The following is a 67987-nucleotide window of genomic DNA, read 5'->3' as shown; positions in this document are numbered from 1 at the left end:
AACTGTCTGTAACTCCAGGCCTGACACCAATGCACATTAAAAAAAAAAAAAAATCCCAGATTGCTGGGATTAAAAGTATGTGCCACCACCACCCAGCGAGGTCGTAGTTTCTTATGTTACTAATGAAATAATGAACTATCTCTCTTGCGGAGGACCTAGGCTTGGCTCTCAGCTCCAGAGGACCCAGAGCCCTCTTTTGGCCTTGATGGGTACTAGCACACAGTGCATTTATATACATGCAGTCAGACACTCATGAAATAAAAGTATTTTTAGAAAGCCGAGTGTGCGTTAGCTGGGTGTGCATTTAGTCTAAGCACTCAGGAGGCGAGCTCAAGCTTGAGGCCTGCCCGTCTACCTAGTGAGTCCAGGCCAGCCAGGGCTGCACAGAGAGGCCCTGTCTCCAAAACCAAATAACAGTAATAATACAAAGGTAATGAGGTCAGTGAAATCTTATTTATGTACTTATATTTGCATGCATTACTAGTACCTCTCCTGTTCTGCAGGAAACGCCCAGGCTCCTGCCATGGTGCAGCTGCCAGGTGGGCGATTTTTGATGGGAACAGATGCTCCAGATGGCAAAAATGGTGAAGGGCCTGCCCGGGAAGTGACAGTTAAATCTTTTGCCATCGATGTATTTCCAGTCACCAATAAAGACTTCAGGTATTTCAAGTTTTTTGATGGGGGTTAAGGATTCTTTCTAATCTTTCCTAATTCTAATCTTTATTCCTAATATTCCTGTCTCAAAAATAAATAAATCTTGATAAAAGAGATAGCTGTAAGATATTAAATATAAAAGTTTCTCACAAGTCACAAAATATATAATCTCAATTTTTGTTTCTGAAATTTTAGATATTATTTTATGTACATGAGTATTTTGCCTACATGTTAGTATGTGTACCCACATGCATACCTGGTGCCCTCAGAGAGGAGAAGAAGGCCTCAGATTCCCTGGAATAGGAGTTACAGAATGTTGTGAGCTGCCATATAGATTTTAGGAATAAAACCTGGGTCCTCTTCTTGTTTTGCTTTTCCAGATGGTTCCTCTATACAGCCCCTGGCTGTCCTGTACCTCATTGTGTAGATTAGGTTGGCCTTGAATTTAAAGAGCTCCACCTGCCTCTGTCTCCTGAGTGCTGGGATTAAAGGCATGAACCACTGCCTCCTTGAAACTGGGTCCTCTTTTTATTAGTTTTATTAATAATAATTTTATTAATAATTTTATTATTATTATTTCAGTTTAATTACATCCCAAAGGTGCCCCCTCCCTTCTCTCCTCCCAGTCTCCCCTTTCCCCTTCTTCCCCCTTCCCTCTCCCTTTCCCTCCAGAAAATGAGAGCCTCTCCCCCTGTATCAACCCTCCCCAGCACATCAAGTCACATCAGGACTGAGCACATCCTCATCCCCTGAGGCCAGGCAAGGTAGCACTGCCAGAGGGAATAGCAAGCAATAGTGTCCATGTTAGAAACAGGCCCCCAAACTGGGCCCTCCCTCTTTAAGAGCAAGCCTGGTGTGTAGCCCACACCTGTAATCCCAGCACTCAGGGAGGCAGAGGCAGGCAGATCTCGTGTGAATTTGAAGCCAGCCTGATCAACATAGCAAGTCCAGGATAGCCAAGGCAACACAGATAAACCCTGTCTGGGTGGGGCGGGGGAAGAGCAACAAAGGTCCTTAAATGTTGAACCCCCTTCAGCCCTGATCCCAGTTTTTATAAGTATGTAATGAAAGCTACAACACTTCCATTAGTTAGTGGGCTTTGCACATGCTTTTGTGGCTTTAAGAGGAACAAGGGAGGCTAAGGCAGCACCACAGGTTAAAGATGGGATTGGCCACGTAAGTTTCAGGCCATCCTGATCCCCTGAGAGGACCCATCTTAAAAAAATAAATGAATAAGCAGAAAACAAAAAGATGTGCTCAGAAAGACAAAACTCTAAAAACAAATGGTTGCAGGGACAGTGGGGAGTTTTGGAAGTGATTGCTACAATTGTTTCTTGAATTTTAGTATAATAGTACTTACATACTTTTTGGTTTTTTCTCCTAGTGACACTCTCATATGTAGCTCAGGCTGTCTTGGAACTCTTGATCATTTCTTCCTCAGCCTGGTCTACAAGCCAGTTCAAGTTCCAGGCCAAAAAAGGCTATAGAGCAGTGGTTCTCACCTTGTGGGTTGCAACCCCTTTAGGGGGTCAAAGGACCCTTTCACAGGCCTCACCAAAGACCACCAGAAAACACTGATATTTACCTTATGATTCATAAGAGCAAAATTCCAATTATGAAGTAGTGATATGGGTTCAGGAATAGCCACACACTGACCACTCGAACACCAGACTCAGACTGTTGGAAGTTTATTGAACACTGAAAAAAAACCTGACAGGTCAGGGTCACAATCTGAATTGGGGAGCCAGAGTGTGATGCCAGTCTATTTCTAAGGCAGGCTTTAAAAAAAAACAATGTAACCAGGTAGCAACCAGGTAACCAGGTGTAGGAAGAGAGGAGGGGGCTGTGCAGCATTATATCATTTTGACTAGCTAAACATAATGGATTTTGTTCCAAGTGTCTTGTGTCTAGGTAGCTAGACAAAGTGTTTTAGGCTGATTGGCTAGGACACAGGCTTGGGGACTTTCCAGTTCCCACCATTCCAGGAGAAAGGAACATAGCAGGATGTTGCTGTCTTAGCTCTAATAGAACATTCAGTTATCTTTATCTCAGGCAGAGCTTGCATTTATCATCTATTGTTTTATTCTGAGCAGCAGGTATTGAACTATTGAAGTGTATTCTCATCCGAGGCATGTAGGGCCTGAGAACATGAACTTTATTTTACCTTATAATCAAAATGGAGACTTGGAGACTAAATGGTTTCTGATAGTCTAAAGGCTACATCAGGTGTAAACAGAGGAGCCATAGTTATGCTGAGAGCTAAAGTAGGTCTCAACAGAGGGGCTATAGAGTTTAAGCAGGTTATAACATTAGCAACAAAAATAATTTTATGGCTGGGGTCATAGCATTAGGAAGAGTCCCATCTGAACAAAGCAATACAAAAAAGCCTCACAGAGCTATATACTCAAAAGAGAGATTTTTACTAATGCACGTTCTAATTTTATAGAAAATCTGGTCAGGTGGGTTAGAAAAAAGGAATAATATTTTGGCTTCTCTGTGTAGCCTTGGCTGTCCTGGACTTTGTAGACCAGGCTGGCCTTAAACTGATAGAGATCTGCCTGCCCCTGCCTCCCCAAGTGCTGGGATTACAGGCATGAGTCACCGTGCCTGGCTGAAACAAAAAATAATCTTGATGTTGCATGAATGAACACACAAATTGAAAGTAGCTTGGCAAGGTCATTCTTTTTGTAAAAAGGGTACATCAGGCCCCAAACCAGTCTGGCAAGCACACCTGGCCAAGATGGTTTCTGTCTCTTATCCCTGCCATTGTTGATGACTATATCTGATCCATTTTGAAGCCAGGCTTCACAAGCTGACAGGATTGGCTAAGCAGCTGGAAGAGGAAGATTCAGGAATTGAGTTCTTACAGGCATAACTCCTTTGATAGGAAAAAAACAAAACAAAACAACAAAAAACTAACTACCTTTTATAGATTAAAAGCAAACAACAACAAAAAAACCTACCTTTCATAGAAAAAAAAAAGAAAAAACCTGTTTTTCATGGGTATCAGGCTTATTTATTTATTTACCTACTTATTTATTGAGTCAGAATTTCTCTGTGTAGCCATGGCTGTCCTGTTGTACCCAGTTTTTGAGACCCCAGAAGACCACCGACTATACTAGGAGTCAGAAATCATCTACAAAAGCAAAGAGCCTTTATTCAAGCTTAAGCTCAGTGAACTGACACATCACTCAGAGGCTAGGAGTCCTGAGCCTAGAAAGAATTTGGTTTTTATAGAGTTTTTAGCAAGGGGAAAGGGCTTCCAGACTTGGCGGTTACATGATTGAATAACATTCAGCAAGAGCAAGCTTGCTACATAGTGATTGGTGAGAGGCAAGCTGTGACCATCTACAGTAACTATTTTGGTAACCATAATGACAACATGTAATTGTTTTAGTAACTATAAGGACAACCGTAGTTTTGACCTGTTTTCTGATCAGCTAGTTTTAGGGTTGGCACATTTTGTGGTCATTCTAAGAAATGTTATGGCTTTCTATAAATATAAACACACTTTTCTGAAGGGGGGGCTAAGTTTTAAGTTGCATATAAGATGGAGACAAGTATCAAAATAGAGTCTGGGACTGGAGAGATGGCTCAGAGGTTAAGAGCACTCACTGTTCTTCCTAAGGTCCTGAGTTCAATTACCAGCAACTACATGGTGGCTCATAAAAAAAAAAAATTTATTTAAAAAAACAAAAATGGAGTCTGTTATACTCAGGCTCCTCAGACCAGGCTGGCCTCGAGCTCTCAGGTTAACTTCTTGAAGCTTATGTGAAAACACTTGCAGGACACACGGCTCCCTGGAGCAGGGGAGGTCATGGGTAGGGTGTGGAATCCTTGCCATTAAGCCAAGTGAGCTGTCTCTTTCCAGGGAGTTTGTCAGGGAGAAAAAGTACCAGACTGAGGCTGAGGCATTCGGCTGGAGCTTCGTCTTTGAGGATTTTGTCTCCCCTGAGCTGAGAAACCAAGCCAGTCAGATGCCGGTGAGAGAGCCTGGTCTTGGAGGGGATGGAGGTTGGAGCTGGACAGAATCTTCTGAGGGAAGGGGGTCACCTGGGTGCCATCGTGGTGGAGCAGACTCAAGGACAGAGTGGAGGCAAGAGAGAGTACACCCTGCAGTTAAACTGAGCAGCCAGGGTGGTCAAAGCCAGAGGCATTCATCACGATAAATCTGGTTACTTGGGAGGCCGATGCAGAGTCAAGGCCAGCCTGAGCACTTTAGAGAGGCCCAGTCTCAAAATAGAATTTCTGTTTTTTGGAAACAGTGTTTCTCTGTGTGTAGCCTTGGCTGCCCTGGAATTCTTATGTAGACCAGGCTGGCCTCAGACTCACAGAGATACACCTGCCTCTGCCTCCCAAGCATTGGGATTAAAGGCATGAGCCATTGCTTTCAAAATGGAATTTTTGTTTTTTTAATAACTTACCTATTTCCTATTATATGTACATTGGTGTCCTGCCTGCATGTCTGTCTGTGAGGGTGTCAGATCCCCTGGGACTGGAGTTACAGACATTTATGAGTTCCCATATGGGTGCTAGGAATTGAAACCTGGTCCTCTGGAAGAACAGCCAGTGCTCTTAACTGCTGAGCCATCTCTCCAGCCCCTAAAATGGAATTCTTAAAAAAGGTCTAGAGCTGTGGCTCAGGAGCAGAGGGCTTACCTCCTAGCATGTACAAAGCCCTGGGCCCCGTCCCTAGCACTCAGGGGAAAAAAGAGAGGACAGAAAGAAACAGATAGCCCTCCACTTTAGCTTTATTGTGTTTTATGTAGGTGGGGGTGTCTTTGTTTTGCGACAAGGTCTCACTGTATAGACCCTGGAGCTCATGATGTTGACCAGGTTGGCACTGCCTCCCAAGTGCTGGATCAAAGGTGTGCGCTGCCACTGCCCAGCATTGCTCTAGGTATTTTGTGGGTTTTTTTATGGTTTTTTGAGACTCACTATATAGTGAAAGATGATCTGAAACACTGGATCCTTCTGCCTTTGCCTCCTAAGTGCTGAGAGGACAGGTATACACTGTCATACTGGGTTTATGCAGTGCTGGTGACCCAACCCAGGGCTTCATGCATGCCAGGCAAGCATTCTGCCAACTTAGCTACGCGCCCAACTCCAGAATATCACTTTATTTATTTGTTTGATTGATTCATTATTTATTTATTTATTGTTTTTTGAGACAGGGTTTCTTTGTGTAGCTTTGACTGTCCTGGACTCACTTTGTAGACCAGGCTGTCTCTGCCTCCCTGAGTGCTGGGATTACAGGCGTATACCTTCGTACCTGGGTCAGAATATCACTGTAAAAAGATTCCGTCTATAGCCAGGTGTGGTCAAGTATACATTCAGTCCCAGAGGTGGCAGAGGTGGGGGGATCTCTGAGTTTGGCCTATCTATGTGGTGAGTTCTAGGCAATCCAGGCTACATAGTGAGACCTATCTCAAAAAAAAATAAAATCCTTCCACAGCCCACAGTCTGTGTTCTGCTTCCAGGGTGAGTCAAGAAGTGTCCTTGCTAGGGTCAGATTGTCTTGCACTCACGCTGTTTCTGTCTTTGCAGTCTCTTCTATGGTGGATACCAGTACAAAAGGCATTTTGGAGGCAGGTGAGTATTGCTTCCTCGGCCTCATTTTCTACCACTTCGGAATTTCATTCATGAAATTTGGCTTCTCTAAACCTCTAACTTGTCCAGGAATACTGAAGTGGTGCTTCTGTTTGTTTTTATTTATTTTATTTTATTTTTAAGGTTTCTCTGTGTAGCCCTAACTGGCCAGAACAGGCTCTGTAGACCAGGCTGGCCAGGAACTCGGAGATCTTCCTGCCTCTTTCTCTGAGTTCTGGGAGTAAAGGCATGTGCCACTACGCCCAGCCGAGAATGAATTTTAAGGAGCTACTAAGGCATTTCAGGAGTAACCTTGTTCCCTCTGCTCTAGTTCCTTGCCGTATTACCTACTGCTCTCTTTACTGAGGAATCTTTTTGTCTCCCTCCTCCCTCTTCTCCAATGGCACCTCACTCCATAGCCCCGGCTCCTCGTTCCTCAACCTTCTGAGTGCTGGAATTACAGGTGTGTGCAACCACTGTCCTCACTCAATGAGCCATCTTTCCCGACTTCCTTCCTCTAACCAGTGTAAAAGCTGAACTGAGTCACCCCAAGCCAGGCCCTTTTCAGCCTTTCCCAGGATCTCAGAAGCCTGTCTCACTTCACCCTGGCTGTCAGCCTGCAGGTCCCGGCTCTGGAATCCGAGAGAAACTGGAGCTTCCGGTGGTACACGTGAGCTGGAATGACGCTGGTGCTTACTGCTCGTGGAGGGGGAAACGGTTGCCTACAGAAGAGGAGTGGGAGTTTGCAGCCCGAGGGGGCTTGAAGGGTAATGTGGATACCACGGCCATTCTCTTACTCATCTTCCTGCCCTGTCTTGAAAGGGTGGGGAAGATCCAAGTCCCCTACAGTAGTGATTTTTTAAAATTTTGTTTTTGAGACAGGGTTTCTCTGTGTAGCCCTGGCTGTCCTGGAACTCACCCTGTAGACCAGGCTGGCCTTACAGAGATCTGCCTGCCTCTGCCTCCCGAGTGCTGGGATTAAAGGTGTGCACACCCACTGCCCGGGCTACAGTAATGATTTTTAACGTGAGTGACAGTGTAGAATAAAAGGGCGAAGAGCCCTAAACAGTCTCGAAACAGGAAACCTCCACCAGTCCCTGAGCTGCCCAGAGGTTTAGATTCTATATAAGTCTTGCCTTCTGCTCAGTTCTCTGCTGCTTCTTGCCCAAGCAGAGGAGGCCACCCTCCGGGGCTCCTCCCTTTCAATAAATGAGTACACGGTCTGTTGTGTTCAGTGATCCCTTGGCTCCCGACTGCCAGGGTGCCCCTCAGGGCAGAGCTGTAACACCTTCGCTGGGGAAACCACCTCCTCCTGGAGCAGAGCTCTTGGGCTTGCACTGGGGAAACCTGGCCCTGCAGCAGCAGGGCCAGGGCTGTTAACACTTCTGTAAGGGAGGCCTTTCCCTTCGGAGCTGCCTCACTGCTGACGTTCTCTCATAGATAGACACTCAGACAAACCACCAAAGCACATAAAATAAAAATAAACTATTTAAAAAAATACTCTTAGAGGGGGCTGGAGAGATGGCTCGGAGGTTAAGAGCACTGTCTGCTCTTCCAGAGGTCCTGAGTTCAATTCCCAGCAACCACATTGTGGCTCACAACCATCTATAATAATAAGATCTGGTGCCCTCTACTGTCATGCAGATGTACATGCAAATAGAGCACTCATATGTAAAATAAAGAAATAAAAAAATAAAGTACTCTTAGAAAGCCAGACATAGTGGCACAGGCCTTAAATCCCAGAACTCTGGAGGCAAAGGCAGGTGGATCTCTGTGACTTTAAAGCCAGCCTGGTCTATAGAGTGAATTCCAGGACAGCCAGGGCTGCACAGAAAAACCCTGACTCAAGGAAAAAAATTGGGGGGGGGGGGTATATGACATATATAGAGAAAGATAGAAAGGTTCTCCCTCTGTAGCCCAGCAATTCTCCTGCTGGAGTTAAAGTGAGACCAGTCTCAAAAAGAAGATAATAACAGCTATGAGGCACCACACTTAGCTTAATTACATTTAAATAAATATAATTACAACAATATAGGTTAGGGGCAAAGAAGAGCTACCAAAAACTTCACCCCCTTTCCACTGGGAGTTAAAGAGTCACTTTTAGGCTTGTTAACTCATGCCTGGAATTACAACACTTGATAGGCTGAGGAAGAAACAGCACCATGAGTGGGAGGGAAGGAGTTACTGTTAGATATCACTGATTTGTTCATATATCTGTCATCCTGCTCCCTGACTTAGAATGGAAACCAGTTTCCCACATGTAAGCGAATCTATACTCTCCATGAACACAAGGTTGTATTTTTGTTCTTTTTTTTTTTTGGTTTTTTTTTGTTGTTGTTGTTATTGTTGTTGTTTTATTGAGACAGGGTTTCTCTGTATAGCCCTGGTTGTCCTGGAACTCACTCTGTAGACCAGGCTGTCCTCAAGCTCAGAAATCCTCCTGCCTCTGCCTCCTGAGTGCAGGGATTAAAGGCGTGCACCGCCACTGCCCGGCATCGAGGGTCTATCAATGATCAGTTTTTAAAAATGACAACTGAGATTGCTTCCTGCCTGTTGGTGTATGCCCTTTGAGTGCAACTAACAGGCTCCTCTCGCCTTCTCCCATTGTCTGTGAGTGCCTCCCCCACACTGAGAGATACAGTGCTGAGGTGTCCAGCAATGTCATGTAATCTAGCTTCTCAGGTCGGAGGAGGGCTATGATGGCATAAAAGGAAGTGAGGTCAGTCTCCCGTCCTCACCCCCTCCTGCCTGCCTTCCAGTTTCCTGCCCCTATTAATTAATTAATTAACTTTTTCACCCAGTTCTTTCTCTTTTGTCTCTTTGGCATCCTACAGGTCAGCTTTATCCGTGGGGCAACCGGTTCCAGCCCAACCGCACCAACTTGTGGCAGGTAAGACCTGCCTTCCTCCCTCCCCAAGCCTTGAGCCGTGAAGAGGTTCTGTCTCAGTCCCTGGTGGCACTAAGAGTGCTGGATGGAGCACTGCTAAGGGCCCAGGACACGGGTGACAGTTTGTCCTGCCAGGCGGGATCACAAGATCAGGGTCTTCCTGAGAAGGTGAATGTACGGTAGCAAGACCCTGTCTCAAAATAAAAGATGACGTGCGGGTGTGCGCATGGCCTGGCACACTTGTGGACATCAGGGGACTGCTTGTGGGAGTTGGGTGTCTCTTCCTCTCATGCTGGTCAGGGGCTTTGGGAGCAGAGACCTTCATCTCACCGACACCCTTACCGCGTTGTTCAGCACTCCCTTCAAAGAGAGAAGTGTAACAGACTGTCACTTAGTGCTTAGGAAATCACAGCCCAGTCATCTTCCTGGGTAGGAGGAGCTTCTCTAGGGCAGAGGTAGCTGCACTCGTCGTTTGTTGGGCATGTGTGTGCTCTGTGCATGTGTGTGCAGGTAGGTGTGTGTGGAAGCTAGTGGCTCGCCTATAATAGCTTCCTCCGTTGCTTCTCCGCTTTATAGTTTTAGGATTTAAGCCAATCAATGTTCATAAAATGAAAGTTAATAAATTTTTTTAAATAGTATTTTTAGCCAGGTGGCAGTGGTACATGCCTTTAACCCCAACACTTGGGAAGCAGAGAGGCAGAGGATCTCTGAGTTAGGCCAGCCTGGTCTACAGCACAAGTTTCAGGACATAGGTGATGGGAACAGAACTCAGGTTCTCTTGGGTCCTCTGCAAGCACAGTGCATGCTATTTTTTTTTTAAGATTTATTTATTTTTATGTGCATTGGTGTTATGCCTGCATGTATGTCTGTGTGATGGTTCTGGATCCCCTGGATCCAGACATTTGCAAAATGCCATGTTTTTGCTGGGAATTGAACCCAAGTCCTCTGGAGATGCAGAGCCACCTAACAGCCACTCCATAGTATTTTTTGAGACAGGATTTCTCAGTGGAAGCTGGAGCTATTTATACAGCATTCTGTCTGCATGTACACCTGCATGCCAGAAGAGGGCACCAGATCTCATGGATAGTTGTGAGCCACTATGTGGTCGCTGGGAATTGAACTCAGAACCTTTGGAAGAACAGCCAGTGTTCTTAACCTCTGAGACATCTCTCCAGCCCAGAGCACTTCATTTCATAGACTGGCTAGCCAACCAGACTCCAGGATCTGCCTATTTCTTCCTCTCAGAACTTGGGTTACAGATGCATGCTCCCATGCCCTGCTTTTATATGGGTCCTCAGGATATGAACTCAGGTCCTCATGTTTACACAGCACATGCCTTACCCATTGAGCCATCTCCCCAGCCCCAGAACCCCACTTTTGATGAGAAGAAAAGTAAAGTTGAAAAAAAAATCACATCAAGAGATGTAAGTGGTGTATGTAAGTAAAAGCAGGACATATGGGAGAGCATGGCTCTAGTGCCTCTGTCCCTGGCAGGGGACGAAGGACCAAGATGGGTGGAGACAGTGCTCTTTCCAAAGCACCATGTAAGGAACCTGAGGTCACTGTCCTTCCCCCATGAAGCAGCAGGGTCCAGTGAGCCTGGTTTTCCCCTGAGCAGACAGGAGCGCCTGCCTTGGGACAGACTGATAAATCTTTCACTTTCCTTGTTCTTGTCAGGGAAAGTTCCCCAAAGGTGACACAGCTGAAGATGGTTTTCATGGACTGTCACCAGTAAATGCTTTCCCCCCACAGAACAACTATGGTAAGATCTCGTGTACACTGTCTGACAAGGTGACAAGAGGAAACTTCTTCCCCGACCTCACAGGGTAATTGGTGGGAGAGAGTCCCCTACTTTCCCATCTGATGGGCTAATGCTATGCTGTAGGACTATATGATCTCATGGGCAATGTGTGGGAATGGACAGCGTCCACATACCAAGCTGCTGGCCAGGACATGCGTGTCCTCCGGGGAGCATCATGGATTGACACAGCAGATGGCTCAGCCAATCACCGTGCTCGGGTCACCACCAGGTAAGGGTCAGGGGACCACAAGCCTCTGTAGCCATGGCTGAGGGTAGGCCCAAGTGGCCCAGAGCTGGGACAGGAGCTGCTCCTGCACCCCATCCCATTTTTCACTCCAGTCCCTTCCTCACCCACCTCTCTTTGTATCCAGTTCACATTTTCATTTCCAAGCTTCACTGAAAGTTGTAAGAAAAGCAAGCTGGCCCTGCTGACCATGAGAAATAAACACGAGACAGCATGGGGACCCTTTCCTGGGATTGAGCGGCACCAAGGGAACTGACTGCCAACCTCATTCACAGGCTCCCTTCTCACACATAGCAGGGCAGAGGGAAAGAGATGGAGTTGCATATCAGTGTCATTACTACAGTCTTCTTGTCAGGGAGGTGCTGGAGATGCCCACTTCAGACAGTGATCAGTGGTTGCCCCCATCGTTGATTCCAATCTCTGGGGCTTCTGCTTCACTCACTGTAGATTTGATTTGCTCTGCCTTAACCAAGACTCTTTGGGCTTTGTAGTTTCAGATTATAGGTTCGGAAGATAGTAAGGCCCTGCCTGTCAGAGCAGACTAACTACTGTGTATTAGTCAGGGTTCTCTAGAGTAACAGAACTTACAGAATGAATTTATATGCATGTAGATATAAAGGCGGTTTATTAGAATGACTTACAGGCTATGGTCCAGCTAATCCAACAATGGCTGCCTGTGTACAGAAGGTCCAAAACATCCAGAGTGGATGTCTCAGCTGATCTCCAGTAGATGCTGGAATCCCAAAGAAGTAGGCTCTAATGCCAGTGCAGAAATGGACTTGCCAGCAAGGTGAGAGCAAGCAGGCAAGGAACAAAAGCTTCCCTTATATAGGATTGTAGCAGAAAGTGTGGCCCAGAATAGACCTCAAAAGATCTGGATTAAAGGTGTGTCTTACCACCTCAAAGATTCGAGCTTCCTAATTCAGGTTAAGCAAAAGTCCCTCACAAGTGTGTCCCTCCATTTTTTGAGTTTTTGTTAACTCTGGATGTCGTCAAGTTGACAACCAAGAACAGCCCTTGCATGCTCTGAAACTCATCTCTCACCTGCAGGTGCGTTGAGCTGTTGTGCTAAACTTAAGAGTAGTAGCTGCTCATCCATGGTCACTAAGATCACCCTCCATGCAATCCTTTGTGGCCACTCACCTCCGCACCCTGTCCCCTTACCCTTAGTGGCACACTAGCCAGACTTGCCCTCAGACCAGCTGTGTTAGTTCCTCTGCTGTTGCTGTGAAGAGGCACCATGACCCATGCAACTCTTATAAAAGAAAGCATTTAGTTGTGGGCTGGCTTACAGTTTCAGAGGGTTAGTCCATAATCATCGTGGCAGGAAGCAGACAGGCATGGAGCTGGAACCCCAGCTGAGATCTTTACATCCTAATCCACAGGCAGCAGGGGGTAGAGAGGGCAGGCAGACACAGACACTGAATCTGTTGTAGGGTTTGTTTTGTTTTGTTTTCCAGAACTGAGGACCAAACCCTGTTGTAGGTTTTTTAGTTTGTTTATTTGTTGTTTTTCGAGACAGGGTTTCTCTGTGTAGCCTTGGCTGTCCTGGACTCACTTTGAAGACCAGGCTGGCTTCAAACTCACAGAGATCCACCTGCTTCTGTCTTCCTGAGTGCTGGGATTACATGTACACCACCATGCCTGGGTCTGTAGTGGGTTTTTGAAACCTCAAAGTCAATCCCTAGTAACATACTTCCTCCAACAAGGCCACACCTCCCAGTTCTTTTAATCCTTCCCAAACAGTTCCTGGTGACTAAGCATTCAATATCTATGGCCATTCTCTATGGAAGCCATTCTCATTCAGACCACTACAGCAGCTCTTTTCACAGCAGACCCCAACAGTATGTCCGTTCTCTTCCTGCTGTCCTACAGGATGGGCAACACTCCAGATTCAGCCTCAGACAACCTAGGCTTCCGCTGTGCTTCCAGTACAGGCCGACTGAAGCAGGATCTGTGAGCACCCAGGCAGAGATGGAGAAAACTGCCCCATCCTCAGTACTGTGTCTCCCTGACCATGTTCCTGAAGCAGCTGGATACCACCTTCTTCGTCAGTCTTGGGGATGGCCTCCCTTTGAGCCCCTTCCCTCGGACCAACACCTCCTAAGGGCAGAACACTCAACCTTAAGAGGAGACTATGGTAGCCTGGAAGAGGAGGGCCTGGATGGCCAAGGCTGGGAGCTGGTGCTTCTCTGAATCCCAGTCTAAAGGACAAAGGAATCAAACACGTTAACCACATTAACATGTAGAGCAATCCTCCAAAAGACAGTGGTTTTAAATCTTTCCCTTTTGCTTCCTCCCTATCTGATTCAACTTTGACTCTTCCTGAGAAGGTCTGTAGAAGGAAAAACACTTCCTTCATGACCTGGTGCCTGACGCGCTTCTGAAGAAACCTAACCTCCCTGTGTCATTCGAAGCACGGTATTCACCCTGTAGCACGGCTGGTCTCAAGCCCTCAGTCCTCTTACCTCGGCTTCCTCCGTGCTGGGACTGTACACAGGGCCCCGTGTTAGAACACTTTGGTAGAGCAAATAATTTACCAGGTGAAGCTGTGCGTTGTGGGAGTAACAAAGTCAGTACTCCTCTAGGAAGACAAATGCCAGAAACTTCTCTGAGCACTAAACATGTCCCTGAAGAAGAACTGGATCTCTTTAGGTCAATAAACTCTTCATTTATGTATATCAGCAAGCCCAATTTTTTAAAATTGTTTTGCGACAGGGTTTCACGTAGCTCAGACTAGACTCAAACTCCTTGTGTAGCCAAAAATGACCTTGAACTACTGATCACCCTACTGGTACTTCCTCAATTGTCAATTACCGTGGGCCCATAAAGTGAGTCGGGCTGGAGATACGGCTTTGCAGTTAGGAACACTTGTTCTGGCAGAGGAAGGGTTCAGTTCCTCCTGCTACCCACATTGTGGTTCCCAACTAGCCATAACTCCAGTGTCCACGCCCTTTTCTGAGCTCCTCAGATAGTGCGCCCATGTGCTGTACATAATACGCGTACAAAACACGCATATAAATACATAAATCTTAAAACAAACAAACAAAAAACAGAGACATTGACTAAGGTGCACAGTAGAGGAGCCAGAAGGCTTAAAGCTCCAATACAGCTTAGCTGCTTTGGATTGATTTATTTATCCGTTTTTGCCATGCCAGGGGTTGAACTTGGGGCCTCACGCTCACCACTGAGTTACATCCCCACCCCTATTTTTTATTTTCAAGTAATCCCTAAGCTGCCCAGGCTGGCCTAGAACCTGGAATTCCTACGGTCTCGGGACAACAGGCACGCGCTGCACACCCCGTCCCAGCTGTGATTGCTGCTGTTTGATGGGAACACTATGCGCATCTAGGGTGAGCTCAGAGTAGGGCCACCTGCTCCTACGCGGAGACCTGCTGGAGGCCTCCTCACAGTTCTGGGGTTGTGCCTCTCTGCTTGCACCCCCCGCCCCCACCCCGTGCCCCACAGCCTGTCAGAAGTCCTCCTCCTCAGCCAAGGAGAGGAGCACTGCCTTGGGTGTGTTCTCGAACAGGGCAGCCCTGTTCTGCTGTTGCCCTTTCTTCACCCAGTGGCCGTAGATGCGGAAAGCGTAGGCGTCGATGAGCCTCCGCAGAGGCCGCAGCGCGTAGGGGTCTCGGATCACGATCTCCCGGGTCACCGGCTTCGCCCGACGGTACTGGTAGTAGATCCTTACCGACGCCAGCACAGTTAGGCAGATCACCTGCAGGGGGCAGCACCGAGAACCCTCAGCCCGCCGCGGAAACCTTAGATGGCTTTGGGGGTGCCTTACAGATGGCCCCTGTTCCAAGACCACAAGCATCTACAGGAATGTGGGCCGACAGGGTCGGTGAGCGGACGTTCCCCGCAGCCAGAAACTGAGTTGGAACAGTGAAAACAAGAAGAGGGGCAATTCTAGCATCCCTCGTGGTTTAAGACTCTGGGAGCCTGGTGCCAGCGGCTCTAGAGCAGTGAGGCCCTCGGGAGCCTCAGGCCAAAGTGACGTTTCGGTACCTTGAACTTCCCTCGGGGGCTGAAGTGTCGCACTTCTTCCACCTGGTACTGCTGGAAGAAAGGGTGCGCCAGGGCCTCCTCTGCCGAGCAGCGGTCCTGGGGTTTCACCACCAAGAAGCGAGACACCTGTGAGAACACAAGGGAACCGAGGATTCGCATTTTGGAAGACGCGGTGTGGGGGGGGGGGGGGGAGGCGGGGGATGGTGAGGGTCGATCCTGATTGCCAACTCGATGGGATTTAGAGCTACCGTGGGAACTGATCTCTGGACCTGCCTGTGGGGGATGGGTTAGGTAGGTTGAGGTGGAAAGCTCCACCCTAAATGTGGGTGGTTCCGGTTCCTGGGGTGAGGTCCTGGAGGGACAGGAGAGAGTAAACTGAGTCCCAGTTTCCTCCCTCTCCCTCTCTGGCTCTCCCTCTTCCCGCTTCTCCCTCTGCTTCCTGACTATGGATGCGGTGTGGTCCGTCCCCTCACACACCTGGAGCCATTAGAGCGTGAGCCCGAATAGACCCTTCCTTCCTCGAGTAGCTTTTACTGGGTATTTTGGAACGGCGATGAGACAAATACAGAGAGGATTTCCTCCTGGAGACTTCTTCACTCTGGGGCATGCTACCTGTATGTATTGGGGTGTTTTCCTCTCCCTTGACATCTGGGGAGCAGGTGGGCATGGCCTCTCACCAAGTCTTTCACCGTGTCTGAGTAGTCATCCCACTCTGGCGAGCCAAACTGGTATTGGCCATCCATAATCATCCTCAACATCAGCATCTGCTTCCGGTGCCAGAAGGGTGGGGAGCCGGCCAACAGGGTGTACATGATGACCCCAGTGCTCCACCTGGAGGGTGGGCAGGGCCTCGAGTCACACTTAGCCTCGTGGGTAGGAGAGGCCCGCCGCTGGGGTGGCTGGCCGTGGTTCCTAGCTTCCCTGGCGTCGGACTGTGGTTGTGGCCACCTCCCCCATCCCCGTCCACCCACATCACTCACATGTCCACCTCTTTCCCATAGCCAGGGTGACTGTCGTCCATGGAGCACTGGATGATTTCAGGGGCCAGATAACTGGGAGTCCCACAGACCTCTGCAGGAACAGCCATCATCAGGACACCGCAAAATACCCTTGGAAGAAGTTACCAGAGGAAGCCAAGAGACGGAGAACAGGGCTTGGTAGGGCTCTCCTGTTTTACACTCAAGGCAGCAACAGGATACAGAGGTTCCCAGGGCCGCCGTGCATGGATTCCTAGGTCCTTTAGACACCCTGGCGTGGAGCTGAGGCGGTGGGAACCTGGGTCAGGGGAGTTACAGGAAGAGAATGTACATCCAGAGATACCCAGTCTCTGAAGTAGGATCTTTTTAAAGATTTATTTCTATTTTAAATTGTGTATGTGTGTCTGTGTATGCACATAGGTAAAAATGCCCACGGAGACCACAAAAGAGGGTCAGGTTCCTTAGAACTGGAGTTCTAGGTGGCTTTGCAAGTCTCCTTGTGTGAGTGCTGGGAACTGAAACTTGGGTCCTCTACATAAGAAATAAATGCTCAGCTGGGTGGTGGTGCACATACCTTTAATCTTGGCACTTGGGAGGCAGAGGCAGGCAGATTTCTGTGAGTGCCAGGCCAGCCTGGTCTACAGAGTGAGTTCCAGGACAGCCAGGGCTTCGAAGAGAAACCCTGTCTCAAAAAGAGCAAAAAAGTCTTTAAAAAAATATTTAGGAGGCAGAGGCAGGCAGATCTCTGTGACAGGCAGGCTAGCCTGGTCTACAGAGCTATTTATAGGACAGCCAAAGCTACACAAAGAAACCCTGTCTTGAAAAAAAAAAAAAAAAAAAAAAAAGCCAGGCATGGTGACACACAACTTTAATCCTAGCACTTGGGAGGCAGAGGAAGGTGGATCTCTTATTTTGAGGACAGCCGAGGCTACCCAGAGAAGCCTTGTTTATATAGGAAAAAAAATTTCCTATATATGATTTTATTATTTTTCATGTGTATGGGTGTCTTGCCTGCATTCATATCTGTGTACCATATGCATGGGTGGCCAAGGAGGCCAGAGGAGGGTATGGGCTCCCCTGAAACTGGAGTTACAGACTGTTGTGAGCAGCAATGTGGGAGCTGAGACTCGAACCCAGGTCCTCTAGAACGGCCCCCCCCCCCTTGCTCTTAAGTGATGACTGGTCTCTAGGATTGTGTGTGTGTGTGTGTGTGTGTGTGTGTGTGTGTGTGTGTGTATGCACGCGTGCATGTGTGCCTGGGTGATGTGAAAACCAGAGGTCAATGTCAGTGTCTTCCTTGATTGCTCTCCATCTTATTTTTGAGATAGGATCTCTCACTGGCCTAGTGCAGGCTGGCTCGGGTAGATCAGCCAGCAACTCCCAGGGCTCCTCATAGCTGCCCACCCTGTGCTGGAGTTTCATGGGCTCTGGGGATTCAAACTCAAGTCCTCATTCTTGTGTATCCCATTTTACCCACTCCTCAGTGAGGGGCGAGCCATCTATCAGCCACTGAAGTGCTAGAGTTTTTATTCTGGGGAGAAGTTCAGGCAATTTCCATCCCTGAGGCACCTCTGTGGGCCAAGGCCAAGGGTACCAGACCTCGGAGCTTTTCTCCTGGCTGCAGCTGGCAGGAAAACCCAAAGTCTGTGAGCTTGATGTTCATGTCATCATCCAGAAGGATATTCTCCGGCTTCAGGTCCCGATGGACAATGTTGAGTCTGTGCAAGGTGCTGATCACCTCCAGCAGGGCCCGCATGATCTTTCTGAGGAGGTAGAGGCATGGCATTGGCTTGTTTCTTTTATTATTGTTATCATCGTCATTGTTTTTCGAGACAGGGTTTCTCTATGTAGCCCTGGTTGTCCGGAAACTCTCTCTCTCTCTGTAGACTAGGCTGGCCTCAAACTCAGGGATCCTGCCTGCCTCTTGGAGTGCTGGGATTAATGTCTTCCACCACCAGGCCTGGCTATTTTATTTTATTGTAACAAGGTCTGTAGCCCAGGCTAGCCTCTAACCTACTATATAGCTGAGGATGACCTTAAACTCCTGGTCCTCCTGCTTCCATCTTTCAAATGCTAGGATTAGAGGTACATGCCGCCATGGCCGGTTTATGCATTTCTGGAAATAAAATGTCCCAGCATGCTAGGCAACCACTCTGCCAGCTGAACTATGGCCTACCCCTATTTTTGCTTTTCAAAACAACGTGTCCCATGCAACTCAGATTGGCCTTGAAATCATGCTCTTTCTGCCTCAGCCTCCCTATCATTAAGATTACAGATATTCATCACTATACCTCAGTCTGTTTTCATTTTTTGTTTTGTGCTAGAGATGGAAGTCAGGGCTTTAAACATGCTGGGCAAGCACCTTACTACTAAGCCCACTGGCATTTTTTTGCTTGTTTCATAGGCTGTATTTATTGATTCACTGTCTGTGTATGCCTGGCCGTACATGCATCCACCACATTGATGTAGTGCCCAAGGTGGACAGAAGAAGGGGTCAAGTCCTCTAGAACTGAGTCACAGACATCTGTGAGCCATCCATATGGGTGCTGGGAACCGAACCTAGGTCCTCCAAAAGAAAAGCAAGTGTGCCAGGCATGGTGGTACAAGTACTTAATGCCAACACTCTATGGGCAGAGAGGCAGGCAGATCTCTGGGAGTTCAAGGCCTTCCTGGCTTTCATATCAGGTTCCAAGCCAGGCACGGCTACATAGTGAGACCCTGTCTCAAAAACCAAAAACAAAAATGAGAGTAACAAGTGCTTCAATTGCTGAGCCATCTCTGCGGGCACACTGGCTTAATTTTTGATTCTAGAATTAGGCAAATCTTTTCCCATACAACAGAACTGAGTGTTCCTCTAGATATTATTCTTCCACTCAACAAAGAGAAGATTCAGAGAGGCCAAAGCCCACATACCAACCATACCACATGCAATGGGGGATCCAGGATAGGCTGGGATGGTCTAGAATCTAGACTATAGATTGAGCCAAGAAGCTGGGAGGTCACAGAAGCCAGCATGACCTCAGCTAAAACATGCACATCAGGCCTCTTGTCAGACCACGGTGATGCCAGGACTTGGAGAAAAGGGGGAGATGGCACACACCCCTTACCTGGTCTCCTTCTCAGTCAAGGTGACCTTCTCAGTGAGGTAGTCAAAGAGTTCCCCTCTCTTCATCCTGTGGGAACCAAGTGTTTCCAGGACCAGTTTCTCAACCCGTCCCCAGAGTTGTGTTTTTACCCTGCTGCCGCCAAAGGCAAGCTGGGCTGTTCCCCCGTGGGAAGGAACCTAGGGAGGGAGTGGAGGCTTGGGAAATAGGTTGTCCCTGCTTATGAAAATTCATGGCACCCTGGGGGTGTCAGCACCGGGGGTGGAAGACAGACATCTACGTCTCAGGCCCTGGACCCCAAAACTAGATCTAGAGGACTTGGGAGTTTTTGCCAGGAAGTGAATGGAAAGCATCAACAGTGGAAGTGTTGGGGAACTAGAGTCTGTCCACTATAAGATTAAGAGCCAGCTGTGTAGACATACACCTGTAATCCTAGTACTTGGTAGATGGCAGCGAGAGAATCAGCAGTTCAAGGCCAGCCTCAGCTACATAGTGAGTTGTAGGCTAGCTTGGGCTACATTGGACCTGTCTCAAACAAAAAACAAAACAAAACAAAAACCGGAAAGCTGAAGAGATGGCTCAGCAGTTAAGAGCATTTACTGTTCTCCTGGAGGACCTGGGTTAGGTTCCCAGCACCCAATTCAAGCCACTCACAATTGTGGATAATTCTAGCTCCAAAGGATTCCAAACAACCTCTGGCCTCTATAGGTTCCTGCACTTACTTGTACATAATCACATGCAGACATACTCACAGACAGGCAAACAGACAGACACACATACACCTACACATAAAACTAAAGATGATCAAAATAAATGGTTTAAATAATGGAGAGACAGACCAGTTCTGGTGGCACATGCCTTTAAACCCAGCACTTGAAAATGCCCCACAGGCTTGTCTACAGCCAGATTTGATGGAGGCGTTTTTCTCAATTGAGGCTCCCACCTCTCCTGTGACTCCAGCTTGTGTCAAGCTGATATAAAACTAGCCAACACCGGGTGTCTTGACTTATCCATGCCTCACCATTAATTTTGTTGTTGTTGTTAGTTTTGTTTTTAGTTTTTCGAGCCGGGGTTACTCTCACTGTATAGACCAGAGATCCATCTGCTTCTGCCTCTGGAGTGCTGGGATTGAAGGCATGTGCCACCACCAGCATCCAGGACATCAGAGTTAACTTAAGGAGAGAACTTACTGGAGAAAATTATGACAGAAAATGTTATATATATTGTACTGGTGAGCCTTCAACATTGTCTGTTTCCTCTCATCATTTATACAAGAAAAATTTGGGACAGGGTCTTACACTATTGCCCAAGGTAACATCAGAGTCGTGGTAATAATCTCCTGCTTCACCCTCCCAAGTTAGATTATAGGACTGTGCCACTGTGCCCAGTTTTATCTTTTCCCATTTAACCACAGGACAGGCTCTAGGAAGCCCCCTTCCCCTGCCTAGCTGCAGCCATCCTGCTGTATTCACAACACTCTGTCCTTCATAACCTTTGGGGGCAGCTCAAATGTCTTTAACCTTTAGAGAAGTGGCTTGGAAGCTATTTTTACTGGTGTCCCGAGGAGCCCTCCAGGGTAAAACTAGATTGCTCTAGCAGAGACCATGCTCTAGATCAGAAAGGTAAAAGGACTGACTTGAAGCTGGGCAGTGGTGGCACACGCCTTTCATCCCAGCAGATGAAAGGAGGCAGAGGCAGGAGAGTGGATCTCTGTGAGTTTGAGGCCAGCTTGGTCTACAGAGTGGGTTCCAGGACAGCCAAGGTTACACAGAGAAACCCTGTCTCTTTATTTTATTTATTTTAAAATAAAAAAGATTAAATTTTAATTTTGGGGTTTTATTTTCTGAGACAAGGTGTAGCTTTGTAGCACAAACTGTCTTCAAACTTTTGATCCTTTTGCCTCAGCCTCCCACAGGCAGGCATGGCAGACATGGATCACCAAGCCAGGCTTTGAAGTACAGTTCTCTCTTCTCCTCCCTTCTCCTCTTCCCTCCTGTTCTCACTCCCCTCCCACCCATCCCCTTCTTAAATTTGTTTTTGAGACAGGTCTCTGTATATACTCTGGCTGGCCTGGAACTCACTGTGTAGACCAGGCGGGTCCTACACACATAGAGATTCATCAGCTTATGCCTCCCAAGTACTGGGATTAAAGGCATGAATGACCTCACTCAGAGGAATTCTCTTTTTTCTTTTTTTTTTCCTTTTTGGAGACAGGGTTTCTTTATATGGAACTCACTCTGTAGACCAGGCTGGCCTCAAACTCATGGAGATCTGCCTTCCTCTACCTCTAGAGTACTGGGATTAAAGGCATGCACCACCACTATCCAGATGGATTTTTTTTTTCTTTTTCTTTTTCTTTTCTTTTCTTTTTTTTCAGACAGGGTTTCTCTGTGTGGCCCTAGCCATCCTGAAACTTGCTCTGTAGACCAGGCTGGCCTCAAAGTCAGAAATCTGCCTGTCTCTGCCTCATGAATGATGGGATTAAAGGCATGGGCTGGTAATTTTTTTTTTCTAATAAAAACTGATCATAAAAATGGGTGGTGGTGGTACATGTCTTTAATGTCAGTATTTGAGAGGCAGAATCAAGCCAATATCTGAGTTTGAGGCCAGCCTGATCTATAAAGTGAATTCCAGAACAGCCAGGGATACACAGAGAAACCCCATATTGAAAAACCAGAAGACACAAAACAAACAAACAAACAAACAAAAAAAATATATATATATATATTTGAAATTGACTTTATATATATGGTGGCACATGCTTCTAATCCCAGAACTTTTGGAGGCAGATGCAGGAGGATCTCTGTGAATTCAAGGTCAGCCTGGTCTACATAGCTAGTCTAGGGCTACCCAACAGGACCCTGTCTAAAAACGTTTTTTAATTTAAAAAAATTATGTATACATATATATAAACATATATATATATTTGATGGACTATATATATACATATATATGTGTATGTATATGTGTACTCCATTAGTAGTATCCTGGGTTTCAAACCTGGTAGTATGGTCCTGAATCAACTGTTGACTTTGCCGTGTGTCTCATTATGCTGGCCCCCTGACAGCCTTGTGGGCACTGGTGGAAGGCTTCATAAACCCCAGGGTAAATGGTGGCTCCAGGGTTGGGTACTTACAGATCAAATACCAAGAAGAAGAAAGTGTTGGTCTCGTAAGTGTCCTTCAGCTGTACTGAAATGGAAAAGGCTAGCTGGTCTCAAGGTGCAGAGGAGCCTTGGCCCGGGACACAGGACACAGAGACCAGGCAGGCTGGCTTCAAAGGCAGGGGTGGGAATGTGATGGGGCTCCAAGGTAACCACTGGGGTGTGGGAGGGACCACGTGCTCTCCCTCCCCACCCTCTCCCACTCCCAGCGCTGTCCATACCCACTTTGTCTGTGTAGTGAGGGTGGCACCTGTGACCCTAAGCCCCAACAATGGGCTGGCAGAGCCATCGAAGATGAGGTAAAGATGGACGGGTTACGGCTCTTCATGTCCCCACTTGGGTTATTAGGGAATAATCACTGCAAAGCATGGCTCGCGCCCCAGGAGAATAGGGGAGTTTGGAGGATCCACTCACTGATGTTCGGGTATCCTGAGACCTTCTGCAGGATGTCCACCTCCTTGAGTGTAGCTTCCCGAAGCTCCTGTATCTCCTCAGCGCTGAAGTTGCCTCCGCCGGTGATGTCGATGATTTTTACCGCGTATTCCTGGCACGTAGGTTTATGGATACAGCGCCTGACCACGCTGCTGACTCCCCTTGTGGGCAGAGAACAGATGGCCTCGTGACCCCACACTCCAGGGGAGTCCCTTACCAGAGGCTGGCAAGGTACAGCGGCTGGAGAGAAGGCTCAGAGATCAAGAGCACTTGCTGCCCTTTCAGAGAGCCTGCGTCCAGTTCCTAGCGCCCACATGGCCACTAACAACAGTCCAGAACTGCAAGGGGATCGGACGCTTACTTCTGACCTCTAAGGACACCAGGCATGCATGCGGTGCACAAACATGCATGCGGGTAAAACGCTCGTATTCATAAAATTAAAATGAAATCAATCAGTAAATCAAAGGCATCGATGTTCTGTCCCGTGATATAACAACAGGATTCCCTTCTCACCCTATGGGGAGGAGCTAGGGGGTCAGCAATGGGGCTAGTCTGAGGGTGGAGCAATTCTCTAAAATCGTTGAAGGGGCTGAGGTGAGGACTTTGTCTCACCTGCCCAGGATCTCCTTGGGCTCATAGTTCTCATAGAAGCCCTGTGCAGAATGGGAGTCAGGGAGGTCCTCATCCCGGGTCATGGTCAGGTGGGTCTCAGGAGGATCCCAAGGACCTCTGAAAGGGGTACAGAAAGAAGCAGTCAACTTCCCACCCTTTCCACCCTTCCTTCCTTCTTCCTTCCTTCCTTCCTTCCTTCCTTCCTTCCTTCCTTCCTTCCTCTCTCTCTTTCTTCCTTTCTTTTTCTTTCTTTCAAGACGGGGTTTCTCAGTGTAGTCCTGGCTGTCCTGAAACTACCTCCGTAGATCAGGCTGGGCCTGAACTCACAAAGATTTGCCAGCCTCTGCCTCCAAACTGCTGGGATTAAAGGCATAGACCACCACTGTAGTTCCAGGATAACCAGAGCTAAAACAGAGAAACATTTCTTGAAATGATGATGATAGATAGATAGATAGATAGATAGATAGATAGATAGATAGACAGATAGACAGATAAGCACGCAAGCATTCATACCTGTCTGTATGATCTGGCTGGAATAAAAACATGCCTTTGATCCAGGAGACAGAGGCAAGAAGATCTGAGTTCAAGGCTAGCCTGGTAAAGAGCAAGTTTCAGGTAAAGAAAAGCTTAGTTGTGCTGGTAGATGCCTTTAATCCCAAACTATGAAGGTAAAGTTAGCTTGTAGAAGGAAGCTTGCTTGAAAGTGATGTCTAATTGAGTGGCAAGAACAGTGACTAATCAGAGAAAGACTTGACAGAATAGGATACTCTCAACTCTCAAGCAAGGATAGAGGAAAGGGAACTACTTAAGAGACAATGAGAGAGGAAGGCAGTTTTACCCAGACAGTAATAGAGAGAGAGAACTCAGTGAAGACTGAATGAACTAGAGAATGAGAAAGAGCTAGGAGATTAGAGAATATGGCTGGAGTTAGTTTGAGGCCAAACAGAGCAACTCAGAGGCCGAGAGAAAAGCCAGATTGAATAAGTCAGCTAGGAGAGGAGTTTGAGCCACAACAGCTGAATTAAACCAGCCATCCCAGAGCTCAGTAAGAACAAGTAAGGGTGAGCTTATTAAGCAGGAAGAGCCTGAAAACATTCTAGGCCTCGGTTAGATTATAGGGAAGCTAGGCTTCCAGGACTAGGCCTAGTTTAGCAGACAGAGGCAGTAAGTCTTCGAGACAACTGAACCAGGCGAATAAAAGTTCCTTTTACATGTCTGTGTGTGGGCATGTGCACACGAGTGCAGGTGCCTGCAGAGGAGGGAAGAGGACATGCAGCCGGAGTTATAGTGGTTGCAGTTGGGAGCCACCATGTGGTGCTGGGAACCAAACTCTGGTCCCCACAGGAGCAGCCAGGGCTGTTAACTGCTTAGCCAGTTCTCCAGGCCTCGCTGTTCCTTCTGTGTTTTCTCTGCCCTTGTGGCAAAGAAGGAAAGCTTCCCAATTTCCTCATAGTGCTATTCTATCCTTGTGGGCTCTCCTTACCTTCCTGGCCCTCCTTCCCGGATGAACTTCCTGCATTCATCACCTTGTTCCTCACTCAACTGCCCATCGAGCCAGCTATGACCCCTTTTTTATTTGTCGTCTATTTTTTTTTTTTTTTATTCCACCAACAATGGCAACTCCTTTTCTCTTTATTTTAGAGTTAAGAGTCTCATGAAGCCCTAAGCTGACACTGAACGTACATGTCACTGAAACTGCTCTAAAACTCCCGATCTTTCTCCCTCCCCAGTGCAAGGCTTACAGGTCTGGGCCACCATGCCCATGTTTTATATTTTGCCCTAGCTCCATTTCTGACCCCTTAGGGTCTCACCCATAGGGTGAGAAGGGAAGCCTGTGTTACGACACAGGGCAGGACCTCTGTGCCTTTGATTTACGGAATGATTTTATTTTCATTTTATGAGTACAAGTGTTTCATCTGCACGCATGTTTGTGCACCACATGTGTCAGAGGTCAGAGGTTTTGTCTAAAGGCACACGCCTTTAATTCCAGCACTGGGAAGCAGAGACAGGAAGATCTCTGAGTTCAAGGCCATCCTGGTCTACAAAGTGAGTTCAGATCAGTCGGGGCTCTGTTACAGAGCAAAATCCTGTCTCAAAAATAACAAAAACAAACCAAGCAAACAGAAACCTGTTGTTGAGCTACACCTCACTCTAGATAGCCTAAGCTGGCTCAGAACTAATTACATAGCCCAGGTGGACCTCAAAATTGCAGCTCTCCTGCCTTCATGTTATACAGGCGTGAGCCATTACTCCTGGCGGAATAGCCATTAAATAAGCCAAGCATTGCCTGGTATGGTGGCTCACAGCTGAGACAGGCAGATAGCTCTATGTGTTCCAGGCCAGCCTGGTCTAAATACCAAGTTCTGGGCAAACCAGAGTGACATCATGAGATGCTGCCTTAAATAGCAAAACAAAACAAACAAACAAAAAGATAGGCCTAGTGGCTAGCCTGGTCTACATAAAAGCTTCTAAGCCAGTCAGGCTTACATGAGACCTTGTATCAATGAAAAAATAAAAAGGAGAAACACTGGAGAGAAAGCTCAGGGACTAAAAGCAGTGGCTGCTATTGCAGGGGTCCAGGTTCAAATTCCTGTCACGCACATGGCAGCTCACAGCCATCTAGAATTCTACTTCTAGGTTCTCTCTTCTGGCCTTCATGGGGACCAAGCAGGCAAGTGACACATAGATGGAACACCCATCCACATAGAATCAAAATAATCTTACGAAAGAAAGCCAAGCACTTCATGAATGATTCTTGATCTAGCCTCCAGGATTGTCTCCCGCTTGACTGTGATATCTAGGTATCTTTGTGTCCTCTGTCCAGCATAGGTGTATGGTAAATGCTGGGTATGATTCAATGGCCAGTTGATGCACTGGTACAGGCCTTGGCAGATGGAATGCCCCAGACCTTACCTAACAATGCCAAGGAAGACATGCCTAATGCTGGAGCAGCATGCACAACACAGTAAGTTAATTTCATTTATTTATTTATTTATTTATTTATTTGAGATGGGGTCTCACTATAGCCCTGCTGGCCTAAAACTCATGTTGATCCATATGCCTCTGCTTTCTGAGTGCTGGCATTAAAGGCATGTGCCTCTATGCTTGGCACAAATCAGTTACTCTTATTCTTTATTTTATTGTGGTTTTTTGAAACAGAGTTTCTCTGTGTAGCCTTGGATGTCTTGGACTCACTTTGCTGGCCTCAAACTCACAGAAATCTGCCTGCCTCTGCCTCCCTGAGTGCTGGGATTACAGGCCATCACACCCAGGATTTCTAATTTTTTTAAAAAATATTTACTCCGTTTGTGTTTTCTGTATTGATTCTAAGTCCATTTTCAGGTCTTGAACAGTTTTATTCATTTCCTTTACCTGCTTGATTGTGGCTTCCTGTCTGTCCTTGATGGCCTCTATTTGTTTGGTTATATTTTCCTGTATTTCTTTGAGAGATCCATTCATTTCCTCCTTATATGCTTCTAATACTCAGCCATTAAAAACAAGAAAACCATGAAATTTGCAAATGGATGGAACTAGAAAAGATCATCCTGAGTGAGGTAACACAGAACCAGAAAGACACACATGGTATATACTCACTTGTAAGCAGATTTTGGTCATATAGTACGGGATATACATACTACAATGCACAGACCCCAAGAAGGTAAGCCTGATGGGCATCTTAGGCTTCATGTGGGCCCACTAGCTAGGGGACTGGGGGATATCTCTGACATGGACTATGTTGCCTGCTTTTTTGATCACTTCCCCCTGATGAAACCTCACTACCAGGCCACAGGGGAGGAAAATGAACCCAGTCCTCATGTGAATAGATGAGCTGGGGTGTCTGGGTGGATGGGGGCTCCCCTAGTCTGAGGAATAGGGGAGAGGGGATGTAGGAGGGAGTGTGGGATTGGAAGAAGAGGGAGGGGCCTACGACTGAGATGTAAATTAAATTAATTTTTAAAATTTACCCAATTTTATGTGCCATAGTCTTTTGCCTGCATATATGTCTGCTTGAGGATGTCAGATCATCTCAAACTGCAGTCACAGACAGTGATGAGCTCCCATAGGAGTTCTGGAAATTGAACTCAGGTCCTCTAGAAGAACAGTCAGTGTTCTTAACTGCTGAGCCATCTCTCCAGCCCCCTCTTACTTTTTATTTTTAGGTGCTAGGAATGGAACCCAGAGCACTGAGTATGCTAGGCAAAGCACCCTATCACTGAGCTACACCCTCAGCCCAGAGTCAGGGTGGTCAAGCTTGGATGTGGAGAAGCTTAAAAAGCTGGCGCATCTTGTTTCAGGAACACAGAGGCTCCTGCCAGGGAACTGAACTCCTGCTGTAGACCCAGAGTTTGAGAAAGGCAGAAAATCACCCAGCAATAGGAAGAGGCAGGCAGGCAAAAGCCACATCTTTCTCGTCCACTTCTGAGAAAACTTGGTGTCCCCAGGGGCCCAATGTGCTGACCAGCCACTCAGCAGTTCTGGCTGACTCAAGCTGGCTGTTGCAGGAAGCCTGGTGTCCAGCCACTGGGTGCTTGGTTACCAGAGGAAGGTTTAGAATAACAACTGTCTCCTTCACCAATAGACAGCAGGAACCTGGCCTGTGCACCGTATCAATAGCCAATAGGACTGAAGGCCTTAGTTCCCCTCAAAAAGCAAGCCTGTTTGCTGAAAGGTCATTCTAAAATCCCAAGATGGTCATGTGTGTCCCTCACCTATCACAGCCGCACCAGAGCCTTGGCATGGGTTTAGAGCAAGTACTGGGCCCACACCAGCATGCCATCCTGTGCTAGGCTGGCCAAATTCTGGCTGCGTTCAACCTTTTCTGATAATATGTGTGTGTCCATCTTCCTGTTCATAATCTCTGACTGGAGCGAACTAAGAGACTCTATTTGCTGCTCCATTAGCCCCTCTGAGACTTCCTGGGGAATGGGAGGCCTTCTAAATAAAAACGGGTGGTCCGAAGTCTTGGAACCTTAGAAAGCTAGCCAGAAAGCACAGCCAGACACATGATCTGTAGGTAACTTGCCTGACAGGTGTTCTGAGAACCCATGCTCCCCCAGGGCTGAGGGGAAATAGGTCAAACAGATCTGGGGGGCTCTGTCTTTGCCTCACAATCCCACTGCTCCCCAACTGTTGCCTGGCTACTCACCGTTAGGTCCTTGTAGGCCCTTGAATGGAAGTAACAAGAATTCCAAAGGTCCCGGAGCCCTTGGGAGACTGGGGACTACAAAGAACTGAAGCTGCGTCCTGAGCAGACACTTGGTGGAGTTGCTCCCTTGCTCTTCTTCTGGGACTTGGTACTGGGTGATGGAAAGCTGGTCTGCCAAAAATAAACCACAACTGCAAACCTGGGATGCAGGCCAAGGTCCAGTAGAAATAGGCCAGGGGGCAAAGCTACGCCAAGAGTGACACCTGGCGGACGCCGGCGAAAGTGTACGTGGCTCGAGACTACGCAAATGGCTCTGAGGAGGCAAAGCCTTGGCGTTTTAAAAAATTTTCTTTTGTTGGACGGTGGTGGCCCAAGCCTTTAATCCCAGCACTTGGATGGAAAAGGCAGGATGATTTCTGAGTTCCAGGGCAGCCTGGTCTACATGGTGAATTCCAGGACAGCCAGGATCACACAAGGAAACCCTGTCTCAAAAAACAAAACTTTTAAATTATGTGTATGAAGCTAGGCATGGTAGCGCATGCCTTTAATCCCAGCACTCAGGGAGGCAGAAGTAGGCAGATCTCTGTGAGTTCGAAGCCAGCCTATTCTACAAATCGAATCCAGGGCAGCCAAGGCTACACCGAGAAACCCTGTCTTGAAAAATGATGATGTGTACGAGTGCACTTCTATGTGTGTAAGTGTGCATGTGAGTGTGGGTGCGTGCAGAGCCCAGAAGTGTTGGATTTCTTTGGAGCTGGAATTATAGATGGTTGTTAGCCACCTAACTCGGGCACTGGAAATCAAACTCTCAAAATGCAGATCTTTAGGGGTCTTAAGAGATGAGCTAGTTCCTCCAGGCCTGTTTTTTGAGACTTTGTGTATGAATCTTTTGGTGTAGTACATATGTGTACCACTGGAATGCCTTATACTCTTGGAAGTCAGAGAGGCCATTGGCTCCCCTGGAACTGCAGTTACAGACTTTTATGAGCTACTATGTGAGTCTGGGAGATTCAGGTGCTCTGAAAGAGCAACAAGTGCTCTTAACATGAGCCATCCATCTCTCCAGTCTGGCAGCACCAGCTTTCAAAGGAATCCACTATTGTTTTTACAGACAAGAGTCTTGCTACACAGCCTTGGCTACCCAGAAACTATGTAGACCAGGCTGTTGGCACTGTTTTTAAACTCTCTTTGGGGTTTCTTATGCCTCTACCTCCCTCCCATTCCTCCAGTCCTAGGCATGAAAGGTTAGAAGGGAAAGGAGATATAGACCTCTTTAGACTTCGTTCCAGCTGGTTAGGGTCAGCGGGTTCTTTTGGGGCAATACCAGTATCAGTTGTCAGGATACCCAGCAGTCCAGAACAGCAAACAGCAAGTGGCAGTAGCCCCAGAGAGCCGAAGGGACAAGCTTCTCCTCTGACTCTCTGAAGCTTTCCCCCAGTCTGTCCATCTCCTTGATCCCCTTGCTCTCGCTGGGCTCTCATATTTCTCTCTCCCACAGTCCTCAGAACTTCACCAACTCCAGCTGGCAAAGACCACACCCCTCTGCCCGAGCCTGCAATCAGCTCTTCACAAACTAAAGCAGTCCCATATCCCACACTTGGGATTAAAACAAAAAACATATTTACATAAGTGCATTTTTAAGAAACCAAAACTTCCGCTTCACCAGGCTGTCCTCCAGTTTGCACTCCTGCCCCTGCCTTTCTGTGCACCACCAAGCATGGCAATGACCCTTTATTTCTCCTCAGATTCACAACTATATTTGACTTAGCCATGTGTGAGACAGACTGGCTCAGACCTGTGGCAATCCTCTTGCCTGCTTTCCAAGTATTGGGATTACATGTACCACCATGTCCAGCTTGGTTTAAACCTGGAGCAATCCCTGAATAGGGCTAGAGTTTGGAGCACCATGACAAGGTTTTCTGAGGCGCTAGGTTCAATCCCAAGCATTTAAGGGGCGGGTTTAGACTTGTCTTGCAGGAAGTAGAAATATCCAAAAACCACAGGGAAATGACCTATATTTTTTTCTCCTTAGGATGAAAGGTGTGGCTAGGGACAATTTTCAAACTGGTTATGCCATCACAACCTCCCAGCACTTGGAGGCTGAGGCAGGATAGTCAATTTAGACTGATCTGGTTCTAAGCTGGACTACTTAAGGAGACCCTATTCCAAAGGGTAACAAATGAAACCAGCTTCAGCCGACTGTCTCAGTGCAGTGACACAGTATTTAGTGGCCACAGGACGCCCATTGCGTAATGTCTACTTTACCACTTACCCACTTAAGTTTGCTGGCATGGCTGAAGACTGGACCTTGAGCCACCACTGAGTAGCACACCCACTCCATGACACATCTCGTTAAGCATGTGTTAAAGGTAAACAAGAATGTACTGACTTTTCTATCAAACGGTTAAATGAATCTCCACACAGCATGGTGTATGGCCCATGCCTTGGCCTTTAATCCCAGAAGCACGTGAATTTCTGAGTTCCAGGCCAGCCAGGGCTGTTAGGTGGAAATACCCTGCCTTGTAAAAAACAAGATAGAAAAGAAGCCCATATGAAAGCAGAGAGCCTGGAGAGGTGGCTCAGTGGTTAGGAGCACTGGCTGCTCTTGCAGGAACCAGGCTGTTTCTTGCATCCACATGGTTGCTCTCAGCCATTCAACTCCAGTTCCAAGGGCTCTGATGTCTTCCGGTTTCTGAGGCAACACTCATACACATCAATTAAAAATAAGCCTTTTCAAATTTTTTGCTAAGGAAGTGATTTGGCAAAAATTAAAACCCCTTGAGAGTCAGTACTTTGGAGATGAACGTGCTCAGGGCTGCACCCTGCTCACAAAAGTGGCACCCTGTGCCATTCTGAGCTAGCCAACTAGAGTGTGAGGCCATAATCTGAGCACACAGCCAGGCAAAGGACCCCTCTGCTGGAATGAAAAGAGGGATCCTTGCTGGGTGTGCAGGATCCCACACTGCTATACACCATTTTATAGAAGTAACACTTTTATGGGACCTGGGCCTGGAGCAGCTAGAATCATTTAAATAAGCAGCTTGACTGATGCTGAGCTTTACCTTAGGCAAGCAGTGAACTGCCAGATCTGCTGAGTGGATGCTAACTCAGCACCCAAGACAACAGCAATCCGTTCACCGGGGTCACATATCAGGTATTACAATGTGATTCTTAACAGCGGCAGAACTAGTTATGAAACAACAAAATAATCTTATGGCTGTGGATGATAAATTGTGTTAAGGGTCCCACCACAGGACTAGACGAATGAATGAAAGACATGCTGACATAGCTCTGCTCTACGAATGCCATTATGTTCAGCAGGCACACACAACTTTTTACACTACAATAAGAACACTACCACACATCTCAGAGAATTAAACTCTATTTTTATTATCTCACAAAACACAATACAGTTAGTTCAAGGAGGCTGAACACTTGCCCAGCTACCACCACTTCGAGCCTCGGTGAATCTGTAGTTAGAACTCTTTCATGCCATTCTAAAGCAATGGAACATTAGAAATAAGGGTCCACACTTGCTCTACCAATTAATGCAGAGCCAATTTACATTTCTTCAGTTTGAATTTCTTGATTAGATTAAACCTGTTTAAAAAAAAAAATTAAGTTAGAAGATACCCAACAATGCCCAAAGACAGTTTTCTTTTCCAAGCCATTTCAGGTTTCCTTCATTCAAGCTTCAATTCTACCCTTCCCATAACAAAGACGTGGTGCATGTGTCTGTAGACAAAGGCCTAAAACAGAAATTTAGCCACTTTGCTAGATTTCAAGCCCACAAAAAGTTCTAATGAACTTGGACAAGCATCTCTCTCCCTCTTTTCTTTTTGTGATACAGGTTTTGCCTGCCTCTGTCTCCTGAGCGCTGGTGTTACAGGTGTGGACAATCACAGCCTGGTTTGGATAAATGCCTCTTAATTCCATTCTTAAAAACTAATGCCCTATCACTCCACTTCCATCTAATTCAGCTTTTTTCAACCTATGGGTCTCCACCCCTTTCTGGAATCATGAATCAGATATCCTGCACATCAGATATTTACACTACAATTCATAACAGTAACAAAATTACAGTTATGAAGTAGCAACAACAACAAAAAATTATTGTTGGAGGGCACCACAACCTAAGGAACTGTGTTAAAGGGTTGAGCCATTAAGAAGACTCAGAAAGACTGAGAATCCCTGTCTTAAAAAAGGTCCTACTGGGGACTTAACTCCAACACCCTACAGCTTTCAGAACGATCACTCTGAGCAATGCACAAGCCACCCACCATTTGCAATTCTGCACTGCCGCAGCACTTCGTTGAAGCCCTCGCAGAGCTTGACGTCACTCTGGTTCTGGGCACACTCCAGAAACTGCTTGATCTCAAGAGAGCAAGGCCCACGTGACTGCTGGTCCAGCAGCTGGCTTCCCTGAGGCTCCTGCCAAGACACAACATTAGGTACTGCTGAGAAAGTGTGGGGGCACCCACACGAGGGCAGCATTCACACACTGGGAGCTGGGAAACAACTAGGAAAAGGGGCAGAGTTAGTTTTCCATCCAGGAACATGGAAGTGAAAATCATTCAAAGGCAGAAAATAAAAACAAACTTTAAGGTTCAAGAACAAAGACATGCTCTCCAACTCAAAACAAATAAACAACAACAACAAAACCCCCCCAAACAAATGGCAAATCAGGTCATCTGGAGCATAAACAGGAGCACAGTCCTATGAAGTGTTTGTTCAGTACACTCAAGGCTCTGGGCTGGATCTCTCTGTAAACATAAAACCAAAACTTAAAAAACTGGCTACGGACTCCACAGTAGGATGTGTGCTCTGCCCTGGGTTTGATCAGCACCACAAACATATATACAAAATAGTGAGCCATGCCCAAGGGAAACAGGATTATGGGAAAGAGGATTTCAGATACACTAGAAATACAAGAGTACATTTTACAAGGGAAAATACACACATCCCAGGGAAGGAGATGGTGAAAGATCAGGCAAGGGGTCACAAAGCTGTCAAAGGGACTTGTGATGGAAAGGCCAGGCCTCATGGCTCTGCCTCTAACACCAAAGCTTGAGGCCAACCAAGAGGACTGCTACAAGTTTGAATCCAGCTGAGTCATACAGTGAAAACTTTTGTCTCCAAAAGAAATAACAGCAACCCAGAAGAAATGTAGCCAACTCAGGTAAATACTTCAAGCCAAGGCAGGAGGACTGTCATGATTTCAAGGCCAGCTTGAGTGAAAGCCTATCAAAAACAATCCTCTAAAGGGAAAATGGCCGTTTTCACAGGAAGGGAGGCTGGACTGATGTATCCCAGTGGGAGGGCCTAAGGCTCTAACTCAAAGGACACTGGGTAGCTTTGTGTGTGAGACTTGCCCACTGGGTGTCTTCCCTGACCACTCCCTATCTTCCTGCCTTGAGACAGGGCCTCTCACTGAACCAGAAACTGATTTACTTCATCTCAAATAACCAACCAGGCTGTGGGAGCTGCTTGTCTCTGCCCGGCAATGCAGGAGTTACAGCCATGTATGGCTATGCCTGACTTTTTGTGGGTTCACGCGATTTGAACTTAAGTTCTCAAGGTATCAGAATTAAGTGCCTGTTCACTGAACTATATTCCCAGCACACACCACTTAAAAAGTACTGGTGCAAGAACACTTTGTACTTAAAAGTATTGTGAACTGTAAAATTAAACACAGGTTCCTGCATAAAAAATGCTTACCAGCTGCCAATTCTTCTCAGCAAATAAAAGCACAGAAAAGAAAGGCTACCCCAGTCTTACCTGGTAAGTGATGTCAGGCCTTGCGGGCTCAGCATTACCTCCTCCACTGAAGCCCCCAGTGATGGCGTGACCCAGGGTGTGCCCCACTGCAGAGCCCACAGCCACACCAGCAGCAGTGGTTGCCATCTGGGCCATCAGGCCTGGCTGCCGGGGTGCAGCGGCAGGTGAGCCGACTGCAGACGGTGCAGCTGCTGCTGGAGGCTGAGCTGCGGGTGCTCTTCTGGGAGCAGCCCTCATCTGAGGGGCCCGGCTGGAAGACAAGAAACCGCATTAGTTCCTACTTCCAAATGGCTTTAGAATTCCCCAAAGAAACCAACCAGGCCAGGTCCAGTGGCACACGCCTGTAATCCCAACACTGAGAAGGTAGAGACAGGGAGAACCAGCAGGTCAAGGTCATCCTTAGTTCACAGGGATTTTCCCCCCTTCTACATGCTTTATGACTAGTTTATTGAGAGTATAGTAACTACAACATTTCTCTCTTCCCATCTCTCCAAGGACCCTCACATATCCCTCTTTGTTCTAGTTCAAAGTCATGGCCTCTTTTTTCATTGTTATAAGATACATATATGTGTACATATATATACACTTCTAAATATAACCTGCCCCATTGTATGTTACTTATATGTATGTTTTCACATACAACTTGGTGCGCTTCAAGGGGGAAGACTATGTCCCCTGCCCTCAGCATCCCTTAGCTGCTTATATTCTTTACGTAGGTCTTGTGGGCTTTTCACTGTACAGTTTGGCACATACACTGCCATCCTTGTCTCAAAAAACATGCTCAAGGCCGGGCATGGCGGGGCACGCCTTTAACTCCAGCACCCAAGAAGCAGAGTCAGGCGGAAATTCAGCTTCAGGTCAAATGACACCACTGGCTTTCCAAGGCTCAAGTACCCATTCATTTGCATATATCCACTCACAGAAAATAAAAGCTTGAAAGATCCCAGAGGGTTTATTTATTTAAATGTTAAACAGATACTACTTGGACAAGGTTATCTCAAGCTGAGTGGTTGTGCCATGGCCCCCATTCCTTTAATCCCATGCAGCTGGATCTCTCTGTGAGTTCCAGGACAGCAGGATATATAGAATGGACAAACAGCTTTCATTCTTATCACTCTATCAGTATCAAAAATACCGAACAGGTGTTGCATTGGAATATTAAATTTTTTAGATCAAGGAGTCATTCTAACCTAGCTTCTGAGTTAAGATTTAGAGTGGGGGTGGGAGGGTGGAGATAGGGGCTGGTGAAATGACTCACTGTACAACGGTACCTGACAACCTGAGGTTGACTCCTGGAACCCATAAATTGAAATGAAAAACCCAACTCCCACAAGATGACCTTTGACATTTATGCACACACAGAGATATAAATATACCCATAGTTCCAGCTATTCAGTGAGTGAACAAGACCATGGATTTAGGACTAGTGTGAGCAATGGAGAAAGACCGTCAAAAGTCGTCAAAATCTAATCAGTCATGAGGTAATGTTAGGAATGTAGACCAATGCTTTCATTTCACCCATTAGAAAATGTTAAGTCCCTGGGTTTGGTTTGTTAATACACACCTGTAATCCCAGCCCTCAGGAGGCAGAGGCAGGTTTTATCTTTTGAGTTGCAGGCCAGCCAGGGTAACGATGAAACCCTGTCTCAAAAAGCCAAAACAGACCACCACCCCAAACCAAAAGGAAGAAGGAAAGTGACCTGTTTGAACTACAAATTTTATTAATCTTGATTGTCTTTTGGTTTGTGGAAACTGGTCCTGAACTGGTAGCCACCCTCTGCCCTTGAGGAGATGGGAGGCACCACTGAACGTACAGTCCCCGGGTTTACTCCCAGTACAGCCACAACTTTTAACATTGTATGATTTTATTCACCCAAAGTGGGAGATCTGGCATCCTGATGCTGTCAACAATCTCCTACTTGTTCTCACGTGCGCCGGCAAGACGTTCCAACAAAGCATTTTTCTTTTTTTTTTTTCCCAAGACAGAGTTTCACTGTGTGTAGTCCTGGCTGTCCTAGATCTCGCTTTGTAGACCAGGCTAGCCTCGAACTCAAGAGATCCGCCTGCCTCTGCCTCTCCAGTGCTGGGATTAAAGGAATGCGTCCCTACGGCCGGCTTCAATAGAGTAAATACTCTATTGAACCCAAGTGGTGGGAAGGCGAGAACTCTTAAATTCTAGGCCCTGCACTCGGCGGGCGTCACACAATTTTTAATAAACCTTTAAAATCCTGTAATCCTAGCCGTAGAAAAGAGGAGTCAGGAAAATCAAGGAGGGACAGCCGGACCTATATAAAGTTCAAGGTTAGCCTAGGAGCCTCAGGAAAAAAAAAAAAAAAACAGTAAGGGAAAAAAAAAAAAAAACTACCCCGCCCCTCTCCCCGGAGCTTCACATATTTCATTCTTTCCCCGCCTCTTTGTAGACTACGTAAGGCCCTTCCCCAAGCAAACTAGGGAAAAGGTCACATTTGCGAGTCCTCTCTCGGAGGCCACAAAGCGTGTCTCCGTTTTCGAGGAGTCCTCCTCCCCAGCAGCGGATCCGTCGGCTAGCACCAGCTCACCACCGGCCGCCATCGCAGCCTTCTGGGTACGGAACCTCGCCCTGGCCGCCTCCGCTCTGTCCCCAACCCGGAGGAGGGTCTCACCTGGCCGGAGGGGCCACCCGGGAAGTGCGGCTTCGGCTTCCGCGAGGCATCCTGCAAGCTAGTAGCTTCAGTCTTCAGAGACGACAAACTGCGAAATTCCCACAAGCGTCCAGCAATTTCTACCAAGGAGAGAGGAAAAGTGGAGGCGGTGCGTAGGCGAGCATCCAATCAGAGCCCAGGAGAGGACGGACGCTGAAGGTGATTGGAAGAGCGAGACGTCAGTTACGGAAAACGCCGCGGCGCTGCGTCCTACGCCCGGAAGTCAAGTGCTTAGCGGTGGGGCTGTAGCTAACCGGAAGTTCCTGGGGTTGTACTCTCAAATCTTGTCCTCCTCCTCTTACGGTTAGGTTTTTGATTCCTATGGACAACTGGCTTCCTCTACAACTCAGGCTGTCTTTGATTTAGAGTTCCTCCTGCTTCAGTTCTCAAGTAAACTGGACTGGGGGATTTACAGGCTTTGCCCCTGAACTGTTTACTTAACTCTTCTCTGATTCGTTTTGTGACAAGGTCTCAAGTAACGGATGTTGGCCAGGAACTTGTTGTTCTCGGCCTCCTAGTGGTGGTGAAGCTGGAGAAACTCCTAGTGAAATTTATGTTGTAAAGGATTTACTAATTGTTTGGTTTCTACCTGCAGCAGGGTATGGCTGGTATACCCTGCCCTCTACCCCGAATTCCCTAGCCCAGGGGCGGGGCTTCCCCTCTCCCAGAGGTCCTTCATTATATAATCCAGGCATTTTGGTTCTCTCTTCCCTCTCTATCCTTTCTCTCTCTCTCTCCTCTCTCCCTTCCTTCCTCCCTCCCTCCCACTCCCCCGCTCTGCACGGGCATTTCTCTCTCTCCCTCCACCCTCTCCCTCCCTCCGCCATTCCAATAAACTTGCAACTTGGTCTTGCCATTAGCCCATTCCATTATTTCAATTACTAATAAGCTTACTTGGAAATATTAAGTTACACAAAGTAGACTTTAGCTAAAGGACGGCTGCCTCCAATCTGGACTGGAAGATAGTGTACTAACCAGACTTGTTAGAAACCATTAGAATGCCGGATAAGGTGGCACTTGCCTTTAATCCCAGCAGTGGAGAGCCAAAGACAAGGGAATCTGGGAGTTTGGGGCCAGCCTACTCTATCGAGGAGTCCAGGGCAGTCAGGGCTCTGTTACACAACGAAACCTGTCTCGAAAGAAAGAAACTGTGAGAAAGAGAATTCTGCACTTAAGTTTTGGGTTGCTGAAGAAGTTTCTGCTACTGTTTATTCACCAAGGTTAACCTTCAATTAAGTGTCATTCCCATAATAAAAGAAGACCACCCTGACTTTAAACTAGCCATTAAGCTCATCCCCATGCCTAAAGAAATGGTTCTCAATCTGTGGGTCTCAAGCTCAATGATTTAGCTCTTCTCCTAGGAGGAGATACGCCTACATTCGAGTATCCAGAACTTTATTTGAGAACCACCGACTCTAGATCTTCAGCTGAGGCCACAGGATTGTGGTCCCCCTGACCTACCACTCTTATCTGATGGTGACCTGAGCCCATTGATTGGCAGAGCCAGCTGCTGTGTCAATCCATGATGCTCCCCGGAGGACACGCATGTCCTGGCCAGCAGCTTGATATGTGGACGCCGTCCATTCCCACACATTGCCCATGAGATCATACAGTCCTACAGCATAGCATTAGCCCATCAGATGGGGAAGTAGGGGACTCTCTCCCACCAAATACCCTGTGAGGCCGGGGAAGAAGTTTTCTCTTGTCACCTTGTCAGACAGTGTACACGAGATCTTACCATAGTTGTTCTGTGGGGGGAAAGCATTCACTGGTGACAGTCCATGAAAACCATCTTCAGCTGTGTCACCTTTGGGGAACTTTCCCTGACAAGAACAAGGAAAGTGAAAGATTTACCAGCCTGTCCCAAGGCAGGTGCTCCTGTCTGCTCAGGGGAAAACCAGGCTCACTGGACCCTGCTGCTTCATGGGGGAAGGACAGTGACCTCAGGTTCCTTACTTGGTGCTTTGGAAAGAGCACTGTCTCCACCCATCTTGGTCCTTCGTCCCCTGCCAGGGACAGAGGCACTAGAGCCATACTCTCCCATATGTCCTGCTTTTACTTACATACACCACTTACATCTCTTGATGTGATTTTTTTTCAACTTTATTTTTCTTCTCATCAAAAGTGGGGTTCTGGGGCTGGGGAGATGGCTCAATGGGTAAGAAAAGGGTTACAGAGGTTAAGAGGTGAGGAGGGATATGAGACAAAAAACAAAAATGGGATGAACTTACATTGCAAATCAAGGGGCCCATTGTATTAAGTTCCCATACCATGAAAATTAAGGAACCCATTATGACCCATACTTTACAAAAATAGGTTTTTATTTAAGAATATATTCCCATTTCTTACATCTGATATAGTGTGCAAAAACAAAAAGAAAAACAAAATAAATGTGGTTTCTATCCTTACCTTCCTCTTTCATTGTATTTTCTAACACTTTCTGACAGCCAATTCTCTCGCGCCTGTGAACACACTTACAGCTGTTTTATATTAATCTTTTCATAAAAGGGACCTCAAAAGGACAATAAGGGGCTGTTCTCTAAAATCCCAACTTAGGGTAAAAGAGCCAGATGTCCAGTCCCCCGGGCATCTCTAATATAAAGCTTGCTTTGATTAGAGAACTGTGGATTTAGTCTTTCTCCTGGCAATTTTCAGGTTTAACACTTAACATAGTACATGCGCGTAATCCCCCAATCCAGTCTCCTTGAGAAGCTGAGGCAGGAGGATCTCAAAATCAAAAGGCACCCTCGGTTGTGGAGGAAGCCAGTCGTCTATTGGAAGCAAAAGCCTAACCATCTATCACAGAATCAAAGGACAAGATTTGAGAGAGGAACCTCAGTATCCTCGGATTAGCTACTGCGCCCCCGTCGCCAAGCAACTTTCCGGCGTGGCGCACAAATGTCCTGCTCTTCCAATGACCTTCAGGGATCGTGCTGACACTGAGCGCTGATTGGTCCCTCGCGGAGGCCCCGCCTCCCATCTTCCTTTCTCTTTGCTGGACGCTCATGGGCGTTTCCGAGTTTGTTGTGTCTGGATGCTGTGTGTTGGAGCATCTAGGATGCCACGTGGAAAGCGAGGCCGCACTTGCCAGGTGGCCCCTCCGGCCAGGTGAGACCCTCTTCCGGGCTGGGAACCGAGCGGAAATGGCCAGGGAGACGTTCCGTAGCCAGAGGGCTGCGAAGTCGGCCGGTAGCGAGATGGTGTGGGCAGTCGAGAAGGGATCTGCTCCTGGGGAGAAGTGTCTCCCCGAGAATTTGGAGACATGCTTTGTGCACTCCAGGAGTGGAGGCTAAAACACGGCCTTTCCCCTAGACTGCTTACGTAGTCTACAGAGGCGGGGAAGAATGGTATCAGTGAAGCTCTTGGGGTGCTTTTGTCTTACTGTGGTTTTGAAGCTCTCGGGGTAGCCCTGAACTTCAGATTGGTCTGGTTGCCCTCCTTTGATTTTTCCCGACTCCGCTTCCCTACGGTTTGGGATTATAGGCTTTAAAGGCTAGGGAAAAAATTAAGTTATTTGTGTATGGAAGGCCGAGAATGTAGAGTTCTCTGATTCCACCACTTGGGTCCAGTATATCTCAGTAGTTATTAGTAGTTAGCTCTATTTCTGTGGGTCTCAACCTTTCTAATGCCGTGACACTTAATACAGTTCTCATGTAGTGAGCCCCCGACCATAAAAATAATTCTTATTGTTACTTCGTAACTGTAATTTGGTACTGCTATGAATGTGTGTAATATAGATGCATGATATGAGGGATGGTCTTAAACAAGCCCTGAGAAAGGGTCCTTTGATAGGCAAGGGGGTCGCGACCTACAACTTAAGAATCGCTGCTCCTTGAGCTATCATTTCCTTCCACCTGAAGATAAGTAAGAAACTGTTGACAGCAACAAGTTTCCAGATGTCTCGCTTTAGGTAAATAAAATCATACAAAGTGAAAAATGGTGGCTGTATTGGGAGTGTACCTGGGAATCGAGCATGTGGTAGGGGGCGTACCCTGTCTACCACAAGATAGTCCCCCATGCCTCTAGAGACCCTGCCTCCAAAATCCAAAAGACAATCAAGATTAATAAAATTTGCAATTCAAACAGGTCAGTTTCCCTGACTTTCCTTTTGGTTTGGGGGTGGTGGTCCTTTGTGTTTCTTTGAGACAGGGTTTCACAGTGACCCTAGATGGCCTGAAACTCAAAAGACAGCACCTGCCTCTGCCTCCTAGTGCTGGGATTAAAGTTGTGAGCCAGCATACCATATACAGATGTCTTAGTCTTTTCTTTTAATTCTTTTTGTTTGTTTGTTTGTGTTTTTCAAGACAGGGTTTCTCTGTAAACTTGGCTGTCCTGGACTCGCTTTGTAGACCAGGCTGGCCTCAAACTCATAGAGATCCACCTGCCTCTGGCCTCTGAGTGCAGGGATTAAAGTCCTGTACCACCACAACTGGCTGGACTTAACCTTTTCTAATGGGTAAAATGAAGGCATTGGTCTGCATTCTCATGACAATCTTGGATTTTGTTGACTTTTGACTGTCTTTCTCTGTTGTCCATGCAAAATCCATGTGCTAAATGGTTCTTGTCCCCTTGCTGAATAACTTGGACTACAGGAAAACTATGGCAAGCCAATCCCTCTGTATATTTTCCTCTTTTTAGTTTAGTCAATCAGGGCCTCATGCCTGCTAGGAAAATGTTTTGTTAACCTAAACTCTAAATCTTTTTATGTCTGTTCATTTGTGTGTGTGCGTGTGTGTGTGTGTATCTGTGTGTCTGTGCATGCACCTTGGTGCCTCTGTGAATGTCACAGGGCAGCTTACGGGAGTTTGTTGCTTCTTTCCACATTGTGGGTTCCAGGGATCTCTTGGGTTTGTCAGGAGTGGCAAAAGTGCAAGGACCTTTCTCTAGTAAGCCATTTCATCAGCATCCCTGACCCAAGCTCTAAATGTTAACTAGGTTAGGGAAGACTCCTTGATTGTCCTAAAATTTCAATACTCTGTGACGACACTTGGGTTGTGGCCCCTTTGGCAAACCTCTATTTCCAGAAGATGTTTACATTATGATTCATAACAGCAGCAGAATTACTGTTATGAAGTAGAAAGAAAAATAATTTTATGGTTGGTCATTACAACATGAGGAACTGTATTAAAGGGTTGCAGTATTAGCAGGGCTGAGAACCATTGGAGCCCATGGCGGTACCTGTCTGATATTTTATTTGATGACATTTTATTTGATGCTGATAGAGTAATAAAGTGAAAGCACCTTGCTCACTCTGTAGCTCTTGCTGTCCTGGAACTCAATATGTAGACCAGGATGGCCTTGAATTTATAGAGATCCACCTGTCTCTACCTCCAGAGTGCGCCCCCTCCTCCAGGCCTGACACTGACACTGTTGTACAAGCTGCTTAAGTATTTGAATAAATAATCCCCCAGGGAATCTGTATAGCTTTCGTTGTTAGTGAGTAGGTATTTGCAAACGAAGTGGGCGTGGTGGCCTGGAAAAGCCTGCAGTGTCAGATGGCCTGGAGCGGAATTTCACCATGGTGCTTCAGAGCTGCTGGGAGCTGAACTTGGGTGCTGTAGAAGAGCAGTGTGTAGTCCTCAATGTTGAGACATCTCTCCACCTTTCCCTCCAACTCTTAATAGTCTCTGATCTTATGAAGTATGGGAATGATTTATTTAAAGATACTGTGGGCCATGTTGATACATGAAAGTGTTACAGAAAAGGACAGAGTAGTTTATGCTTGGTTGTTAGAACTTTAACAAAAGATTTTAGAAGGACAGCAATATATATAAGCAGTTAATAGTAACAGTTTTATAGCCTTGCATGTATGTGGTATGGAAGTTTAAAGATTTAAAATGATGCCAGGAGATGGTGGCATAGGCCTCTAAGGGCACAAGTTCCTGGGGCACTTGGGAGGCAGAGGCAGGTAGATCTCTGACTTCCAAGGCAAGCTAGTTGGAAAATGGGCTTTCTAGGTAAGAGCACTGGCTGCTCTTCCAGAGGACTCAGGTTTGATTCTCAGCACCCACATGGCAGCTCAGCACCATCTATCACTCCAGTTTGAGGTGATCTAAAGCCCTCTTTTGTAATGCAAGTGGCACACAGACATGCATGCGGGCAAATCATCATGCATGTAAGACACAGTAAAATAAAAAGGTTTAAAATGAAGCCAGGTAGGGTAGCAAATGACTTGTAATTCCAGCCACCACTGGATGAGGCTGATGTGGAAGGACTTACAGGTTCAAAGTTAGCTATTGTTTTGGTTAGAGGGTTTGTTTGTTTCTTTTTTTTTTTTCTCCTGAGACAAGGGTATTGATTCTCAGGCTGGCCTTAAAATCACTATGTAGAACAAGGGTGACAATACATATGCTGAAGCATACAGTGAAAAACCTGTAAGCCCTCAGACCTGCATAAAGAGTACAAGGAATGCTTAGAGCGGGGGAAATAGTCTTCCGCAGCTAGAGCACACCAATTGGTTATCCAGTACAAAGTGGTCATCCCCAAAAACATACACGTACAAGTATCATGCACACTATACTTAAGAATGCGTATGCCTATACATGTATGCATTTAATGACGATGAAAAAAGAGGCCATGACTTTGAACTAGAACAAAGAGGGATATGTGAGGGTCCTTGGAGAGATGGGAAGAGAGAAATGTTGTAGTTACTATACTCTCAATAAACTAGTCATAAAGCATGTAGAAGGGGGGAAAATCCCTGTGAACTAAGGATGACCTTGACCTGCTGGTTCTCCCTGTCTCTACCTTCTCAGTGTTGGGATTACAGGCGTGTGCCACTGGACCTGGCCTGGTTGGTTTCTTTGGGGAATTCTAAAGCCATTTGGAAGTAGGAACTAATGCGGTTTCTTGTCTTTCAGCCGGGCCCCTCAGATGAGGGCTGCTCCCAGAAGAGCACCCGCAGCTCAGCCTCCAGCAGTAGCTGCACCGTCTGCAGTCGGCTCACCTGCCGCTGCACCCCGGCAGCCAGGCCTGATGGCCCAGATGGCAACCACTGGTGTGGTTGTGGGCTCTGCAGTGGGGCACACCCTGGGTCACGCCATCACTGGGGACTTCAGTGGAGGAGGTAATGCTGAGCACGCAAGGCCTGACATCACTCACCAGGTAAGACTGGGGTAGCCTTTCTTTTCTGTGCTTTTGTTGCTAAGAAGAATTGGCAGCTGGTAAGCATCTTGTTTTGTTTTGTTTACTGAGACAGGATTTCGGCTACAAGGCTGTGTAGCCTTGGCTGCCCTAGAACTCACTTTGTAGACCAGGCTGGCCTCCAATTCAGAGTTCTGCCTGCCTCTGTCTCCCAAGCACTGGGATTGAGATTAAAGGCATGTACCACTACACCCAGCAAGTAAGCATCTTTTATGTAGTAACCCATGTTTAATTTTAGGACCCACAATACTTTTAAGTACAAAGTGGGTCCCTCCCCAATATTTTTTTAAATATTAATTTATTATTTATACAACATTCTGCCTGTATACAAGATCTTACTATAGATGGTTATGACCCACCATGTGTTTGTTGGGAATTGAACTCAGGACCTTTGGAAGAACAGCAAGTGTAACCTCTGAGCCATCTCTCTAGCCCCCTCCCCAATATTTTTTAAGTGCTGTGTGCTGCACGTATAGCTCAGTGAATAAGTACTTACTCTGATACCATGAGGTATCAAATCGCGTGAACCCACAAAAAGTCAGGCATAGCCATACATGGCTGTAACTCCTGCATTGCCAGGCAGAGACAAGCAGCTCCCATAGCCTGGTTGGTTACTTGAGATGAAGTAAATCAGTTTCTGGTTCAGTGAGAGGCCCTGTCTCAAGGATAGGGAGTGGTCAGGGAAGACACTCAGTGGGCAAGTCTCACACACAAAGCCAGCCAGTGTCCTTTGAGTTAGAGCCTTAGGTCCTCCCACTGGGATACATCAGTCCAGCCTCCCTTCCTGTGAAAACGGCCATTTCCCTTTAGAGGATTGTTTTGTTTTTTTTTTTAAGATTTATTGTGTGTATAGTGTTCTGCCTGCCTGCAGGGTGAGAAGAGACCATCAGATCCCATTTAGATGGTTGTGAGCCACCATGTGGTTGCTGGGAACTGAACTCAGGAAGAGCAGACAGTGCTCTTAACCTCTGAGCCATCTCACCAGCCCTAGAGGATTGTTTTTGATAGGCTTTCACTCAAGCTGGCCTTGAAATCATGACAGTCCTCCTGCCTTGGCTTTAAGTATTTACCTCAGTTGGCTACATTTTTTTCTGGGTTGCTGTTATTTCTTTTGGAGACAAAGTTTTCACTGTATGACCCAGCTGGCTTCAAACTTGTAGCAGTCCTCTTGGTTGGTCTCAAGCTTTGGTGTTAGAGGCAGAGCCATGAGGCCTGGCCTTTCCATCACAAGTCCCTTTGACAGCTTTGTGACCCCTTGCCTGATCTTTCACCATCACCTTCCTTGGGATGTGTGTATTTTCCCTTGTAAGGAACATGTACTCTTGTATTTCTAGTGTATCTAAAATCCTCTTTCCCATAATCCTGTTTCCCTTGGGCATGGCTCACTATTTTGTATATATGTTTGTGGTGCTGATCAAACCCAGGGCAGAGCACACATCCTACTGTGGAGTCCGTAGCTGGTTTTTTAAGTTTGGCTTTATGTTTACAGAGAGATCCAGCCCAGAGCCTTGAGTGTACTGAACAAACACTTCATAGGACTGTGCTCCTGTTTATGCTCCAGATGACCTGATTTGCCATTTGTTTTGGGATTTTTTGTTGTTGTTTGTTTTGAGTTGGAGAGCATGTCTTTGTTCTTGAACCTTAAAGTTTGTTTTTATTTTCTGCCTTTGAATGATTTTCACTTCCATGTTCCTGAATGGAAAACTAACTCTGCCCCCTTTCCTAGTTGTTTCCCAGCTCCCAGTGTATAAATGCTGCCCTCGTGTGGGTGCCCCCACACTTTCTCAGCAGTACCTAATGTTGTGTCTTGGCAGGAGCCTCAGGGAAGCCAGCTGCTGGACCAGCAGTCACGTGGGCCTTGCTCTCTTGAGATCAAGCAGTTTCTGGAGTGTGCCCAGAACCAGAGTGACGTCAAGCTCTGCGAGGGCTTCAACGAAGTGCTGCGGCAGTGCAGAATTGCAAATGGTGGGTGGCTTGTGCATCGCTCAGAGTGATCGTCCTGAATATTTGTCAGCGGTTCTCAACCTGTGGGTTGAGACCTTTTGGGGTTGAAGCACCCTTTAAAGCATTCGGGTCATCTAGGACCGTCAGGAAAATATATATTTTCAATGGTCTCAGGAACTGAGCCACTCCTCTTCCATCCATCTCCAGGCCGAACCATCCACATGTGGTAAGTGCCGTGATGAAGTCAGCTCACCAACCCCATCATGTACAGCCTGCACAGACACAGGTGTATATGACAGGGCTGGCGCCACAATGTACTTATGTGGCCCAGTCACACGTAGAGAGAGAGCAGCTACTGTGTTGAAAGCAGCAGTATTGGAGGTAAAATGGCACTTCATGAATTATAATTACTGGGTAAATGTAAAATCACCAACTACTGCAGGAAAAAAAAAACCAACTGCATCATAGGAACTTAATCTGGATGCTAATTGTTTGGAGGTTTTGTTTGTTTTGGGTTTTGGTTTTTATTTTTTGAAACAGGATTTCTCTGTGAAGTCCTGGCTCTCCTAGAATTCACAGCGACCAGCCTGCCTGTGCTTCTCAGGAGTGTTGGGAGTAAAAGGGCCACCACCACCCAGCAAAGATTGTTGTTGTTTACATTCAGCTGCGGTGGTAACAGGCAGTAAAAACAAAAATAACAACAACAACAAAACCCAATCAAAAACACACAGAAAGTAATAAATCCTCGGAAACTTTAATGAACTATGTTGACTGACCCATGCCGTGTATCCTTTTTTGTCTTAGTAAAGCTATTGTTATATATTGTTTTCATTAGAGGACCATCCCAGGAGAGTGGGTCGTGTAGAGAAGAATGTTAAGAAAAGAAGATATAATGAGGACTTCTTACAGTATGGCTTCACGTCAATAATCACAGCAGGAATTGAGAAACCGCAATGTGTTATTTGTGGTGGTGTTCTGTCAGCAGAGTCTATGAAACCAAACAAACTGAGACGCCATTTTGATAGCAAGCATCCGAGCTTTGCTGGCAAGGATACCAACTATTTTAGAAGCAAAGCTGATGGACTCAAGAAAGCCAGACCTGACACGGGTGGCAAGTGCCACAGACAGAACGCAGTAGCTGTGGAAGCTTCATATTTGGTGGCACTCAGAATCGCCAGAACTATGAAACCTCACACCTTCGCTGAGCATTTACTGTTCCCAGTGGCCAAAGACAGTGTTCAAGTTATGGTCGGAGACGAATCTGTTACGCAGCTGAGTGCAGTTTCCTTATCTAACGACACTGTCCGAAGAAGAATAAATGACATGTCTGCTGATATTCTTGATCAGGTAATCCAGGAAATTAAATCCGCTCCACTTCCAATATTTAGTCTCCAGCTCGATGAATCCACAGATGTTGCAAACTGTTCCCAGCTGCTGGTTTATGTGAGGTATATCAATGATGGCGACTTTAAAGATGAGTTTCTTTTCTGCAAGCCTCTCGAAACGACAACTACAGCACACGACGTATTTGACGCAGTCGGCTCATTTCTGCAAGAGCAGAAGATCTCCTGGGAAAGCGTTTGTGGTGTTTGCACAGATGGCGCTCCAGCTATGCTAGGATGTCAGTCAGGATTTCAACGTTTGTTGCTAAATGAGTCACCAAGACTGATCGGAACTCACTGTATGATTCATCTGCAAACATTAGCAATGAAGACACTGCCACCAGAGTTACAAGAAGTGATGAAAAGCGTCATAAGCTCTGTCAATTTTGTAAAGGCGAGCTCTTTAAACAGTCGACTGCTTTTGCAACTATGCAGCGATTTGGATGCTCCGAACAAAGCCCTGCTGCTTCACACTGAAGGACGATGGTTGTCAAGGGGGAAAGTGCTGAAACATATTTTTGAGCTTCGCGATGAACTCAGAATGTTTTTTAATCAGAAAGCAAGACCGCAGTTCGAAGCACTTTTCAGTGATAAAAGTGAATTGCAGAAAATAGCTTACCTGGTTGACATCTTTGCCATCTTGAATGAGCTAAATCAGTCGCTGCAAGGACCGAACGCAACGTGCCTCGATTTGTCTGAAAAGATCCAGTCATTCCAAATGAAACTTCAGCTTTGGCAAAAAAAGTTGGATGAAAATAAAATTTACATGTTGCCTACCTTATCCGCCTTCTTTGAGGAACATGACATCGAAGCACATGAAAGAATTACAATGATAATTTCTGTGAAAGAACACTTGCACGTGCTTGCAGGTGAAATTTCATGGTACTTTCCTGATCTACCAGATGTCCCCTTTGCACTTGCCAGAAGCCCGTTTACGGTCAACGTTGAAGATGTTCCTGAGACGGCGCAAGGGGAGTTCACCGAGCTCATGAACAGTGATGCAGCGAGGACTGATTTCTCCACGATGCCAGTCACAAACTTCTGGATCAAGTGTCTGCAGCCATACCCTGTTCTGGCCGAGACCGTGCTGCGCCTCCTCCTTCCGTTTCCAACAACGTATCTCTGTGAAGCAGGGTTCTCCAGCTTGCTGGTTATCAAGTCTAAATACAGAAGCAGACTCGCTGTGGAAAACGATCTTCGCTGTGCTCTTGCAAAGACTGCTCCGAGAATTCCCGATCTGGTGAGAAAGAAGCAGTCTCAACCTTCCCACTGACTTTTTATGCCTACTGTCCCGAAACGTAGCAGTGTAGTTTACTGTCCCTATGATAAGACTGTTATCTGTGCCACATCGTGCTTCAAGACAGAATTTCATTTATTCATAAGTGAAAATAAATATTTCACAATATATAATTACATGTTGGTCTCGTGGTTAATCACTATGCCTGTTATGTTCAATTTATAAAAATGAAAATACATCCTGCAGATCAGATATTTACACCGCAGTTCATAACTGTAACAAAATTACAGTTATGGAGTAGCAATGAGAAGTTATTTTAGGGCTAGGAGTCAACACAACATGAGGAACTTTATCAAAGGGCTGTAGCTTTAGGAAGGTTAAGAGCCACTGCTCCATAATTACAGTTCCAGGGGATCTGATACCCTCTTCTGGCCTCCCTCAGGGCCGGGAATGCATGTGGTGCACATACACACATGCAGGCAAAACACACATTCACATGAAGTAACCAAATCTGAAAAACAACAAAACAACACCAACACCCTACAGACTCTCCTACTGGTGATCTGAGGGAGGCATTTTCTCAATTGTGTTTCCCCCCAGCTAATTCTCATTTGTGTTAGGTTGACAGAAGCTAGCCAATACAGTGTCTTAGCCTTGGTTCCTTTCTGCCTTGGGAGGACCTTTCCCATCCCTGATAGGAGATGGAACCACTCTGTTGATTTAAGCAGCCATGATTTATCTTTTCATTTATTTGGGTCAAGTGGGGTGTTCCACACCTTTAATGCCAGCCCTTGGAAGGCAGAGGCAGGCGGGCCTCTGGGGGTTAGAGGCCAGCCAGCGCCACAGAGAAACCCCGCCTTGAGACAGACAAAACCAACCACCTCTGCTGACATACTTTAAGTACTACTCACAATAAATGAATAGTTTGAACGTGAGAGCTCGAGTGTGTGTCACTGAGGAAAACTATTGGGAGTTGAAAATCTCATTCAAATCAAACTACCACTCACAATAAATAAATTTTGATTCGAGCATGTGTCTGTGTGACTGTGTCTCTTGCTACCTTGTGCCATCTGGGGATGAAACACAGGCCATCAGATATGTGTAGAAATGGTTCTCTCCACTGACCATCTAACTAGCCCTTGAATAACTACTGTGTATGTGTGTTTGTGTGCTTCAGCAGTAAATGCTCTTAACCACTGATCCATCACCCCAGACCTGTTTCTTTCAAGATACGTAGCCAAGGATGTCCTTAAACTCCTCATTCTCTTTCCCTCTGCTTCCTAAGTGCTGGGTGTCTTGTCATGGGGTTTTCTGAGACAGTCTTCCTCTGTAGTCCTGGCTGTTAGGGAGTCACTCTCTAGGCCAGTCTGGCCTCCATCCTGAGTGCTGGGATTGCAAGTGTGCTCCACCACTGTCAGGCTCTTCCTTTAACTTCTTGTCCATGTTTTCACTTTAGCTCCCAGCATTCTTGGGGTTTGATTATGTTTGTTGGAAGATTGTTTTTTTTGAGGCAAGATCTCACATTGTAACCTAGGCTAGCCTCGAGTTTGAGGTAACCCTCCAGTGTCAGCCGCTTGAGAGCTAGGATCGCCAGCTTGTAGCACTAACACCAAATCTAATCAACATACCATTTATGTGTTTATTTGTTTTGAGACAGGGTCTTGTTATGTAGCCCTTGCTGGCTTGGAGCTTTCAGCCTTTGCTGTTTCCTAAATGCTAGGATTACAGTTGTACATCCATAAACCTGGCTTGTCTTCGTTGGCCTGAGGACTAGCAGAGAGGTAGTGCTTAGAATGTTTGAGACCCTGGGATTCTCCCTCAACACGCTTTGTCAGTTACATTCAATACCCATGTTTCTTTAAGGGACTGTCTGCTGATGATTGCTTCTCTTTAAAATGGTTTATGTGTGTTGGGCGGCGTTCAGATAGTTCATCAGGTAAAAGTCTGTGCTGCTGAGCCTGACAGTTTTGAGTTCAACCCACAGGATCCGGATCCTCTGCTACTGGAGTTATAGATGGTTGTGAGCTACCATGTGGATGTTGGGAATAGAACCCAGGCCCTCTACAAGAGCAGTCGGTGTAACCGCTAAGAACTCTATCCAGCCCCAAGATTTTAAGATGTTGCTAATTGGGGGTTAGTCAGTCTACTCGGCTCATGAAGCATGCCTTTGGGTGTATCTGTTCAGGGAGTTTCCAGAGGCTATAGATTGGGGGTGGGGAGGGGGACAACCCACCCTGATGCAAAAAAAAAAAAAGCAACACGCTAGAATTCCCCTTTCTCTGCTTCCTGATTGATGACTACAGATATAAGCAGCCTCATGATTCTGCCTTACCGTGCCTTCCCAGCTGACTGACTGTATGCATTCTCAAAATCTAAGCCATTTAAAACACACCCTTTCCTAAACCGATTCTTGCCAAGCATTTCATTGCAGCAATGAAAAAGTAATGTCGAGAAGAAAATAATCTTGTCACACAACGAAACACACGAACAAAGGGCAAGCCATTCAGCAAGCCAATTTTCTTTTGCAAAAATGAACCCAAGCTGGGCTAGCAAATAGATTCGGCCAAAACGGCCCCCATCTCTCATCCCTCCGCTGGGATTTCAGGTATGCATAACCACAGCTGACTTACACAGTGCTGGGGTTGGAATCCAGACCTTTGTGCGTGCTAGGGCTCTACCCACTGAGCCACATTAGCCTGTTCCGTCCCTTCATGTTTTTGACCGACGGAACCAGAAGGTTTATACCTGTTACCAATGCGGGCCTCATAATTTCCAATCTGGAACAAAGAAGCCCGGCCTGGACTAGGCTAAACCCGTCTGTGAGGTCACAAAGTAGAAGCCACGCCTCTCTGTGAGGTCACAGAGGGTTCGCCCCTACAGCGGAACCAATAGGAGCACTGGGCGTGGCCTGTCGGCCGGAGTATCCTGCGGCGGCGGCCGCGGAGCGCACCGGCGATGGACCCGCCTGCCGCTCCTGTCTCCCGCCGGCGGGCTCGAGCCCGCCAGCCACCGCCGCCGCCGCGGGAGGCGCTGCCCACTGCAGGCTTGGAAGAGGAGCTGTACGACTGCGTGGACTACAACTACCTGCGTGACTTCCCGGCCTCCGGGGCTGGCCGCAGCAAGGGCCGGACGCGGCGCGAGCAGCAGCTACGCACCAACTACACGGTGCCCGGCGGCCACGAGCGCAAGGTGGCGCAGATACTGATGAATGGGCAGCGGAAGCGGCGCCAGCGCCAGCTGCAACCGCGCCCGCGCTCGCGCCTCGCCTGAGCTGGTATGGGCCGGCAGAGGTCATTGGTGGGGGGTACGGAGTAGGGTGTTAAACTTCCCGTATAGAGGAGAGTTACCTTGAACTCCAGATCGTCCTGCCTCCAGCTTCCAAGGCCTGGGATGATAAGGCATGCGCCACAATGCCCAGTTCTTCCTTCCTCCCTTCCTTCCTTCCTTCCTTCCTTCCTTCCTTCCTCCCTTCCTCCCTTCCTCCCTTCCTCCCTTCCTCCCTTCCTCCTCCCCCCCTCCCTCCCATCCTTCTTCCCTTCCTCCCTTCCTCCTTTTCTCCCTCCTTTTTTCTCTCTCTCCCTCCCTCCCTCCCTTCTTCCTCCCTTCCCTTCCCTTCCTCCCTCCCTCCCTCTTCCATTTTTTGACATGATCTCATGTAGCTTAAATTGGGCCTCAAAATCCTCATCACTCAGCGTTCACCTCCAGATGCTAAAGTTTCAAGCAAGGGCCATGATCCGCTGCTGCTGTTTTACGTTTTATTGATTATGCCCAGTGTGGCCCAGGATGCCATGGCATGGTATCAGTGGCAATCCTCAACCTCTCTAGCCTTGAGATTACAGGTCTGTGCCACCATGTTCACCGCACCCCTCAACCCTTTCTGAGACTTCCCAGCATAAATCATAACTCCCCCAACATACCCCACAGGAGTTTCCTGGCTGCTAGTGAAAGTCTACCCTTTGGAGGTTTGCGATTGGGTGAGAAAGGTCTAGGTCGGAAATGCAGGAAAATGTCTCACCAGACAATCCTAGGAGGGCGACTCACACCTATAATCTGAGTGCTCAGGGGACAGGTATACTACATGAGTTTGAGGCCAACCAGGGGTACAGTATGAGGCGATACCTGTTTTCTGTTGCTGTGATAAACACCATAACCAAAAGCAGCTTAGGCAGGAAAGGTTTATTCCCTGGGAAAGCTTAAAGTCCATCGTGAAAGGACGTCAGGGCAGGAACCCGGAGGCAGGAACTGAAGCACTGTCCACAGAGGCTCAGGTTCGAGCAGTTTCTTCTTTCTTTTTACTTTAATGGGCATTGGTGTTTTGCCTGCCTGTATGTCTGTGTGAGGGTGTTGTAATAGCCTGGAGTTACAGACAGTTGTGAGCTGCCATGTGGGTGCTGGGAATTGAACGCAGGTCCTCTGGAAGTGAGGTCAGTGCCTCTTCCCCCCCCCCCCCAGGTAGGGTTTCTGGAATTTTGTAGAGTAGAATAGCCTGGAACTCACAGAGGTCTGCCTGCCTCTGCCTCCCAAGTGCTGGATTAAAGGCTGTGCCACCATACTTGACTCACTTATTTTTCTTATACCTCCCAGGACCATCTGCCTAGGGCAATATTGCCCACAGTGGGCTGGGTTCGCTCACCCTAGTCATTGAAAAAAAAAAAATGCCCATACAGACTTGTCTACAGGCCAGTCTGATACCTCTGTCAGATAGAGGCATCTTCCCAGATGGCCCTAGTTGGCATCAAGTTGACTGAAACAACAAAAAACCCAACAGACAAAAACTGGGTATGATGGTGCATACCTGTATGCCTCTTTGCACTAGGAAAGTGAAAAGGGAGGTCAGAAGTTCAAGGCCAGAGGCCGGAATGATGGCTGAGCAGTTAAGAGCACTTGCTGCTCTTGCAGAGACCAACCCCTACCTCGGGTGCCTCATATCCATCTGTAGCTTGAGTTCAAGGGGATCCAACACCATCTTCTGGCCTCCAAGGATACTGCCTGCACATCGTACATATTTGGGTATGTATGCACAGCAGACATAGTCGGGCAAACACACATAAAAATGAAAAAGACATTAAAAAGTTCAAGACCATTGACTACTTAGTGTGAGGCCAGCCTGAGCTGCATGAGACAGAAAGGGGGAGGCTGAGAACAGAGCTTCGTGGTTAGTGTTTCCTTAGAACGCACCAGGCTCTGGGGTCAATCAGCAGCATGACACAAACGGGACCCACACCAGTAATCTTAGCATTCTGGAGATAGAGGCAAGAGAATCAAAAGTTACCGTTATCCTTGGGCACATAGTTGGAGTCCAGCCTGGGTTACCTGAGACCCTGTCTAAAAATAAATAAATAACAAAAACAACCCACTAGTGCCTCTGGCCTCTCATCCTTGCATGCAGGAACCTGAGGCAGGAGGATCGTGAGTTGGGAGTCCAGCCTGGGTATCATTGTGAGTTTAGGATCTCCATGGGCTAGAGTGATACCTCATCTCAAAGTAGAAAAAAAACTAAGAACTTACAGTACTCTTCGTAAGACCTGGGAGAATAATTGGTTTTCATTTCTGTCTTGTTTTCCACAGGGAACCTGTGAGAGACCTGTTAAAAGTATTTTCCAACTGTGAGGTTCTCCAAGTTGGTCAGCAGGACTTTTTGACAGTGTTTTAAGTTTACCGCTCCAATCTTTTTCTCACTAATTAATTTTTAAGTAAGTAGTTTCCAAGTTGGTATGCCTTCTTAGCGTTTTCAATTAAAAGAGAACAGCAAGAACGCATTTTAGCTCTTCTGGGTTTTCCTCCAGCCCCACTCCTCCTCCCCGCCCATTATCGTGGTGGTAACTGGCTTCCAGTTCACAGGAAATTGGGCTCTGAAGTATAAAGAAGAGATCAAGAGACCAGGGATGCAATTTGTTTGCTAAAGTGATGGCGACAGAAGCCTGAGGACCCAAGTTTGATTTCTGAAAGCCATGTTTTTTAAGAGCGGGGTGTGGTGGCCCACACTTAAAATCCCAGCATTTGGGAGGTAGAGACAGATTCCTGGGACTCACTGGCCAGCCAGCTTTAGATGTTCCTGGCCAGTGAGAAACACTGCCTTCAAAAAAAAAAAAGATGTGTCCTAAAGAAGCATACCTGATGATATAAACATGCAGGCACAAACACACAGTGAATTGGGGAAATGTGGCTCTTCCTAGTTTCTAGGGTCCTTGGTCCACCAGTCCTGAAGAACAAGGGAGCAGAAGTGACGAACGGGGGTGGCCTGTGGGCACAAATGGAAATGTCCTTCCAGGACCAGCCTCGGGGAGGCAGCTCCATTTTACTCAGAGTGAAGGAGGGTGTCTTTAATATCTCAAATCTCAGCCCTCTGGAGGCAGAGGCAAGCAGATTTCTATGGGTTCGAGGCTAGTCTACATATACGTGAGTTCCAGGCCAGCCAAGGCAGCACAGAGCAACCCTCGAACATGACAGAAAGGTAGCTGAAGTGACATACAGCAAGCACTCCGTTCCTCTGCGGCTTCTGCGTCGCGCTCCTCCCGGAGTTCCTGCCCCGGCCTCCGTCAGCGATGGACTGTGACTTGTAAGTGTAAGTCAAATAAACCCTTTCCTCCTCTGCATTGCTTTTTGTCGGGTTATTTCACAACGGAAAGGAGACTAGGACAAACACAGTTTGAGTAGCATGCAGAGCGCACAGAAGTCAAGCAGGTGACCTGCCCCTAGCAACTGTGCCCCTGTTAGTGCAGCAGCGAAGGTGTTTATACTCACTTATCCTTAAGATTTCTCTTTGGGCTATGATAAAAATTAGGCTAAAGCCAGTCCATATCTTAACAGCCTTTTTTGTTTTTGTTTTTATTTTTAAAACAAGGCCTCCCTATGTAGTTCGGCTTAGCCTCAAACTCAGAGATCCACCCGTCTCTACTAAATTGTTGGAATAAAAGACATGCGCCAGCAGCGTGGTATTAACAGTATTTCTGAGGGCTGGAGAGATGGCTCAGAGGTTAAGAGCGCTGGCTGCTCTTCCAGAGGTCCTGAGTTCAATTCCCAGCAACCACATGGTGGTTCATAACCCTCTCTAGCGAGATCTGGCGCCCTCTGCTGGCCGGCAGGCACACATGTGGACAGAATACTGCAGAAGTAATAACTAAATAAAGCATGTCTTCCAAGTTTGTAAACATGAACTGAGTTCACTTTCATCAGAAAACTTACAGAACAAAAACCTATTTTTGAAAATGAAAATGTTTACTAGAGGCTCTTTCTCCTCATGCTAACTGATGAATGGTGTGGCTCTTTAAAAAAAAAAAATTCTTTACTCAAGACTGGTTTTCTTGTGTAAACCTGTCCTGGAATGCTGTAGACTGGGCTGTCCTGGACCTCACAGAGGTCTGCCTGCCTCTGCCTCCCAAGTACTGGGATTAAAAGTGTGCACCACACTGCCTGTCTTCCCAGCCTTTCTGGTTTTTTGTTTGTTTGTTTTTTTTTTGTTTTTATTATTATTATTTTTAATGTATGGTGCTCTGTCTTCATGCACACCTGCATGCCAGAAAAGGGCATCAGATCCCTTGATGGTTGTGAGCCGCATGTGGTTGCTGGGAATTGAACTCAGGACCTCTGGAAGATCAGCCAGTGCTCTTAACCACTGAGCCATCTCACCAGCCCCCCACATTCCCTACACCCACCCCAGGTCAACTCTTTTCTAAGGCTTATTTTTATTTTACATGTATGAGCATCATTTCTCAACTTGTGGTTCTTTTAAAAGCAATATCACAGAAACTGATGTTATAACTCCGATGGTACAAGTGCTATTTAGCTATTTTTATTTATTTTGGTTTTTTGAGACAGGGTTTCTCTGTAGCCTTGGCTGTCCTGGAACTCACTCTGGAGACCAGTCTGGCTTCAGACTCAGAGATCTGCCTGCCTCTGCTTCCACCACTGACTGGCTGGTGCAAGTGCTACTTAATATGTGCTTAGTGCTTGATGTATACTCTCTAACACCACAGAACCAAAACCAAGAAGGAACACTTCCTTCCAGTTAGCACTAAGTCACGGACCCTTGGGGATCTTGGTAACCGCTCTTCTCTCCTGAAATGCCTACATCCTTAGAGACAGGGCACCCAAGAGGGTGGTGGTTACGACCCACAGGGTGAGAACCACTCCTCATACAAAGTCTGAGCTGGGTGTGGTGGCTCACGTCTGTAATCCCAGCACTCAGGAGGCAGAGGCAGGCAGATCTCTGTGGTCTACAAAGCAAGTCCAGGATAGCCAAGGCTACACAGAGAAACCCTGTCTCAAAAAACAAAAAGCTGGGAAGCCAGGCAGTAATGGTACACAGCTTTAACCTCAGCACTCAGGAGGCAGAAGCAGGCAGACTTTGGTGAGTCTGAGGCCAGCCCTGACTACAGAGTGAGTTCCAAGACAGCCAGAGTTACAGAGAGAAACCATGTCTCCAAAAACAAAACAGCACTAGAAGTTATCTGTTGGGCTGGAGAGATGGGCTCAGAGGTTAAGAGTGCTCTCTGTTCTTTCAAAGGTCCTCAGTTCAATTTCCAGCAACCACATGGTGGCTCACAACCATAAATAGTGAGATCTGGTGTGCAGGCAGAATGCTGTATAAATAATAAATCTTTTTTAAAAAGTTATCTGTCTGTGCATGTGCATTGATGCAAATGTGTAGGAAGTGCTTGTGGGAGTCAGGGGGCCAATTTTAGGAATGAGTCCTCTTTCGATGACGTGGGTTCTATGGATTGACCCTGTCAGGCTTACTCCCAACCTCCACCTCAGGCTCCTCAGTCATCGCCACCTGATTTATGGCAACATTTATCTCCCCCTGCAAAGCTGTTTCTGCTGAACTAAAACATTCCCTCCTGCAGGAAAGAGGAAAGTTCACAAGGCTCATGAAACGTACATGCCCTCAAGGGAGCGACAGTCAAGGCAGTTCACTAAACTCACAAGTCCCTCCCTGAGGTTAACGATCTTGTCCCCTTGATGCCAGTGCTAGGAGGTGGCAGGAAGATCAGGTACCCGTGGCTGTGCTTGGTTACATGGCAGTTTGAGCCAGGACAGATGGGACCCTCCCGTGTGGGAGGATCAACACGTGGGGCTTGAGAAACATCGTGGCGGAGGTCTTGGGTAGTGGGGCTGCCTGAAGTTGCTCAGGGAACCCCAGGGATGCCGCTTTCCTAAACCACCCTTCACCTTGCAGTGGTGTTTCAGTGACACCGTTTGTGAGTCCCCCCTGGGTCTCATTGGTGCTCCTACAGGTGGTTCCGGTAAACATATCTATTCACCAAGCTGCTGCCATTAGTCTCTGTCCTGGGGTACATAAACTTCCTAGGGAAAAAGAAGTCGCACAACGCCCCACCTTGAATTTTACACTTTATGAGAATAACCTGGCTTCATTTGCCTGCTATATATCTCCAGACTTTACAGCTGCCAGCCAATCGGTTTTTGTCATTGTTGAAACAGGGCCTGAACATGTAGCCTTGGCCGGCCTTGAACAGTAGTGGACTGTTAATCTGCCTTTCAAGTACTAGGATTTACATGTGTGCACCACAGACACACCTTCTAAAATTATCAATGGGCAGTGGCCTAGATCAAAACACAAATCCTACATTGAAGAAGGAGGTAAAATGAGTAGTGATAAATGTAAGGAATTGCACCCCCCCTTTCTCTGTGTAGCCTTGGCTGTCCTGGACACTCTTTGTAGACAAGGCTGGCCTCAAACATCAATCACCTGCCTCTGCCTCCCAAGTGCTGGAATTAAAGCTGTGTGCCACCAGACCCTGGTGTAAGGAATTGCCATTAACTTTAAAACTGCATTCGCAGAAAGGAGAAATACATAGATAATTCTAAACTTAGGCTTAAAACTGTCTTGTGTGGATTTATTTTTCAACATATTAATTTAAAAAAATGCCTTGGGGGGTTGGGTCATGTTGAAGAGAATGCTCAGAAGTTAAGAGCATTGGCTGCTCTTCCAGAGGTCCTGAGTTCAATTCCCAGCAACCACATGGTGGCTCACAACCATCTATAGTGAAATCTGCTGCCCTCTTCTGGTGTGCAGGCACACATGCAGGCAGAATGCTATATAAATAATAAATAATCAAGAAAGAGCACTGGCTGCTCGTCCAAAGGTACTGAGTTCAATTCCTAAAGAAACCACATGGTGGCTACAAAACCATCTATAATGATATCTGGTTCACTCTTCTGATATGCAGGTGTACATGCAGGCAGAACATTGTATACATAATATCTTTAAAAAAAAAAGCTTTGAGTGAACGGGATGAGATGGCACACACATGTAATCCCAGCACTCCCAGCATTCAGGGAGTCAGAGGCAGGCAGATCTCTGTGAGTTCAAGGCCAGCCTGGTCTACAAAGTCCAAAACAGTCAGGACTACACTGAGAAACCCTGTCTCAAAAAACAAAAACAAACAAAGCTCTGAGTGGAAACTAAAAGGCCTGCCCTGCAAGCCTGATAACTAGGGCTTTGATCCCCAGCATCCATGTAAATGCCTGCTGGCCAACATGGCCTTCCTCTTATGCCCAGTGCATGGGAGACAGCTACAAGGGGACCCCCTGAACAAGCTGGCTAGTAGTGGAATCAGTGAGCCCTGGATTCGGGTGAGAGACCCTACCCCAATATAGGGTGTCACTTAAATGAGGACGACACCTGACCAGTCTCTGCTTGGCACAGGCTCCACGTGTTCCCCACACTTGAGCAAGCTCGTGTAAACACATCAGGAAGAATCGAAATAAAAATAATCTCGGGAGTTGGGGCTAGCACTCCGTGGCAGAGTACCCGCCTAGCATTTGTGGAGCTCTAGGTTCAAGCTCTAGAACTCCTGGCAAAAATCTATCACAGCTCTCCACTTTGGCCAGTGTGATGGTGTGTGTCAGTAGTCCTGGTGCTACAAAATACACCTTTCAGCCAGTGTGGTGACTCCTTTGATTTTTGAGACCAACTCGGTTTACAAAAGTTCCAGGACAGCCAAGATTACACAGGCTATTCTGCCTCCAAAATCCATCCATCTATCTATCTGCCTATATCTCATATAAATACATACATATATATATATACCTTTCTAGTGAGAAACCACTCAGCATACTTTGAGATTAATTTTTTTAATTTAATAATAGCACTCATTTACCTCTGGCTAGTGCTTATAGAGGGGCATTGAGTAGACAGTTTCTATAACCTATATGTTATAGGCGGTTTCTATAACATACACATCTTAGGCTTCTGCATTTCATATATGTTGTCGTTCTCACTTTGTAGACCAGGCTGGATTTGAACCCACTGAGTTCTGCCTGCCTGTGCTGCCCACATATGGGTATTAAAGGTGTGTGCCATCACATCCAGCTGTTGTTATTCTCAAATCTTTTTCAGGTCTTGGTCCTGGGTTACACGTTGAAAAATTTAAATGGAGATAAGAGACTGCAAGTCTGGCCAGTTGAGCAGATGAGGGATTCACACAGCAAAGAAATTGCCTGTTACCCAGGTTCACGTTGCCTGCCTGGCAGAATTATACTTTTCCTAATGAGGACACAGGGACTTAATGGTATACCAGGATTTAGTGGTAGCTGTGACTCTTGGCTCTCCCCACACACACTTTTTTTCAATAATTTATTTGCATTTTATGTACATTGGTGTTTTGCCTGCGTGTATGTCTGTGTGAGAATGTCAGATCCTCTGGAATGGGGGACAGTTGTATGTCCTGGGAGTTGAACCCGGGTCCTCTGAAAGAGCAGTCAATGTTCTTAACCACTGAGCCATCTCCTCAGCCCCCAGGGCTGTTGTCTTAAGTTGCCCTTAAGATCAGTGGTTTTCAACCTTCCTAAAGACAGGGTTTCTCCGTGTAGCCTTGGCTGTCCTGGTCTCGCTTTGTAGTCCAGGCTGGTCTTGAACTCACAGAGGTCTTCCTGCCTCTGCCTCTTTAATACAGTGCCAGTATGCAGATATGTGGATGTATCTGCGTGTGGGCAGGCCTGCCTAGACACAAAGAGCCGTGTCTCAGTTCCTCAGACCAATGGAATCGTGTTTCCTGATAGTCTCAGGTGAGTCCTGGAAAAATGTCATTTTAACCACAAAGGGATCTTGACCCAAAGGTTGAAAACCACTACCCACACACATAAACTAAAGGCTTTTAATAAGCCTTAAAAGAACAGTCTGAGAACAGAGAAACCCTGTCTCCAAAAACAGAACAAAACAAAGAATCTGGGAAATGCTATAGAAAAGAAGAAAAAATAAGTGGGGGAGGGGAAAGAGATGCATGAATAGGGTTATTGCAGTCTCAGTACTCAGCAGGTGCCAGTGGGAGGCCCCAGAGTTCAAGGACATCCTACATAGCAATCTGGTGGCTAGCCTGTGCTACAGGGGAGCCTGTTTAGAGGGAAAAGGGAGAGAAAAAGAATTCTGTTCAAAAGAATCCCTGCCCAAACTGGACACGGTGGCTCGTGTCTATCATCTCAGTACTTAAGAGGCCGAGTGAGGCAGGAGAACTGCTATAAGCTTCCGCCCAGCCTGGGCGACAGAATAAACAAAAAGACAAACAAACAGTAGAGAGAGGAAGGAAGAAGGGAAGAGAGGAGGGAAGGAGGGAGAGAGGCAGGCTCTCTGGATCCCTAACTTTTGCTGGGAGCATGACAAAGTGTAGCCCTGGGAGCCCTCGCATCACAGGACACAGTCCAGGCACAGCTCCCACCCAGGCACTGCCAACACCTGCTTCCTGTCCCCTGGTGCATCACGCAAGTTTGCAGCTCCCATCACCTGGACGTGTTCTATCCCAGCCTCCCCTTGAATGGTGAGTCAGCTTTCATCCTCCGTACATCTGACTGCCTATCCCATCAGGGAAGTTGCTGTTTGAGAAACAGCTGAGAGTAATCCAGCCTTGCCTTGACCAAACTCATATCCCAGGGCTCTGCTTCCAGGACACATTCCTTTTTATTTGTTTTTTAAAAGATTTTTTAAAGTTCATTCTGTGTATGAGTGCTCTATCTGCATGTACACCTGCAGGCCAGAAGAGGGCACCAGATGTCGTTATAGGTGGTTGTGAGCCACCATGTGGTTGCTGGGAATTGAACTCAGGGCCTCTGGAAGAGCAGCCAGTGCTCTATAACGGCTAAGCCACCTCTCCAGCCCCACAGGGTGCATTCTAACAGTACTTGAATTGCCGTTGCTCTCTGTGTTCAGTTCTCCCTGCAAACATTGCTGAGCACTTACTCTGTAGCAGGATTGGATGTGCCACAAACCCGTAATGTCAGCGCTCAGCAGGTGGAAGCAAGGTCTCACTCTGTAGCCCAGGCTGTCCTGCAGCTCCTGATCCTCCTGCCTCAGTCTCCCAAGTGCTGGGGTTGCAGAAGTACATAACCACAGCCAGGTACAAATGCTTGTTTTTTATTCAAAGAACAAGCATTTTTCTATGGCTGCACAGTAGAACACACTATGACAAAGGCAAGAGAGTTTTCATTTTCCTTTTGTTTAAAAGTTATGTTGGAAGCCTGTAATCGCAGCACGTGGGAAGGCAGAGGCAGGCAGATCTCTGTGAGTTTGAGGCCAGCCTGGTCTACAGCTCGAGTCCCAGGACAGCCAGAGCTGTTACACAGATAAATCCTGTCTGGAAAAATCAGAACGATATAAATAGCTTATTTTCTGTATATGGGTGTTTTGCCTACAGGTTTGTCTACGCAGCACGTACTTGCTGTGACTACTGAAGCCAGAAGAGGGCGTAGGATCAGGAACTGGAGTTACAGACGATTGTGAGCAGCCGTGTGTGCTGGGAATGGAACCTGGCTCTGAAAGAGCAGCTGGTGCTCTTACCCACGACCCATCCCCTCTCTGTCTCCCATTCTTTTCAGATTTTTATTTTACGTGTTTTGCCGGCAGGTATGTCTGTGCCCCACACGCATGCAGTGCTTGTGGAGGCCAGAAGAGGGCGTCAGATACCGCTGGCCTGCAGTGACAGAGGGTTCTGAACTCCCAGCGGATGCCGAGAACTGAATCTTGGTTTTCTGGAAGAGCAGCCGCTGCTCGCAACCGCTGAGCCATCCTTCTATACCTAGGGTTTGTTTTTATTTTTCATTCATTAGTATGTGTGTGTCTAGTCAAATACGTGAAAGTTCCTGAGGAAGTCAGCAGAGGGCATCGCTCTCCTGGACGTGGAGTTACAGGCCATGCTGAGCAGCACCGGCGAGGATCTGAATTCCGTTCCCCTGCTAGAGCAGCAAGCGCTGTCAGCTGGTGGGCCATCCCTCCAGCCCTCTCACACGCGCGCTTGCGAAGACAGGCAGAGTGGGGTTGACTGAGGAGTTTGAAGTTCTTCCCTCCTGCAATGTAAATGAGGAGTGATAGGCTCATACTCATCCTTCAGGCAGATGGCTCAGTGCGTGTGCTGGAGAGCACGCTGGATTAGGAAAGGCTTTTCAAAATGCATGTGGCAAGAGTAGTTTACATGCTGGCGAGAAATAACTATGGAGTGGGGAGGGGATGATTATAGAAACAGCGGAAGGAAAATCAGTTGAGTACACAGAGAAGGCTGAGAGAGAGAGAGAGAGAGGATCCCTGGGGGAGGAATTGCGTTTTCCCTCATCTGGTGCTGGGAACGGGTCTTTAATAGGCTAGACAGGGTTTTTACTACTGAGCCACCCCACCCCCACTCCTGGCCTTTGGTTACAATAGAAGGGAATATTGTGGAAGCACATAAATTCAAGGCCAAAAAGTTCAAGAGGGACTCAGGTGTGGTAGCAAATCCTGGCTAATCCCAGAGATCCAGAGGCAGGAGGATCGGGGTGTCCAGGTCACCCTCAGCTACATGAGACTCTATCTCAAAAGACAAACAAACAAACAAACAAAAAACCCAAAGCTAGCAGATGTTCCATCCCTTCGAAGCATCCACGGTCCCGTGAAGGGTGGTGCTTATGAAGCTGTTAGCCAACGGCTCTTGGTGACTTCTTTGAAGAGTTGTTTATTTCATGTGTGTGACTGGGCTGCTTGGGTGCCGATGCTCCACATGCCGCCATGCTTGCGGAGGCCAGGAAAGGGCACTGGAGACCCTTGAGCCAGAGCTGCAGGTGGCTGGAAGCCACACTGTGAGTGCTGGGAATCGAACCCGGAGCCTCTGGAGGAGCAGCCAGTGCTCTTAACCACTCTCCAGCGAGCTCCTCCGCTCTGAGAGATCTCACTCTCGCCCTTCTCACACTGCCAGCAAACCAGAAGCTCCAGCCGCCCCTTCCTCTGTCCCCACCATGTTCCCTTACATGTTTCTGCTGCAGACAGCAGCCACTGTTACACTGCCGACAGCGGAAACGGGCTCACGTCAAAGGCGGGCTTCCCTTTTCTGCGTGGCCAGGCTCCTGCCGTGTGTAGGTCGGCGGTTCCTAGCAGCAGTTTTCCATAGCAGCCATCCACTTTTCTAGTGGAGCGTGCCAGAGAGACATTATCGACACGACACGGTGTTCCAGATTTTATACAATTCCATCCAGCATCTTTGGGGGCACACTTGAGGTAAACGTCACCGGGTGCTTGATTTCTAACTTGAGGTAAACGTCACCGGGTGCTTGATTTCTAACGTGTTCCACATAGAGACTCCCCTTTGACATTCATTCTTAGGACCGCGTCCTCTCTAACTCGGCATGGGCCTCTCCTCCAGAGGACTCTCTTCTTGGGCATTTCTTGTCAGCTCAGGAACAGTATGTTTCTGGCGTTAGTACACATCAGTGGTTCTCAGCCTGTGGGCTACAGCCTCTTTGCGTGTCAAATAACCCTCGCACAGAGGTCGCATAGCAGATATCCTGTGTATCAGATACTTCCATCATGACTCATAACAGCAGCAAAATTACAGTAGTGAAGTAGCAACGAAAATAATTTTATGGGTGGGGGTCAACAAACCACAAACTGTGTTAAAGGGTTGTGGAGTTAGGAATGTTGAGAGCCACTGTTGTAGATGCTAGTTTTTTGTTCTTGATTTGTTTTGGTTTTGGTTTTTCAAGCCAGGGTTTCTCTGTGTAGCCTTGGCTGTCCTGGAACTCACTCTGTACACCAGGCTGACCTCCAACTCAGAGAGATCCCCCTGCCTCTGCCTCCTGCTGGAATTAAAGGTGTGTACCATGACCGCCTGGCAAAGGTGCTAGTTTTTAAAAATTAATAAGCCTGGCATGCTATTGTACACCTTTAATCCCAGCACTCAGGAGGCAGAGGCAAGCAGATCTCTGTGAGTTTGAGGCCAGCCTGGTCTACAAAGTGAGTCCAGGATAGCCAAGGCTATTACACAGAAAAACCCTGTCTAGAGAAAAAAAAAAAAAAGTTTATGGTTCTGGGAATGAACCCAGGATCTAATGCATGAGTACTCTATCTCAGAGGCACACCCCTAGCCAAAATGTTCATCCTCCTCAGCCTCATAAGTGCTGAGATTATAGGCACGTGTTACCATGCCTACTTTAAGGCTATATTCTTTTCTTTTCTCTTTTTTTTTTTTTAAGAGTCTCATCACGTAGCCCTGGCTGTGGCCTAGAGCTCACTGTGTAGACCAGGCTAGTCTCAAACACACAGGAAGTGCCTGCCTCTGTCTCTTGAAAAGGCCATACATGTTTCTGTTGTTGTCTGTAGTCTCAGTCTGTAGTCTCGGCTACTCTAGAACTCTCTGTGTAGAGCAGGCTAGCCTTAAGATCACAGAGAGCCACCTTCCCCTGCCTCCAGAGCACTAGGATCCACACACGTACCATGATGTGGGCATACTCCACAAAATAAGCTAAAATGTAATTTAAAAGAACTGCTGTATGTGAGGACAGTCCAGCCAGGGAGAGCCATGAACCTATGTGACTCATGCCCTAGGGCGTTTCCAGAAGGTAACAATGGAGACAGGACCAGTGACATTCCTTTACGATTATGGTTGTGGCCTCATTTTTTACTTCTGACACTGGTGTTTCTGGAAGACATGGGTTACACCTTTGCTGTCATTTGATTTTTGCAGAGTATCAGTGGCTTAAGCTTTCACTAGTAGTAACAGTGCAAATATGTTGCTCTCTTTATCTTCATTTTGCATCTGTAAACTCAACTAAACATGGATCAAAAATAGCCTGGAATGGGGCTGGAGAGATGGCTCAGGGGTTAAGAGTACTTAATACTCTTGCAGAGGACCAGAGCTCAATTCTCAGCGCCCAAACACACTCTGGTATCCAATGCCTTCTTCTGGTTTCCTCAGGCATCTGCATGCATTTGCACAGACACACACACATACAAATAATAAAAACAAAAATAGTTGGGAAGGAGCTGGAGTGTTGATGGCTCAGTGGTTAGGGGCACGTGCTGCTCTTGCAGAGGACCCAGGATTAGTTCCCAGCACCCTCATGGGGAGGCGTGTTTTATTTATTTTTTAGCTATTTTATTTGGGTTCTTATATCTACCACCCTTCCCCATCCCAATCCCTCCCAGCTCCCCAAGGTAGGTGAGAAAGAAGGTTAGAGGGGAAAGGGGACACAGACCTCTTTAAACTACATCCTGTTGATCTTGGTTGTCAGATACCGAGGGGGCAGGTCTAGTCTTCTTTGTCAGGCTATCCAGCTATCTGGAAAACGACAAGTTCAGTAATCCAGCAATAGTAAACACGGCAGCAGGAACCAACAACAGCAGAGACCAGCAGCAGTGGGGAGTGGCAGGGGAGCAGCAGCAGAAAGAGGAGCAGCAGCTGCCTCTTCAGAGCACACCCCCCAACCACCACCACACACACACACCCAGGCTCCTCTCTAGGCTCTGGCATTTACACTCTCTAAAAGGTTTCTAGAATTCCAAACGTCAACCATCCTCAGCTGGCAAAATCATGTCCCTGCCAGAGCAAGAGACACATTGTAGTTTGCTGCTGCGGACAAGCTGAAGCAGCCCCACATCCCACATCTGGGATTAAAACAATAATAGTCACATCACATAACTGGTTTTTGTTTTTTTTTTTCATAACTGAGTTTTTTAAAGAAACCAAAATTTTCGCTACACAAATGGTGGCTGACAACCATCTGTGACTTCAGTTCCAAAGGATCTGACGCCCTCTCCAGCCTCTGCAAGCACACATGTGATGTTCGTACATATGGGTAATCACACACTCATACACATAAGAGTAAATAACTATTTACTTGAAAAATGACTCAGTGGTTAAGAGCACATATTACTTCCAGAGCACCTGAATTCAGTTCCTAGCACCCATGTCAGGCAGCCTATAGCTCCAACCTTTGACACTTCTAGCCTATGAGGGAACACATATACACACACATATGACAAACATTCTCACACACAGAACACATGATTAAAATAAATCCAGTATATATATATTTTGGGGGGGAGGATTGCCTACTGAATATTTTTTTCTCCCTGCTCCCTAAACAATACAATAAAAATCACTTATACTGGTAGTGAGTCCTGTAAGTGTCTAGAGATGATTTAAAGTATAGAGGAGGAATCAGGCATGGTGCATATGTGTTCCTGTAATTTCAGCTGCTTAGCAGGCTGAAGCATGAGGATGTCAAATCCAAGGCCTGTCTTGCTGACTATTTGAGTCACGTTTCTTGAGGCTATGATGAAAGCCCTGCAAAAACTAACCTAAAGCAGGAGGACTTTACTGTGGCTCACAGTTTGAGGGAAGGCAGGGTTGGACAAGCGTGAGGCAGGTAGCTCATTGTGCCCCCAGTCAAGAAACAGCAAGGCTGGGCAGTGGTGCACAGGCCTTTAATCCCAGCACTCAGGAGGCAGAGGCAGGTGGATCACTGTGACTTTGAGGTCAGCCTGGTTTACAGAGCAAGTCCAGGACAGCCAAGGCTACACAGAGAAACCTTGTCTAGAAAAAACAAACAAACAAAAAAAAAAAAAAAAAAAAGGAAAGGCAGAGCAAGATGAATATTTGACAAACTCTTTTTTATTATCATTGTTAAAAGTTTCTAGAAATAGCCTCCTTGATAAATTCAGAGGTTCGTTCCTGTGATTCTAAATCCCATGGAGTTGACAATGAGAATGAACCAGGATCATAGCAGTTTAACTAGAACCCATCTCCAAATCTGAAAAATTGTTGACAGCGTAGCACAATGGTAGGGTACTTGCCTGGCAGATCTAATCCCAGGACCACAAGATACAGCAGAGCTGTGCACGTGTATATATGTGTTTGTGTGTGTGTACATGTGTGCTGTGGCATGCATGTGGAGATTAGAGGACAGCTTGCAGGACTCAGTTCTTTCCTTTCACCTCGATGGGT

General features: G+C 47.0%; 5 protein-coding genes and 1 long non-coding RNA gene across 13 annotated transcripts in view; 3 read left to right on the top strand and 3 right to left on the bottom strand.

The window, feature by feature from the left end:
- Sumf2 (sulfatase modifying factor 2) overlaps positions 1-13854 on the top strand; it is a 16716-nt gene extending 2862 nt beyond the window's left edge. Inside the window, exons 2-9 of one of the 2 annotated variants that reach the window (XM_021657197.2) lie at positions 504-660; positions 4526-4637; positions 6202-6246; positions 6860-7010; positions 9078-9133; positions 10808-10892; positions 11016-11160; positions 13051-13854. In XM_021657197.2, the coding sequence (XP_021512872.1) occupies positions 504-660; positions 4526-4637; positions 6202-6246; positions 6860-7010; positions 9078-9133; positions 10808-10892; positions 11016-11160; positions 13051-13135 (836 nt within the window). In that variant the 3' untranslated portion in view covers positions 13136-13854. The remainder of the gene's footprint in view (positions 1-503; positions 661-4525; positions 4638-6201; positions 6247-6859; positions 7011-9077; positions 9134-10807; positions 10893-11015; positions 11161-13050) is intronic. The other variant, XM_060382272.1, reaches the window with a different exon arrangement.
- On the bottom strand, positions 12613-28800 carry Phkg1 (phosphorylase kinase catalytic subunit gamma 1). Of its 4 annotated transcripts, XM_021657186.2 has the most exons (10): positions 28621-28800; positions 23475-23591; positions 22845-23023; positions 22404-22458; positions 19271-19336; positions 17763-17926; positions 16167-16257; positions 15864-16017; positions 15187-15312; positions 12613-14896 (listed from the first exon to the last, which is right to left on the bottom strand). In XM_021657186.2, the coding sequence occupies exons 2-10, from the start codon at positions 23555-23557 to the stop codon at positions 14648-14650; spliced, it is 1167 nt and encodes a 388-aa protein (XP_021512861.1). In that variant the 5' UTR covers positions 23558-23591; positions 28621-28800; the 3' UTR covers positions 12613-14647. The 4 variants fall into 4 exon arrangements, with proteins under 4 accessions (XP_021512861.1, XP_060238252.1, XP_060238253.1 ...); XM_060382269.1 differs by lacking the exon at positions 19271-19336; XM_060382270.1 differs by lacking the exon at positions 23475-23591.
- Positions 28801-31990: 3190 nt separating this feature from the next.
- On the bottom strand, positions 31991-37196 carry LOC110561035 (coiled-coil-helix-coiled-coil-helix domain-containing protein 2). The gene is made up of 4 exons (XM_060382268.1): positions 37041-37196; positions 34399-34648; positions 32901-33051; positions 31991-32220 (listed from the first exon to the last, which is right to left on the bottom strand). The coding sequence occupies exons 1-4, from the start codon at positions 37088-37090 to the stop codon at positions 32210-32212; spliced, it is 462 nt and encodes a 153-aa protein (XP_060238251.1). The 5' UTR covers positions 37091-37196; the 3' UTR covers positions 31991-32209.
- A 904-nt stretch (positions 37197-38100) lies between these two features.
- Positions 38101-52278, bottom strand: LOC132653671 (uncharacterized). Of its 3 annotated transcripts, XR_009591455.1 has the most exons (4): positions 39489-39998; positions 39156-39229; positions 38818-38902; positions 38101-38208 (listed from the first exon to the last, which is right to left on the bottom strand). It is a non-coding gene; the product is annotated as an uncharacterized LOC132653671 (long non-coding RNA). The 3 variants fall into 3 exon arrangements; XR_009591454.1 differs by lacking the exons at positions 39156-39229; positions 39489-39998 and adding an exon at positions 52133-52278; XR_009591456.1 differs by lacking the exon at positions 39156-39229.
- On the top strand, positions 40042-48958 carry LOC110561015 (protein FAM200C-like). The gene is made up of 4 exons (XM_060382267.1): positions 40042-40187; positions 43940-44183; positions 46037-46187; positions 47002-48958. The coding sequence occupies exons 1-4, from the start codon at positions 40114-40116 to the stop codon at positions 48819-48821; spliced, it is 2289 nt and encodes a 762-aa protein (XP_060238250.1). The 5' UTR covers positions 40042-40113; the 3' UTR covers positions 48822-48958.
- Positions 51697-55377, top strand: Nupr2 (nuclear protein 2, transcriptional regulator). 2 transcript variants are annotated; one of them, XR_009591453.1, is made up of 3 exons: positions 51697-52059; positions 53602-53795; positions 54354-55377. XR_009591453.1 is itself a non-coding variant. In XM_021657308.2 (2 exons), the coding sequence occupies exon 1, from the start codon at positions 51741-51743 to the stop codon at positions 52053-52055; it is 315 nt and encodes a 104-aa protein (XP_021512983.1). In that variant the 5' UTR covers positions 51697-51740; the 3' UTR covers positions 52056-52059; positions 54354-55377. The 2 variants fall into 2 exon arrangements, 1 of the variants encoding a protein (XP_021512983.1); XM_021657308.2 differs by lacking the exon at positions 53602-53795.
- Positions 55378-67987: the final 12610 nt, after the last annotated feature.

Source organism: Meriones unguiculatus, chromosome 4, assembly GCF_030254825.1.
Source record: "Meriones unguiculatus strain TT.TT164.6M chromosome 4, Bangor_MerUng_6.1, whole genome shotgun sequence".
In the NCBI taxonomy this organism is placed as follows: domain Eukaryota; kingdom Metazoa; phylum Chordata; class Mammalia; order Rodentia; family Muridae; genus Meriones; species Meriones unguiculatus.
The sequence above is the reverse complement of the archived record's forward strand: the minus strand, read 5'-3'. Positions and strand labels throughout refer to the sequence as shown.

What these genes read in the sequence shown, in the direction of transcription:
- Phkg1 (XM_021657186.2), bottom strand. Translation starts at nt 23,557, where the DNA reads ATGACCCGGGATGAGGACCTCCCTGACTCCCATTCTGCACAGGGCTTC. An exon ending in TTCTTCTTGGTATTTGATCT is followed by an intron (nt 19,337 to 22,403) that starts GTAAGTACCCAA and finishes TGGTTCCCACAG; the next exon opens with GATGAAGAGAGGGGAACTCT. An exon ending in CAGACACGGTGAAAGACTTG is followed by an intron (nt 15,313 to 15,863) that starts GTGAGAGGCCAT and finishes GTGTTCTCACAG; the next exon opens with GTGTCTCGCTTCTTGGTGGT.
- LOC110561035 (XM_060382268.1), bottom strand. Translation starts at nt 37,090, where the DNA reads ATGCCTCGCGGAAGCCGAAGCCGCACTTCCCGGGTGGCCCCTCCGGCC. An exon ending in CGGGTGGCCCCTCCGGCCAG is followed by an intron (nt 34,649 to 37,040) that starts GTGAGACCCTCC and finishes CTTGTCTTCCAG; the next exon opens with CCGGGCCCCTCAGATGAGGG. An exon ending in GGCCTGACATCACTTACCAG is followed by an intron (nt 33,052 to 34,398) that starts GTAAGACTGGGG and finishes GTGTCTTGGCAG; the next exon opens with GAGCCTCAGGGAAGCCAGCT.
- LOC110561015 (XM_060382267.1), top strand. Translation starts at nt 40,114, where the DNA reads ATGCTGTGTGTTGGAGCATCTAGGATGCCACGTGGAAAGCGAGGCCGC. An exon ending in CAGGTGGCCCCTCCGGCCAG is followed by an intron (nt 40,188 to 43,939) that starts GTGAGACCCTCT and finishes CTTGTCTTTCAG; the next exon opens with CCGGGCCCCTCAGATGAGGG. An exon ending in GGCCTGACATCACTCACCAG is followed by an intron (nt 44,184 to 46,036) that starts GTAAGACTGGGG and finishes GTGTCTTGGCAG; the next exon opens with GAGCCTCAGGGAAGCCAGCT.
- Nupr2 (XM_021657308.2), top strand. Translation starts at nt 51,741, where the DNA reads ATGGACCCGCCTGCCGCTCCTGTCTCCCGCCGGCGGGCTCGAGCCCGC.